This window comes from Cucumis sativus, chromosome 5 (genome assembly GCF_000004075.3).
Source record: "Cucumis sativus cultivar 9930 chromosome 5, Cucumber_9930_V3, whole genome shotgun sequence".
NCBI classification, from domain to species: domain Eukaryota; kingdom Viridiplantae; phylum Streptophyta; class Magnoliopsida; order Cucurbitales; family Cucurbitaceae; genus Cucumis; species Cucumis sativus.
The window spans coordinates 15,671,958-15,744,046 of NC_026659.2; the positions used below are offsets into that span (position 1 = coordinate 15,671,958).

Consider the following 72,089-nt stretch of genomic DNA (forward strand, 5'->3'; position numbering starts at 1 on the left):
TGCGAGGTTTGCATGTGACCAGGGCTATGTGTTTGCACCAACAGCCCTCTGCCGCCTATCAGCGCTTGTCAGCCACCTACCTACCACCCATCAGTGCATACCAGCCCCCCAGTTGCCCACCCTCAAGTGTCATCCAATGCCAAAGGGCTTTTTCTGGTCATTTTTAAGTAATATTTTGATATTTTTAGGATTAAAGGGAATTAAATAAAATTATTTCCCATTAATTCAGGTCAAGAGGAGATCGTGCAAATTTACATGCCGAGGATTTAAGCTACCATCTGTGAGTGACACAATGATTTCTAAATGAAAATTCTAAATTTAATTTACAAGCTACCATTTAAATATGTTTTGAAATGATTACTAAGCTTTATAGATTATGCTATTTGATTTGCAAAGCATGTTATGAAAAGTACTTGAGTATGCTTAATTTGAAAAGACATGTATTTATTAATGAGATTTGGAAGCAATGATTTATGGGCAATCTTGAGTTTATGAGTTAAGAGTGTTTACTCTTTTAAAAGATAATTGAAAAGCGTGAGTTTAATGAGAATGGTTTTAAAGAGAAAATCATGGTATTCTATATACTGAGTTCTCAATGGTTAATGTGCACAATCTGGCGTATGGAGCTTTGCTGACCACTTAGCCAGCTACTACCGAGATTTGTCAGGAAAGTAAGACCAAAGGTGCGCTACTATCTTGACCAAGATTTGGCAAGATGGAAAGACCAAAGGTGCTCTACTATTCTAATCGAAATTGTAAATTAGGCACGATAGGTTGAGCTAGTTACTATCGTAACTGAGTTTCCTAGGTATAGAATATACAGAGATAAAAGTTTATTTGAAAGTCAGAAAGAATTTAGCACAAGGAAGTTCTTAAGATTTTATTCTTATGTCAAGCACTGTGAATGATTTGTGTAAAGTGTTAAAGTGTATTTGTTTTAAAAGTATGTTGTACAAAATCATCAGTCACATAACTTTTTAGTTCACCCTTTCCAAATGTTTTTCCCACTTTCCAAGTAGTGATCGTGATCCGAGAGCCTGACCGTTGTCTCCAAGTCTGTTGTGCAATCTTGTTTATACTTTTGTTGCTATGGTCAGTTTTAGATCTATATATGTCATGTACATAAGTTTTTGTTTTAGGTTAGATTAGTTAAGATATTTCTTTTGGGTTAATGTGTTCTCTATAAAGAAACGGCGTTTAGCCTAAACTTATTTTGAATTAATGTAAATAAGTTTGTTTCAAGTTTTTTTTATCGTAGTATCCACTGCATAAGTTTTTGATTTACTCAAGTTATTTAGTGTTACAAAAGGTTTAGAAGTCAGGATCAATTGGTGCTATTCAAAAGGGGAATGATGTTAATTGACTTAAGTGAAAAACATAATTTACACTCGGGCGCGTAAGGTGCATGTGCGTCTCCCAAAAAGAAAAAAATTATCACATTTCACGATCAACGGTGGTTTCGAATGTGGTTTTCGGTGGTCTTCTTTAGTTATTTTATCATCTTCTGTCTGAGTAGGTTCATTTTGATTCGGGTTTCAATTCATTGTGTAGTATTGGATCTACTTGAAATGGCCATCAAATTGAAATCAATTTTGATTTCAAATAATCCTTTAGTTTATTTTCTCTCAGATGGTTTTAGTGCAAGTGTAGCCGGTAAATCCTCCGAGCCTCTTTATGCTAAAATTTCTAGTGGATTTCAAAGGCAATTGTGCTATTGGTGTCTTATTTTTCTTGGCCAAAACTGTCTTCAGTTGCTTACGACACCAGTGAGGTTAAATAATCCTAAATCCTCGATCAATGGTGAGATAATGAAAATGTTTGAGTGCAGTGAAGTGACGACAGTGAAGCAACGAGCTTTGACGGGCCTAAATGTGTGCACAACATGGTTGTCAAAGATCGGAGAGTAGCGGCAGAAAGCGGTGACCTAAAAATTTGTCAATGTCAAAACGATCTAAGTTGAATAACCGATCAGGTGAACTAGGAGAGAACCGCATCTCCGGGCTTTCTAAAAAAAATCATAAATTTGTTGTTGGGCTGCCAAACAAAATTGATGATGGGACAAACATTAATGGGCCTTATGGTGGTGGGCTTAAGAACTATAGAACTACATGTGGGCTGGCAAATTGGTATGGCAGATGGGCAATCGGATGGAATTTTTTTTTATAAAATTTCAATGGGATCGGTTGGTAATTTGGAAGGACGGGTTGATTCAAGTAAGCAAAAAAGGTTGCCGCATTTAGATATTAGCGGTTTGAAGTCTTCATGGGCTTCTCTATTTGGCTCATCAAGTGGAAATTCACTACTTTATACACATGCTACATTCGTGGGGGATAAAATTGTAGTTACACCTTCCGAGGAGGTTATTGCTCAAGGAGTTTGAGTGTGGGAAAATTCCTTAGTAGGGCAATTAATTTATGCAAAAATGCCTTATGCAATCATATATTAGCTTATCGAGAAACTCTGGAGTAAAATTGAAATGCCCACGATTACGATTCTTGAGAACGAACTGATCTGTTTCCAATTCAGACGTCCAAGATTTGTTGAGTGGATCCAATCTTGTGAACTGGGGCATCTTGGTGGAAAACCTATTCTCCTTCGTAAATGGACCCCAGGTGTTGTCTCTGAATCCTTTGTTTTTTATTCTGTTTCTATATGGATTAAACTTGGTAGAATTCAAATGGAGCAATGAATAGATTTCAAATTGGCTGTTGTTGCTAGTGCTATAGGCAAATCCCTATCTTTAGATCTAGCTACTAAGGAAAAATGAAGACTGTCATATGCGAGAGTATGTGTTTAATTAAATGTGAACTCACCTATGCCTACTAAAATTACAGTTAACCTTAGGGGAGTGGAATTCATTGTGACTATAAATTATGAGTGGAAGTCTCGAAAGTGTAATATGTGTAAGGCTTTTGGGCATTCTGGTGGTAAGTGCCCTAGGAGTGTGGAGAATAAGGTTCTTCAGAAGGAGGATGTGAGTAAGGTGGTTTCTAACAAAGAGGAGGAACCGACAAATGTGGCTTGTGGAGATGTGGTGTTGAAGTTGTTTAAATAGTTGGAGGAAGGGGAGAATAACAGTTCCCCGATTATGACAAGTAAAGAAAAGGAGGTGGGTAAACGAGATGGTTTTACTCTTTTCATTCAAAAGAAAAGGTAGTTGGTTTATGTTCGAGATAAGGGTAAAAGTGTGGATGTGACTATGTCTAACTTTTTGGCAGCCTTATAGAGTTGGGCGAAGGAGACAACTAGGCCCTATCCATAATGGATGGATACCCTCCCCCTTACAGGTGGACGACACTGCCATGATTCTTAGTGGTATACCATCCGATGATAATCCTGCTGAAGTGAAGACTCCCAGTACCTCTCATGATTGTGGGTGTTCGTGGAATGTGTGGGGTCTAAATAGCCTTGTAAAGTGTAGAGCGATGTTAGATTTCCTGAGCATGTCTTTTGTGGATTTCTGTTATCTTCTAGAAACTAGGAGTTCGGGAAGAAAATTTTTGTTCTATCTCCAGAAGGTTTGGTGATTCGTGAAGTTACACTTGTAGCTATAATAGCAGTGGTGTTGGACATATCTAGATAATGTGGAGAGGAGTCGCTTCACTTTTTCTCCATGTTAGGTGGAAGATCAGTTTGTTTCTGGATCGTTAATTTATTTGCTCTCTACGGATTATGTGGAGGTGCTTTGTGTTTATGCCTCTAATAATAATATTGAGAGACGTTTACTATGGGGTCGGTTGGTTGAGATCTCTTCTAGATGGACGGGGCTGGGTGTTGTCATGGGTGACTTTAATGCTATCAAACTTCATTATGAAGCTTTTGGTGGGTCCCAGAAGATATGGAGGAGTCTGATATGGCTACATGTGATCTTGTTGAACTATGGTGTAGGGTAACTGGTTCACCTGAGCTAGTAAGGTTCATGAGTCTGGTTTGATGAGGCGGCTTGATCGTATTTTGGTTAATGATGATGGAATAGTAACATGGCCTAGTATGAGAGTTAGTGTTTTACCCTGGGACATTTTTTTATCCCTCCCCTATCTTATTCTATCCTAGAGTGTAGCAGAGATAGAGGGTGGTTTCTTTTTTATTTTTTAACCATTGGGTTGAGGATGCTTCCTTTATAGATGTTGTATCTTTGGTTTGGGTTTGCCATGCAGGGGTTTACCCAATTGTGACTTTTGTGACAAATTTACAAAACCTCAAGCCTACCCTCTAAAGACAGTTTGGTAAGCACATTTAAAGTCTTAGTGAGGAGGTTCGTATTGCTAAAGAGTCCATGGATAGAGCTCAGAGAGAGGTTGAACGAAATCTTATGTTTGAAGTTCTGAGTCATCAAGCTGGATTTGCCACTAAGGCTTTTTGGACGGCTATTAAACTAGAGGAAGCCTCTTTGCGTCAGAAGTCCAGGATTCGATGGCTGAAGTTAGGTGATCGGAACACTGATCTTTTCCACTAATCTATTCATTCTCGTTTGAGCTGTAATTCTATGCTTTATGTGGTGGATTCAGAAGGCTCTAGGGTAACTACTCACGAAAGGGTGGCTCAGGTGGCAGTCAATTATTTTCGTAACAGTTTGGGTTCTTAGAATATTGACTATAGAGAGTTGACCCTTGGATTAAGGATATTGTTTAGTTTAGGTGGTTTGAGGAGTGTTGTCAGACTTTACAGGCTCCTATTGATTGTGAGGAGGTTAGGAGAGTATTATTTTCTATGGATAGTGGTAAGACTTATGGTCTTGATGGGTATGTTGTGGGTTTCTTCAAAGGTGCCTGATCTGTGGTTGGGGAGGATTTTTGTGATGCTATTGTGCATTTCTTTGAGACTTGTTATCTTGCATATGGACTGACTACTACTGTTATTACTCTCATTCCAAAACGTTGTGGGGCTGAACGTATGAAAGAATTCAGACCTATTTCTTGTTGTAATGTGATTTACAAATGTATTTCTAAGATTTTGACTGAAAGGCTTCGTGTGTGGCTTCCTTCTTTTGTCAACAGTAACCACACCTTTATTCCTGGGAGGAGTATTATTGATAATATTCTTCTATGTTAGGAGCTTGTTGGGGGTTATCATACTAACTCTGGTAAGCTTTGGTGTACTATGAAAGTTGATCTTCAAAAAGCTTATGATTCTGTTAATTGAGACTTTCTTTTTGGCTTGTTGACGGCTATTGGCACATACTTGAGGTTTGTAAGGTGGATTAGAGCTTGTATTACCTCTTGGATGTTATCCATTATGATCAATAGCTCTTTTGAGGGGTTTTTTTGCATATAAAAAAGTGACTAACCAATTGAAATAAATTGAAAATTGAAAAGAGAGTGGTGAAAATTGAGGGATGAGATCCGTAATTTTACCATTCTAAACTTTAGACATTATTTTTTAATTTAAAAAAATGAAAAGAAAATGACACAAGAAAAAAAAAAAAAAAGGGACCACACACAAATTGCCACTCCTACAAGGAGGAAGTAAACAGGAATTTCCATTTTGTAAGGTCTCAGCCTTCCAAAGCTGACCAATTATCTATTTAATCACCCCTCTCTTCTTCTTCTTCATTCATCTCCATTCATCTCCATTCATCTTCATTCTTCTCTCTTCTTCAACATAAATTGTCTTCCATCTCCATCCGCCATGGTTCTCTCCAAAACCGCCTCTCAGTCCGATGTCTCCGTCCATTCCACCTTCGCTTCCAGATATGTCCGAACCTCTCTCCCAAGGTAATATTTTATTCATACCCGATCAGATAGATCCCTTCATCCTTTTCCTTTCTAGATCTTTATTTTACTTATTTCTGTTTTTCCCTGTGATTCTGTTTCTGGATCCAATGTTCTGTTCTGTAATTTTGGTTGTTAGATTCAAAATGCCGGAAAATTCGATCCCCAAGGAAGCTGCGTTTCAGATCATTAATGATGAACTCATGCTCGATGGAAACCCTAGGTTGAATTTGGCCTCCTTTGTTACTACTTGGATGGAGCCTGAGTGTGATAAACTCATCATGGCTTCCATTAACAAGAATTACGTTGATATGGATGAATATCCTGTCACCACTGAGCTTCAGGTACGTTTCTTTATCTCTCTCTATCTCTTCTTACTTTTAATCAAAACATTTAATTCCATCGCTTTTCCGTTTCTCTCTGTCGACGCTTCTTTTCCTCCGGAAATTCTTCTCGATTGCGATTTCCAGCTTTCGATCCTGCAAGAATTTTTCGGTCCATATTAAATAATTATGAAAAATAATTATAGTTGATTTTTTATAAATGACTGTTCTTTTGTCAAAAGAGGATGTCTAATTAAATATTTCTAAAATAATAGTTTTATAATCATTCAATTTAAATATTAGAAATTTGAGTTTTTCTTTTTCTTTTTTTTTGTTCAATTGAGAGTTAAATTTGTTTTTATATGATTTGTTATAGTTTGGTTCATGCCACGTCATTTAGTTTATAAATTTAGATTCAATATTTTGATCAGATTATTTTAAAGAGAAAGTCTTAGACTATATATATATATATATATTAATCCCATGTGGAGTGGAGTGGTGATTTGTATTCTGAAGGTTTTATCTGGACAATATTTGTTTGAGAATAAAATACAGAAGTTAATAAAATAAATCTTGTTTTTTCTTTATAAAAAACTGGTTTATGTATAAAAATAAATTGAGTTAACCTTTCCTTAAAAAATATTAATTTTGATGTAGACATACATGTATTAGATATTTTTAACTTGATGTGAAACTATGGGTGGAAATGTTAAAAGAAAGAAGAGAAATGATTAGATGTAGATTTTTATTATGTTTTAAGAAAATAATAATAATCATTTTATTTTAAAATAAAATAAAACAAAATGCTCAACCTCGAACATCTCTTCTATAAATCAATGAGGAGAAAAATTGTAAAAAAGATAAATTTGACAAAATATTTAGAACATAGCAAAATTTCAGATTTTATCAATAATAAGCTATTATATTCTTTTATCAGTGACATTGATAGATAATAACAAAAGTTTATAAGTTTCTATTAGATAGATAAGGACAAAAGTTTATAAGTTTTTATTAGTGATAGAATTAAAAAAATATATACAATTTTTAAATATTTTAGTTTATTTTACTATATTTAAAAAAATTAAAATAAATAATAATAAATTAATAAACAACCACTTATACTCTCCAAAACCCAAAAGTTAGTTTCCTTTGCTAACAAAAAAAAAAGTACATTTCTTTACCAATAAAATAAATTGTAGTTAAAATTGTAAATCATAAAATCTAGGATTAAATTAAAATAAAATTAAAATACTTACAATAAAACGGTAAGATTTTGAATTTATGAACTAAACCAAAACTAAATTTAAAATCTAACAATGAAAGTATAATATTACGCTAGTTAGAAATTAAATAAAAAATTTAAAAGAAAACTTAAAAGAACGAAAAAAAGTTTTTTTTTTTAATAAAAAAATCAACCATTTGGTTGACTAAATAGAATTGTGGAAAAAAACTATAATATAAAGGACATTTTAAAATATAGGATATAAATTAAACTTCTTACAGACTATAACAAAACCATTAACTGCTTTTTTTTATATTCTTTATATATGTATATATATTTATTGTAATAATTTTAATTATTTCATATTTATGACATTTCAAATATAAATATAAGATATAAGAGTTCTATATAATATAAAACTTAAATTGATGATTTGAGATGCTAGAGGAGTAATTAGTTTTTTTTTAATTTTAATTATAATAGTATGTGTATGAGATATTATTTTAATTCGATAAAAATTAGTATAGCAAAAACAAAATGATAAATGTAAAATACTAACTATAACAAATAATAATTATCACATTAAATTAGAAGATTTGGAAAAGTGTTTAATATAAGAAAATTGTGACATAGCATTTAGTTTAGCTAAAAAAAATAGTTATTATAATTTTTTAATAGTATTTAGGGAACGAATTCAATAAAATAAAATAAAAAAAAAAAGTTTTAACTTCCGATTATTGAAGAGTAGTAAAAAAGAGTGGAGCATGAGAGATTATGAAAACAATTTTTTAGGGAGACAGGAAAAATAAATGATAAATGAAGTGTACCACACTATTGTAGTGAAGGAGTAGCGTGCATTTCTCGTTGCACGTCACGTTTCATTCCGTCACAATTCCTTTGTTTGCTAGTGTAATTTGTTTGTGTTTCAACAAAAAGTTTTCTTTTCTTTTCAATTTACTTTGTCGGCCCTTCTCAACTGAATAGCTGCTTCCAATTATTTTTTAAAAAATAGGTTTTTCTTTTGTCCTCTTAAATATTTATCTTAAAGTACATATTAAGACCATTTCAAATTCTGTATTGAAAAAGTAATTCTCAAGTTGAAAAATAAAATTAAAGGGTAATTCTTGCCCAAATTTAATGTCTATAATTCGTAATTAAAAACTAATAGTAACACCTACAATTTAATAAGCTTTCTAAATAGTAACTCTAACGAGAAGTAGAGATGTCCACGAAGTGGGAATAGGAATGTCACTCCCCATCTCCATTCCCATTTCTAGCCCTCTATTCCATTGGTTGTTTTCACTAATTTTCCCACATAAAAAGGTGTGCTAGTTGAGATTATGTGGGATGGATTAGCACGAGAAAATACTACTTTTATTATTTTTGTTTTTTTATAAATAAGTATAAATTTAAATTACGTATATATACATACATATATGTTTATACACACATAATATATATATATATATATTATATACATTTTTTTTTTTGTATGGGGAATGTTTTTTCTGTTTTCGACCCTGAAATATCAAAAGAGAAATTATTATTCATTCTCTTTTTCATTTGTCGTGTATTTAAGAATTTGCTGTCATGTTTGGGGTTTTTGTGGAGTCTGGTATTGCGAATTAAATAAACATCTTTAACAAAATCGTGTTTAAGAAAAACGAAGGACATATGTGGAATTTTGACTTCAGTATACTGTGGTATGTAATAATGTTAACTTCGAAGTTTAACCAATTAGTTGAAGTTTGTGAAGTCTTTGCCTCAATAATTGCCGAGATTTAAGGGAACTATGGAATTCCAACCGATTGTCTCTATTATTACGAGTGGCCCAGAATTAATTGACATACCTTCTTTTCTTATACTATTATGAGGGAATCCCAATTTTGTCCTCGTTAACATTTTAAAAACTGTAAATTCTCTCTTTAATTTAAAATAAACCTTTAGAATGGAAGGATTATATATTGTATATCCAACATTTGACCTTATCTAACGAATCCATCAACCATAACCCACCTCTAGTTTTATTTTACTTTTCCTTTTCCTTTTTTCCCTTCATCATTCTTTTTTTTCTTTATTGTTTTCACTTTTCTTTTACTTTATGAAATGTTTAGTGGTGAGGGAGTAGGTAATGTTTTATCTTTTGATGGAACAATTTTGACATTTCCCTTCTCAATTTTCTTTTTAAAAATTAGAGAGAGAAAATATGACTGATGTGATTAATCAGGATCTCCCTATTTCAATCTGACCAGGATTTTTCTTTCCTCCTTTGAATCTTTCTTTCTTCTTTTTCCTTTCCTTTTTTTTTCTTTTTTTTTTTTTTTTTTTTGGTTTTCCAGTCCAATGCCTGTGTGGGGAACTGATTTATAGATTAAAATATAACCTTTTTGGAACAAAAAATGGAAACCCTCTATCACATTTAGGAAAATAAAAGAGAAAAATATTTAAATTAAAACAATAATAATCTATATACTGTTCCTTTTCCTTTTGTTTAAAAAAAAAAACATATTTCATACTTATCTGTTACTTTAATCATTTGTAAGAGATATTTGTTAAAATATTAAATGAAAATAAGTAATATGGACCAATGTGAATATGACATACATAGTGAGGTTAAATGAGTAGTGTTCAAGTTTCAATTTTGTAAATAACTATTATAATATTTGCAGTTTAAATATTTGCTAACTTTTAAAAGAATAAAACTATCTTTAAAAACAAATGCAATATATGAAAAACGATTTTTAGAGGAAAAAAATTCTAAACATGATGCATTGTAACTGTACTATTTCTTTTCCACTTAATGAATACTTACAAATATATGTTTTAAGCAATTTAAAAGTTATTTCGCTTGAATTGAATTATTGTCTAATCAACTAGCTTATCATTTATTTTTTTTTTAAAGGTATTTTGAGTATTTAAATATTAACCCTATACTTTTTTTCAATATTTTTATATTTACTTTAATAAAGAAAATATCATAAATTTTATTATCACTTATCTTCCTTAAAAAAAATAGTAATTCATTTTTAACATTGTTGTGTTTGTTTTTCAAACTTTAAGTAAGATTCCAACAGTATTTTAAAAAAAAAACAATAAAAGGAGGTAACCAAATGCTGCTCTCATAAATGAACTAAAAGAAAGTTGCTCTTATATTTATTTATTTATTCTTCAACTCTGTAACCAAATCAACAACTTGAGTTTTAATATATGGATGTGGTGCAAGATTCAGTGATTCCATTTTACGAAAAAAAAAACCAATAGAAATATAAATATAAATATATGATGATATAAAAGAATATTTCATAAAATTATATTAAAAATATATATATATGGATGTATACATTCTATATTTTAACCAAATTAAAAGGTTTAACTATGACATTGTGTGACATTTTGTTGCTTAAATTTTATGTCCATATTTCAATATAACCTATGCTAAAAAGTTCAAGGATTAAATTAGTTTTTTTTTCTTTCTTTTTTTGTATGTGATTACAAATGATGAGTTTTAGGAGTAAGATTATTAGTAAATAATATTGAAATTATTTGTGTTTGTGTTAAATGTAAAATGCAGAACCGATGTGTGAATATGATAGCACATTTGTTCAATGCCCCATTGGGTGATTCTGAAACGGCAGTGGGAGTTGGAACAGTGGGATCGTCAGAGGCCATAATGTTGGCTGGTTTGGCTTTCAAGAGAAAATGGCAGAACAGAAGGAAGGCTGAAGGCAAGCCCTATGACAAGCCCAACATTGTCACTGGTGCTAATGTCCAGGTATTTAATCACTAACATTCAATTCACTGATTCATCCTCTAACAACAACATTGTTCTTTTCTTTTTTTCTTTTTAAGAAAACTTTGTACAGAGCTCCAATTCTTTGAATTACTTCCTCTAATAAGAAGTTTTGTCCACAAAAGACAAACCCAAGAAGATATATATGTTTTAAGTCAATAACAACACCTTGTGTTGTTTTCAGTTTTTGAAAAATAGAACTGTTTGGTAACGGTTTCCTTTTTTATAATCATTATTATTTTAAAACCAAACTTCTACAGTGCATAAACATAAATGTAACACAAATCTTTGTCGTATTTTATTTTAAAAACTTATTTTCAAGTAAAGTTTTTACCATATTAATCAACAACACAAAAGCACAAGTAATGAAAAATTGTCTTTAATTTTATTTTAAAACAAGAAATAAGCTATTGAAATATTACCAAACAAGCTTTAAATTTTCATCAGGGACTTAAACCCATCTTAGAGAGGATATTTCTAAACATATGAAGCCTATATGCTAACAGTAAACCCTTTGTTTTATGCATAATCAGCAATGTTTTGCTAACATATTGCTGTCCTAAACAAAAAATATGAAGGTATGCTGGGAGAAATTTGCAAGATACTTCGAAGTAGAACTGAAGGAGGTGAAATTGAGGGAAGGTTACTATGTGATGGATCCAGAGAAAGCTGTAGAGATGGTTGATGAGAACACAATCTGTGTTGCAGCCATCTTGGGTTCCACTCTCAATGGAGAATTCGAAGATGTAAAGCTCTTAAACGATCTCTTAGTCGAGAAGAACAAAGAAACTGGGTACAATTTCTTCTCTCCATCCCTGTTCTTTTTCTCTTTAAATGGGATGTTCAAATGAAATCAAATCTGAAATTGAGCATAAATTTTAAACAGATGGGATACTCCTATTCATGTTGATGCTGCGAGTGGAGGGTTTATTGCTCCATTCATTTACCCTGAGCTAGAATGGGACTTTAGGTTGCCACTTGTAAAGAGTATTAATGTGAGTGGCCATAAGTATGGGCTTGTTTATGCTGGAATTGGTTGGGTTATCTGGAGGAACAAAGAAGATTTGCCTGAAGAACTTATCTTTCATATCAACTATCTTGGAGCTGACCAACCCACTTTCACCCTCAATTTCTCCAAAGGTATACATTATATACCCTAATCTATGCTCATTAGAGCCTAATTTTGTTTTGCTTGATGATTTTGAAGCTGAAGTTGTGTTTTGTTACCTGTAGGATCTAGTCAAGTCATTGCTCAGTATTACCAATTGATCCGTTTGGGTTATGAGGTGAGATTCTCCCATACACGATCTTTTATTTATCCATTTAACTATTGAATTTGCATTAACACTTTGTAACATCTTTATTTTTTAGATAATTTATTTTAGCTCCTGAACTTTAGGTTGGTCATCCTTAGCATGAAGGACATCCAGTAACATGACAGTTATAATAATATGTATATTAATCTTATGTCCGTTTGATGAGACAAATAGAATACCGTCAAACACTCAAAAACAAACCAAAAACTCAAAAACACTCAAAATTATATAATATCATAAGAAAAGTAACAAGATGGCCTAGCATTTTAAGAGGAGTACTCTCCCAAATTCTCTAAAAAGATCCCACAAAAAATTCTTCACGCTTGAGCCTCACTCTCAATTATTGTTTGTAATCCAAACATGTACCAGAATCATACATACTTGGAAACTTGACGGGATAGTCTTAAACATTTATAGACCAAAATAGGATTCTACAACCAATGTGGTGATTTGAAAGCAGAACTTCATCAGGAGAAACAGAATCACCATTTAATCTAACAAAGTAAAACCATTTTTGTTCACCAGGGATACCAAAACGTGATGGAAAACTGCAGAGAAAACATGATTGTCCTAAAGGAAGGACTCGAGAAAACAGGGCGGTTCAACATCGTGTCAAAGGACAATGGAGTTCCACTTGTGGCCTTCTCCTTGAAAGACAACACACGCCATACGGAGTTTGAGGTTTCAGAAATGCTGAGGAGGTTCGGCTGGATTGTACCAGCTTACACCATGCCTCCGGATGCACAACACATAACCGTCCTTAGAGTAGTGATCCGAGAAGATTTTTCTCGCACGCTTGCTGAGCGTCTTGTGAATGATATTGAGAAAACATTGCACGAACTCGATAGCCTCCCATCGAAGGCTGATATCAAGACAACAGTGGCTGGAGAAGAGACGCAGAAGAACGATGTCGTGGTGGCAAAGAAGAGCGCTCTTGAGACGCAGAGGGAGATCACAACTGCTTGGAGGAAGTTTGTGATGGAAAAGAAGAAGACCAATGGAGTTTGTTAGAGCTGGAAAGTAAAGGATTATATATACTATTGATATATGTATGTGTCAATTGAGAATGGATGAAGATTGTATTTCGGAATGAGAGTGTTTGTTTGTTTGTTTAGAGTTCATTTCTTTTTTGTGTATTTTTCATGGTTAAAGTTGAATATCTTCACTTTTCAATTCAAGTGCAAACTTGTCATCCTTGTTTTCCAAGCTTCACTAATAGTTTGAACAATACCGGCCTAATTGTTGCTCAGGCATGTGTTCCAATTGTCATTTAGTTTTAATGTTTATTTCGATTTAATTTTTATACCCTTACTAAGTTTAAGTTATATTATAGAAAGTATAGTGATTATTTGAGTATCAACAAAATTTGAATGGTAAAAATTAAAAATTTATACTAGTGATTGAAAACTATAATTTTTTTCCTTTTTGTTGTCGTTTTTAGAAAACAATTGTCTCTATTTCCACTATATTTCTCAGAAGATATCTCTTTTTTTGCCATCTCTAACAGTTAGAAAAATAAAATTGTTCGTTAAGATCTTAAATTTTGATTAATTTGAATTGGATCTAGTTAGGAAAGTAGCATCAACTCAATTACAACTCAACTTAAATCTTCGAAAGATTGATAGTATAATAAATCCAATTATTGATGTAAATACTGTAATTTAGGCTAATCATATTACATTCCTTATTTAATTTGGATAATTTAGCTATTTATGTAACATTGATACTATTGTAAAAACATAGAATATTCATTCAATAAGATACAACAGAATATTCATCAACATGGTATCAGAGCCTTTAACCTAGGGTTTCTGTATAGCCGTCGCCACCGCCGCCGCCCACCTCTGCCGGCTCATCTCCACTGTGAAGTGGATCTATGTTGTGAAGTCATCCATGTCGCACCGCTCGTTCGTCGTTCGAACCAGTCACGTCCGTCTGTCTTTTCCGTTCCTGCTCCTCTTTGTCTCCATTCGCGAAGTGCCCAAACCTTACCACCACCGTCGCTGCCGCCGCCGCCCAGATCTCTACTGTAAAGATCTTTACTCAGATCAACCATCTGTCTTCATTTTCTTCTCCGTTCACAGCCGTGAACCTCTATCCGCGTCGTGCAACCCAGCTGTGAAGACAAATATGACGTGAAGACAAACTCAGCAGCGACCCAGACGTGAAGACAAGTCGTGAACCTCGAACCTCACCACCCATTCGCGAACTCCAACCGCAAACCCCAGATCTGACGAATCTCAGTCACGAATCAGTCAAAACTCAGCCGAAAATCTTCTTGTTAACCTCAGTCGCGAATCCAGTTCGTACACAACTTGTGGTTAAGGTTCTTGCGTACTCAATTGCTAGTACAAGTGAGATTTTAATTTTTCAGAATGGAGAGGGACCATATTATTAGACTGGGCAAATCAAATGAAAAGTTTTTTTATTGGAAAAAAACTATGGCGCATTGTAACTGGCGACATAATCAAACCAACTGCACAAGAAAAGGACAAGGAAGGAGATAACAAATTCATTGAACGCCTCGAAGATTGGGACAGTAAAAATCATCAAATTATCACCTGGCTTGGTAACACTTCTATTCCCGCTATACATGCACAGTTTGATGCTTTTGATGATGCTAAAAAATTATGGGATTTTCTGTCTAAACGCTTCAAATCTATTGGTTTAGCCCATTATTATCAACTGCACAATACTCTTGTAAATCTTCATCAAGACATTGGTCAGTCTGTCAATGAATATTTGACAGTTCTTCAACCCATTTGGACTCAACTTGATCAAGCGAGCATCAGCAAAGATCATCTTCGCCTTATTAAAGTCCTTATGGGATTACGCCCAGAATATGAATCTGTTAGAGCTGCTTTACTACACCGGAGTTCCTTACCCTCATTAGATGCAGCTATTCAAGAAATTTTGTTTGAAGAAAAGCGCCTTGGCATCAATTCTACTAAACAATCTGATGTTGCCCTTCCCAACACCTACACTCCCAATAGAGCCTCAAATATGTTTTGTAAGAATTGTAAGCTCTTTAGTCACAAATTTATTGATTGCCCTAAAATAGAGTGTAGGTACTGTCATAAACGTGGTCACATTCTGGATAACTGCCCTACCAGACCACCCCGATCTCTTGGCACTTCCACAAAAGAGAAAAACTTCACTAAACCTGGTCCCTCCTCTGTTGTTGCTGCTACCTCAGATGATTCATCCCTCATTCAGATAAGTGATCTTCAGAGTCTATTGAAATCAATTAATTTCATCATCCTCTGCTCTTGTTGTCTCGTCAGGTAATCGATGGCTTCTTGATTCTACTTGTTGTAATCATATGACCTCTGACCTTTCTCTTATGTCTACTTCTAGCCCTACAAAATCTTTACCTGTTATTTATGTTGCTGATGGTAACTGTATGAACATCTCTCATACTGGTAACCATTATTACACCTTTAATCTTGTGTCTGTCGGTCAATTATGTGATCTTGGCTTAAATGTTTCCTTTTCTCCCAATGGTTGTCAGGTTCAGGATCCGCAGACGGGACAGAAGATTGGAACGGGTTGAAAAGTGGGAAGATTGTTTGAGCTCATATCACTTCGGCTTCCATCTCCTTCCTCCATCTTTGCTTCAGTCACTGATTCTGACACATATCAGTGGCATCTTCGTCTTGTTCATGCTTCTTCTGAAAAACTTCGTCATTTAATTTCTGTTAACAATTTGACTAATCTTACTAAGTTTGTTCCTTTTAATTGTTTGAATTGCAAACTTGCTAAACAACCTGCCTTATCTTTTTCTCAATCCATCTCTAATTGTGATAAACCTTTTGATTTAGTGCATTCTGATATTTGGGGTCCTGCCCAATTACTACTGTTCATGGTTATCGCTACTATGTTTTATTCATTGATGACTACTCTCGATTTACATGGATTTACTTTCTAAAACATCGTTCTGAATTATCTCGCACATATATTGAGTTTGCTAACATGATTCGCACTCATTTTTCCTCTCCCATCAAAATTCTTCGCACTGATAATGCTTTGGAATATAAAGATTCCATCCTTCTTTCTTTTCTTTCCCAACAGGGCACTATTGTTCAGCGCTCTTGCCCTCATACCCTCTCAACAAAATGGACGTGCTGAGCGCAAACATCGTCACATTCTTGACTCAGTACGTGCCCTCCTTCTTTCTGCCTCTTGTCCTGAAAAATTCTGGGGTGAAGCTGCTCTTACCTTAGTATATACCATCAATCGTCTCCCTTCTTCTGTTCTTAAAAACACCTCTCCATTCGAAAGACTATATGGTATTTCTCCTGACTACTCTACCCTTAAAGTTTTTGGTTGTGCCTGCTTCGTTCTTTTACATCCTCGTGAACACAATAAACTTGAACCACGTGCCCGTCTTTGTTGCTTCCTTGACTATGACACCGAACACAAAGGATTTCGTTGTTGGGATCCTCTTTCCAAACGACTTCGGATATCCCGACATGTCACCTTTTGGGAACACACTAAGCTCTCTCATTTGTCCTCCTTCCACACCTCCTTCTCTAGTCATCATTCTTTCTTTATTAATACATCTGTTGACCTTTTTCCTATCTCTGAACCCACTTTGGATATTGAGCTTGCACAATCTCCACCTGCTTCTGCGACTCCATATCCGTCGTCTGTCTCCGATGATGTTCCTGAATATCCACCTACTACTCCTCTTCGTTGCTCTACCCAGGTAAGAGAACCTCCAACTCATCTCACTGATTACCATTGTTTTTCCACCATTGTTTCCCTTGTTGAACTCACCTCTTATCAAGAGGCCAGTACTAACCCATTATGGCAGAAAGCAATGGATGAAGAATTACAGGCTCTTGAAAAGACGCACACTTGGGACTATGTTGATTTACCTTCCGGTAAAAGACTCATTGGTTGCAAATTGATTTACAAGATCAAAACTCACTCTGATGGAACTATTGAACGTTATAAAGCTCGTCATGTTGCAAAAGGGTACTCACAAGAATATGGGATTAACTATGAAGAAACATTTGCCCCTGTTGCCCGGATGACATCTGTTCGTAGCCTATTAGCTGTTGCTGCTGCCAAACAGTGGCCTCTTCTTCAGATGGATGTCAAAAATGTGTTTCTTAACGGAACCCTCTCTGAAGAAGTGTATATGAAGCCACCTCAGGGCACTTCTCCTCCTCCCAACAAGGTGTGTCTCCTTCGTCGCGCTCTATACGGTCTAAAACAGGCTCCACGAGCTTGGTTTGCCACGTTTAGCTCCACCATTACTCAACTTGGATTTACCTCCAGCTCTCACGACAATGCTCTTTTTACACGACAGACAACTCATGGTATTGTTCTTCTACTTCTTTATGTTGATGATATGATTATTACTGGTAATGATCCACAAGCCATATTTGATCTACAACAATATCTTGGTCAACATTTTGAGATGAAAGACCTTGGATCTCTCAATTATTTTCTCGGTCTTGAAGTCTCTCACCGTTCAGATGACTATCTGTTATCTCAAGTAAAATATGCATCTGATCTGATAGCTCGCTCAGAAATTACAGACTCCACCGCATCTTCAACACTGTTAGATCCCAATGTCCATCTAACTCTGTTTGATGGTGTTCCTCTTGACGATGCAAGCCTGTATCGACAACTTGTTGGCAGTCTTATCTACTACCTAACAGTGACTCGCCCAGATATTGCATACGTTGTTCATATTGTCAGTCAACTTATGGCTGCTCCTCGAACCATTCACTTCACTGTTGAGCTACGCATACTTCACTGTGTCAAAGGAACCTTGGGACATGGTCTCCAGTTCTCCTCTCAGTCTTTCCATGTGTTATCTAGATATTCTGATGCTGATTGGACTGGGGATCCCACTTATCGACGATCCACCACAGGATACTGCTTTTACTTAGGGGACTCTCTCATCTCATGGCGTAGTAAGAAACAAAGTGTTATCTCTCGTTCCAATACGAAATCTGAATATCGTGCTCTGGCTGATGCTACAGCTGAACTTATATGGCTCCGTTGGCTCCTTGCTGATATGGGTGTCCCTCAACAGGGTCTCACACTCCTCCATTGTGACAATCATAGTGCCATTCAGATTGCTCACAATGATGTGTTTCATGAACGTACAAAACACATTGAAAATGACTGTCACTTTGTTCGTCGCCACCTCTTAAGCAACACCCTCCTCTTACGTTCTGTTTCTACTATTGAACAACTTGCGGATATCTTCACCAAAGCTTTACCATCTAATCGGTTCTGTCAATTACTTACCAAACTCAAGTTGATCGTCACTCTATCACCTTGAGTTTGAGGGAGGATATTAATGTAAATACTATAATTTAGGCTAATCATTCTACATTCCTTATTTAATTTGGGTAATTTAGCTATTTATGTAATGTTGATACTATTGTAAAAACATATTCTATTCATTCAATAAGATACAACAGAATATTCATCAACACCAATGAATGTACCTTTCAACCCAAATGAAGACATTGGATTAATGACAAGAGAAGAGAGAAAACAGAGTAGTAAGGGAGATGATTAGATAAGGTGTGGACAAGAGGAAGAAGAAGAAGCCATATATGAGAGAGAGCTGAGATTGTACCCACTATGAGATAAGGCAAGACTTTTCCTTTCTTTTCTTTTCTCCAAAAGATTAAATAGTTAACATTTAGGATGGTAGCAGTGTAATTCATGCCTTACCTACTAAGTTATATAATATAAGATTTTAGTTAACTTCGTTTTTTCGTGTAAGGTTTCAAGATATGGGATTTCACCTTATCAATACTTTATATCTTCTAATGTTTAGTTACCATCATGTGTCTTTATTTCCTATTCGTGCACAAGTCTTTACTGTCTTTGAAAAGGTTGAGATTCATTTAGTTGTCACATCAAATAGAAAGCTTTGGACCTAATATGTAATCTCCATCATATTCATTTCCATTGTTTTCAAATCAACCTTTTTTTAAGATTTTCACTCAATCAACACCAATTTTAATATTTTTACAGATTTCGGTCTTCTAAAAAGATCTCAAGGGACTTTTTGTTCATTGGAATTCACTTTCTACTACCGACATGTTAAACCATTTAATGTTACTCTCGAATCTACGTTTAATCATTTTTTTTTTTTTGTTGAATGACTGACGTGTGATCCATTTGCTATGAAAAGCCAGCGAGCCACTAATTACAACTCACAACCACAATGTATTTTATTGGATTTAATTCACCACAAATGATAAAAGAATACAAATTTATTGTACATTCAACCAAAAAGAACACCTGATAATTGCTTAGGCTATGTATAGTAAATTATGAACAAATGAAGAAGAAAAGGGCAAATGGAGGATTTAACAATTAAGATTTGGAGCTTGACAGTGCCAATGGCTTCTCTTTCACCACTGTTACTGGACATGAAGCATTTTTCACCACATGGTTGCTCACACTCCCAAGCAATACCCTGCCATTAATGAAGAGAACAGTTTCGTAGAGTTGCATTAAACACTTGGTTGCAAGTTCTATATGATCAAATCACATGGCAATTATACCTTTTTTTTTTTTTTTTATTGGATAGAAAAAGAAGAAAAGGATGATTACTTTTTAATAGAGCCTAAACCTCTGCTTCCAAGAACAAGTGAGTGAAGATTAAGATCATCAACAGCTTCGCACAACTTCTCTCTTGGATCACCCAATAAACCTTAGCCATCACTTTTACCTGTAACCATATAACCCAAATCTCTCAATATTTATTCATCAACAAAATAACTAAAATAAAATTAATAAAAAAACAGAGAGAAAGAGAAACAAACCCCTTTAGTTGTAGCCAAATTGTGAAGAATATCAAGAACCTCAGCATCATTACTCAATCCATACTGCTTCTCCAATTTAATCTCTCTAAATTGTTCAAGAGGAATCAAAGCTACAAAAAAACAAAACCAAATGAGTCATTATAAAAACAAGCATGTAAGTAAAGGAAATTTGAGTGAAAAAAAAAGAAAAGAAAAGAAAAAAGGTGTATACGTGAGCTAGTGTCTTGAAAAAGGAGCTTTGTGGGAGTATCAGAATTAGGAGGCTGAACATGTATCAAAATTAAGTGATCTCCATCCTTAAGAAGGTTATTAGCAGCTCATTTCAAAGCTGATTTGCTTGTTGAAGAATAATCCATGGCAACTCCAACTATACCATTTTTACTATTCTCCATGTTATCTGTTGTATTTTGATTATGGTTTTAGTGGGTTTTGTTTTAGAGAGATGATATTATAAGAATGGTAGAAGGTTCTTGAAGGTGGTAGTTTCTTTTTTCAGGACAAGTATTCCACAACCCAACTCAGGAATGTTTGTTCTTTTCTTCTCTTTCGTCTTTTTCGTAGGTTTAAATTATTTCTTTTTGTTTATGCACCCTTTTCTTACACTATCTACTTTTTATTTCTATCTATTTCACACACTTTAAACTTTTAATCTGACCCTAATTTTTCTTTGTTACCTACAAAATTGAAAAATTAATAGTTCACATTTTTTTCTTAGTCAATCGGTTCATTTTAGTTCCAAAATCAACAATAATAAACTTTATTGTGGATAAAATAATACTCTTATTAACAATACTCATTTTAAACTTTTGGATCTAAATTTTACCCTGCTTCCAGTTTCACTGTGTCACATCGACTAATATTTTAAATTGATTATTACATTTAAAGATGTCCCTACTTTATGTTTGATCTATGCTTTCTATAAAAAAAATGAGCGATTAAAAATGGTCCTTTTTTAAAGTTTAAAAATTCGAATTAAAAGTATAAAGACCCAGAGAGCACAAAAACAATACTAATATTAATAAATTGTTAGATATTTTCCAACCTTAATGCCTGACGAGTGACGAGAAGAGTTGAGTAATGCACTTTAGAGGAAAAATATGACTTTTTTTCAACTCCTTGGAGTCTTTCAAACTACATCAAAGCTGAACTTCGTATCGACTTCCTCAATACACATCACAACATTTTATTGACTGAATTAAACAAAAAATGCAAAATAATTTATAATTTACAGATGAAAGTATATGATTTTTTTGAGAAAGAATAGAAATCATTGTCCACAAAATAGAAGAGGAACCATTAATGAAGTCAAGCTTAACCTAATACACAGCCACAATGGTTGCATGAATTACATTTTGCCTGAAGTCTTCAAGGCATTCAACTGATAAGATAAAATAAATTTGATCGGGGGAGGAGAGATGATGCATAAATGCTATAAACTCGAAGTGACAAATACATTGATTTTTCTTCCTTTTCCAATAAAAGACTAAAATTTGTTTTCTAAGTGAAGATAACATGTGATTGAATACAGTGGAGTGGAGGTCCTTTGTATTTGAGACCATTCATCATTCACTATTTCCAGGAACCGCCCAGTCTAATCACTTCTTCACCACTACCATCTCTTCTATTAACTTTGCTCGAATCCCCTTTCTGCTCGCTCACATCACCATATATATCTTTTAGTTTTGCCAGATTGCTCGATATCACAGATGCCTTCTCTGTTGTTCCGCCCCTTGCAGGACTTGGCTCTCTCTCGTGATGCGTTTGTAGACTTCTACTTCTGCTCCGACTCCTACTTCGGCTACGACTTCTTCGATAATGCCTGGTGCCACCATCACGGCTACTCCTTTCAAAGTCCCTTCGACTCTCTCTGTCACTGTAATGAGTCCTTCGATCGTAATCATAACTTCGTTCTCTATCACGCTCTCTGTCCCTTTCCCTATCCCTGGCTTTCTCTCTTTCTCTATCTCGGTCCCTTTCCCGATCTCTATACTTCTCTCTGTCCCGATCATGTTCTCGATCTCGGTCCCTATCCCTTCCTCTATCTCTGTCCCTGTCATAATCTCTATCCCTGCTCCTCTCCCTGTCAAACTCTCTATCCCTGCTCCTCTCCCTACTATCTGGATGTTCACGACTTTGACTACGGCGAATGCTTGGAGATCTTCGTAGATCATCGTTGTTATCTCTATCATTTGCAGATGATGGCAGCGTACGACGAACAGGAGACGAATCCCTAGTTGAGGCACGATGTGGAGCTCGTTGTCCAAAGGAAACTGAAAGTGAAGCTTTAACAGAAGGGGGCCGCCGTGCAGTGTCTTCAGACCCTATTCGATGTGTTTCCCCTGTCACACCTGAATGCTTGCTTGGTAGCTTCAACTTTTCAAGATTAGATACAACTTGCCGCAATACAGGAACCGGAATACGAGGGAAAAGGGTATCGAAGTAATACTGCAATTGGCAAACAAAATGTTAATACCTGTTTAGCTACAAAGTCGAAGATTAAAAATAGCAATATAAGACAGATATGTGGTTCATATGTTCCAGTTTAAACCTGTGAAATAATGATCATTCCGCCCGTTGGCCAACACAACAGAATCACTAATACCACCAGATAACATCAAACACAAATTTTGTCATTCAATAGATAAAAAGTCAAATAAAATAGTTTAACAATCTGTAAGGACACTAGATAGAAAAATAGTGGATTATTAGTAGAAAATGAATATGGTTGTTAGTGGGAGCATATTAGTAAATAGTTAGTTGGTTAGGTCTTTTTGTTATTAATAGTAGGATAGGAGTTGGGGAGAAGGTTGGAAGAATTTTGTAGAAAGATTTCCTTGTAAGGGAACCTTGAGAGGGCGAGCCCTCTCAAAAGACTAGGGTTACTTGTTACTAGCTCTTATGATCTGATATATATTTCGTATTTGAATGTTCTTTTAAAAGTTCTTGAGTTCGTATTTTCTTCTCGAGATAATCCTTGTTAGGAGGGTTCCTAACAAATTGGTATCAGAGTCCTAACATCTTGGGGATGACATAGACTATGGCGCAAAAACAAACGTTGGAGAAGTTGGAAAAGAACAAGGACATTAGGGAACTTAAAGATTTGGCTCTAGTGTTGTCCAAAAGAGTCGAAAGGCTGGCAGAGGAATTATGAAAAAGCAGTGTTAGTCGTCGAGTGAGATCAGAAACTTTTTCAAATGATGCTTTGAAATTTACTGAACGAGTGAGCAGCTGCGGACAAAGAAGAAAGCTCATAAAGGAGAAGGAAGATTTCGTGAAAAAGAAAAAGAATTATTCAACCCATGTGAAGTGTAGGACGATGGGGCCAGAAATTAGACAGTTGCAGCAGCAATTCTGAGTTGTTGAATGGGCTGAAACTAAATGTAAAGGCCCAGATTTTCTCAAATGGATTGGGATTGGGCTTATGTAGAGAAATTGGGGCTCAAATTCCTAATAAATGGCAAGAAAAACAAAGTGGAGGCTGGGAGAAGGATTGACACATGCAAACCTTAATGGTTAAATCATATCACGTGGGATGGCAATTAGGAAAAGAATCTAATGAAAAGTGGTCTAAAAAGTTGCTATATGGGCTGATTGCAAAAGTAATGGATGAGGCCCATTATACCTCAAAGGAAAAAGTGTTGACTATCTAAGGAAGTTGAACCCCTATTCGAATATGGGTGGTGACTAAGGAAGTTGAACCCCTATTCGAATATGGGTGGTGGGCCAGAAATGAGATGCTGAAAACAAATAAATACAACCTTCATAAAGGAAAAAAGAGAACTAATAGGCTTGAATTTGCTAAATTCATTGAGACCCATTTGTTAGAGTGGCACAAAAGGATATTGAAAATGGACTGGAATTGCCTGAAGCTCTTCGGTAATTCTGAGGAAGATGGTGTCTGGGCCATGAAATTGAATTGGGTTTGTGATCATAAAGTTGATTGTGGGCTTAGGAAGAGCTTCAAACTAAAATGCAAGTGGCATGGAAATAGGCTTAGGGAATGCAATTGGTCAATTGGGGTCACTTGCCGTGTGAGAAGAGATTTGGGGAAGTTCTTGTAGTCTAGGGTTGTATAAAGGGTTAGATGCAAGGGAAATTATTACAATCCAATGGAATTTCAAGAATAAGTTGAAGGAAATTTCTTTCGAGAAGGCCGGGTCTCATAGAGAGTTCAAAGTTTGTATTTTGTAAGCACACCTTGAGGACAAGGTGTCTTCGAAGAGTGGAGTAATATAAGGACACTAGATAGGAAAATAGTGGATTATTAGTAGAAAATGAATATGGTTGTTAGTGGGGGCATATTAGTAAATAGTTAGTAAGCTGGTTAGGTCTTTTTGTTATAAATAGTAGGATAGGGGTTGGGGAAAGGTGTGGAGAATTTTGTAAGGGAACCTTGGGAAAGTCTAGCCCTCTCAAAAGGCTAGGGTTACTTGTTACTTGCTCTTATGATCTAATATATATTTCGTATTTGAATATTCTTTTAAGAGTTCTTGAGTTCATGTTTTCTTCTTGAGATATTCCTTATTAGGAGGGATCCTAACACGATCATTCCATTCAGTTGGCCAAATACAAACCCATATTTAGTCTCCATTCATCTCCTCCATTATCCAATTCGGTGAAGTCACTAACCACACTTTTCGATTACAAAATGTGATAAAATAAAAAGTAAAACCTTAGACTCATTTTTTATTTTTTTTTCATCTTACACACTTGATTCATCTCTTTTCGCCACATACTACAACAGAGTGAGCAATAACATTCCTTAAAACATTAAGTTTTTGGAGATTTTTTTAAGGCTATGTTTCATCAATTGTAGGTTTTACTGTCAAAGTACCTCCAGCTGGATTTTTCGTTTGGAAGTATATATGATGTTATCTTCCTAAGTCTTTTATATTTGCTCTTTTCAAGTATTTTGTTTGTAATGGTTTCCTTTATCTTTCATGGTTTTTCTTTTGTTTGTCATCAGATTGCGGAAGCTTTAATGCTATTATTTGTTTCTTTTATTTTTGTTTCATTGTAATTTTAAGCGTTAGTCTCTTTCCATGATATCGATGGAAATTTTTGATGCATTTCAGAAAGAAAAAAAAAAACATTTTATTCATGATCTGAACATGTGAGGAAAATAATTAGTTATAATCTCAAGGCCAGAACTTCTTTTCCACATCACATTACGAAAGTTCATGAAAGGCAGAAATCTAGAAGGTATCTCAGGTTAAAATCAAAACAACCATACTCCATCTAATCTACAAGGAGCATAAGTGGGAAATAGAACTACAAGAAAATGTTATATAAGGAAGTCAAGAAACTATTGGATACATTAGAAAAGACAAATAACAAAAAAATGAAAAGGTCAAAGTGGACAAGACTCCTCAGCTCAAGTCAGAGAACATGACTTTGAATCACCATGACAAGCCAACGAAATATGAGATGTTTTAATGGAAATGAAAAGAACCTAATGACTTCGATTGGGAGGGAAGGGGTTACTGTTATGCTGTTGTTCTTTTCCTGAACTTTTTTGCATCTCATCCTCTTGGTGAAAATCTCTAACTCTATTATACTCAAATTACAACTCTTAATAATATCTTCTAACCATGAATGGACAATGCAGCATTCCCATGGTTAAACACTAGAGAAATGCCAACACAATTTATCATGTCTGTGACGCAAGTTAAAAAAGAAAAAAAGAAAAATATAACCAAGAAACGTGATATTTAAGGAGAAATGTTGGTATATAACCTGACCTGTCCAAGGAGCAAATCACGCACATAAACACCCATTGTAGTCATTCGTCCATGGGATCCTGGTGAAAATTCCTGAAACACATCAAGTCAGTCATTTCTTTTCCGCCTTTTATAACTTTAAATTCTTATTAAATCCATTAAAAAGAAAAACATGCGAACTGCCATCAACTTCTGAGGAAGAATTTTATTTTCTGTTATTTGTTGGAAGGGGAAAATGACTTGAAGAACACTAGTAACCCTCTGAAAAAAGCTTAAACATGGAAGTTACAAGTAAAATCCCCAAATTATTGGAAGAAGTGAACATAGACTGATAAGGGCGTTCGCTTCCTCTTTTTCATTATAGGAAACAAATTTCACTGATGTAAAATTTACTAAAAAAGGCAGGATACCCAAACCAAAAGAGTTAAAAATAAATCTCCAATTGGTCAAAAGAGATGATAATAAGAGCTATAGAACGATGAAAATGAGTGTTTACTGGAAAGGTCCAAAGGAGGCAAGAGAATATAGGCACTTCCAAATCCCACTTACCCAAACTATTCCGAGAAAAACTGCCTAAGAATTTTTCTTAGTAAGAAACTGAATTTTCATTGTATAAAAATGAAAGAAGTACAAGGGAAAAAACAAAGCATAAAACAGGTCCCAACAATAACCTATAGGAAGAAACTCCTATCCAAAAGCATTCCAAGGTAGTAATTACAAAAGCTTAAGTAACGAATGCCCATTAAAAAACATTAAACCTAGCGGCTAGCATCCTCCTCCCAAGTTCTATTCACCCCTCAATAAATCCTGCTCTTCCTCACTAGTCAAATTCACGAAATATAGCAAAAATAGAAACATTCATGCCACAGAACAGGGAAAGTTCTAAAAGGGACCCACTACACTTATTCTAAAAGGGAAAGTTCTAAAACCCACTACACTTATTCTAAAAGGGAAAGTTCAAGAGAGCCTCCTCAAGCATAAAGCTGCAGTTTCTGCTAAGAGCAAAACCAATCCCAATTGACTGCTAAGGGAATAAGCAAACCAGCAACCTCATAGAAAGGTTCAAGATCCTCGAACCACCTATAGAGAATGTAGCTTTGTGGGTGCATCACAAACGAAAAGTCTCTTGAGATGGTCTTCGATGTTTACTCTCCCATGCAAAATTTTCAAGCAAAGAACTTAGATTTTTATGGATATCTTGACAACCGAGGCCAAGCAAAACTTGCCAAGCAAAGAAATAAAAAGGTAGCAAAAAATGTGGAAAGGCAATTTATAGGAGAAACCCTCAATCATTCCAGCACAAAGCCCCATTACATAATTCTAATTCCTAAACCTCCCAGCTCCACTTACTCAATTATCAATGTATATATATTGAAGGTAGCAGAACCCAGAAAGCAACTTACATGCATCCTAACCATAATGCTTAGTACCAATCCACAAAATTAAAATAACAATAGAAATAATAGTAATAGTAATGATAATCAAGGTCCTATATGCATCACATACCTCATCATCTTTAACATACGGTTCAAACCAATTCCAGAGAGTCTTTGGATCTGCAACATATCTTAAGTAGAGAAATCCAATCTGAAAAAATTAATTGAAGAAATGACATCAAAAGGTACCAGAACCAAGTGTATAATAGAGTTAGAACCATAACTTCTTAAACATCGGACAGCTAAGGGCATTGTAATTATCAGATAAGAAAACAAATTATGCAGAAAAAGAGGCATGCAAGAATATAAGTAACCACAATAATTTCTTTCATGTATTCTGACCTTATTAATAGCATAAAATAGAAGGATGCCATATCCATATGGAAAAACATGGTGCACTCATCAAAGAATATCAATTTACAGAAATAAATCCAAGGGATTAAAATAATCTCAGTATCTTTAAAAAATAAAAATAAAAAAAGGTCACCTCAAACCTTAGATAACCGCAAAGCAAAGCAAAGGCACTATTAATTTATAGCGTGAGAAAGGGCACAGCAACCCAAAGTGACAAGGCTCATCCTTTGTTCATAACATCTGGTGAGCAAGGCAAGACTGTTACCGAGCATATGCATGTATCAGACAGTTTTATAAACTAAAGAAATAGAGTAACCAGTGTTTTAAAAAGCGCCCTAAGACGCGCGCCTAGGCGCGCCTAGGCTCAAGGCGCCCACTTGGGGCTTATTTGTGAGGAGGCGCAGCGAATTATAAAAGGCCCATATTAGGCGCGCGCCTCCCTTGAGGCGCGCCTAGGCGCAAGTCGAATTAGGCGTGGGCTTTTTTTTATAAGTTATGGGCTGGGTTTTAATTATAAAAAACTATTATTATCTAGGTTTTTTAAACCTATTACGTAAACGTGAAGAAAGAACCCTTCTCCTTTCGCGCATGAAGTTTCTTCAACACGACTCTTCATCTACTTCTTCAGTTCTTCGTCTTCCGTTCTGCTTCTACTTCAAAAAAAATTTGCTTCCTTTTCCACCCTTCCGTTCCGGCCACCCTTCTTCTTCACACAAAACGGGTGCTGCAGCTGCCATTACTCTGTTTTTTGGTGCAAAAACAGAGGAAAAGAGAAGACAATAATATTCTGTGCTACAGTGCTAGTGCTTCAGTTTTCACCTCCTCCATCTCAGCTTTATCACGGGTGAGTATCTCAATCGTTCAGTTAACATCTGCATTGCTTTCTCCTTCTTCTGTAACTCTTTGACAAGAACATCAAACTCCATTGTTTTCTGTTTTCATAGCATGGTATACCCATTGAGTTAGAAAAAACTCTCTAAAGTCTACATCTTCTTCTTCTTATACTTCTCGACTTCAACTTCCTTCGATAACCCATCAAACTCAACCTTCATCCCATCCATCTCCAGGTAAATTTCAACTAAACGATTACTCAACGATACTAGCAACAAGCTCTTCTATTAATATATATATTTTTTTGTTTGTGCCTATAGTGGAATGGTGGGATAATTTTGGACAATCAACTCCAAACTTGCAAAAGTTTGCTGTGAGAATTTTAGGTCTTACTTGTAGTGCTTCTGGATGCGAGCGTAATTGGAGTGTGTTTGAACAGGTTACCTTTCCTCTCCTTAAGTACATTGAGAATGATAATCAAAATTTGTTGATTCACTGACAATGAAACTTTCTAATTTTTCAGCTTCATAGCAAGAAACGAAATAGGCTTGCTCAAAGTCGTTTGAATGATCTAGTGTTCATCAAATACAACAGAGCACTAAAACGTCGATACAACCTACGAGATATTGTCGACCCCATCTCCTTGAAAGATATTGATGATAGTAATGAATGGTTGATTGGAAGATTGGATGACGATTCTGAGGAGGATGATGAGTTGGTATTTAATGATGATTCTTTAACGTGGGGTGATGTTTCTAGAGCTGTCGGAGCAAAAAAACCATCATTCTATTCTAGAGCTAGTACCTCTAGACCAAAGACTATTGTTTCATGTTCATCCTCGTCTACCACGCAACGGAAACAAGTAAATTTAGATGACTTCGATTTGGAAGAAGAAGATACTGATGGCTATAAGTCTAACAAAGGATTGAATGAAGACGAGGATCAATTTAGTGATGATGAGTTTGATCTTTAGGGATGAACTTTTATTTTGATTATTGACTTGTTGAATACTGGGTAGTTTTTTGTTGTGTTTTGTTGTTTAGGCTACTTATATTGGGTACCTATATTTTATACATTGTTGCTCTGCTATATGTGTGTATATATATATTTTCTTCTCTTTTTATATATAGTGCGCCTTATGAAAAAAAGCTCGCACTTTTTTTTGCGCCTTGCGCCTAGGCTCCAGAGGACCAATGCGCCTTAGTGCGCCTTGAGCCTTTAAAAACACTGAGAGTAACGCAAGAACTAGCATAAAGGACAAAAGACAAAAAACAAAGAAGATCTCAAAAAGAATTTCTAACATAAAGTCCATTAAAAAATTTCAATCCAAATAAAATCACAAACAATATCAACTCAAAACAATAAATTCAAGAGATAAGGAGAGAGGAAACCTGTACTCCTAATTGAAGACTTGTTAAAATGGGGTATTTGAATAAGAAAGAAAACCCGACTACAGTATGATCACAAGCCTAAAAGAGAAGTTTTATTTTCATAGTAAAAGTTGAAACTTTTCAAGTGGACATTTAAAACAAATCGAACATTCTGCAATTGCATACGGCATTTTACCATTCTAAAATCCATAATAACCAACAGCTCTCAAGACATATTCATTGGTGATTTTGAGATCTTCCAAAATGTGATCCTTGATAACTTTCCAAAATTATGGCTAACTCTGACTAACAGTAAATTATTCCATGAATACTATTTTCATTCGTATTATTTAAAAGCAATTAAGGTTTTATGACTCACGCCGTTCTTTTGAATGATAAATTTCTAGGTATTTAGATGCTTATGAAAAAATCATTGATTTCAAGGAAAAATAATTTGGTAACAAGACCCATCACAATACTATTCAACACTCAGCTTTTTTACTAGACAGTTGGTGGCACTTCTTCAAGAAAACCGACAACTGTTTCGAAATGTAGAAAATGACAATTTTTACCTAATCTAATTCATACTTCAGGATCAAGATTTTTGGCCCAGATCTTCTTGCAATTATTCATTTTTATTGTCAATAAGGATAGCTGGAAAGCTTCTCCAGTAATCTTTTTAGCAGGGAATTAAGGAACTGTTAATGGCAGAAGAACTTTTCTGCTCACAAAGTGAATCTTTTTCCCTTGTGTTAGGGGAGAGGATGAAAAGAAATGCTTATACCCAACAGTACAAATGATTCTATTTCTAGTACGACAGAACCATCAGACCACACTATACAGGACATAATGGAAGTGATAGAACAAAGAAAGACTGGGAAAGAATACTCTCCAACATATTTTCAAACAGCAGACTAGTTTAAATTAGTAGCTGTTCTAAGTCGCATTGACCAAGATCCTCCAAAAACAAGTTTTTTCTTTGAACATCTTAAAGTTGAGAAATAACTAAAATTTAGAAGTATAGACAGAAACTGATTAATCAACTAGCAATCCTAAAATGAAACGGAAACTTGTAAAGAAAATAACAAGACAAAAGCAAAAACAAAGCAATCCAGATTCTCCAAAGATCCATGAATCACTACGTACCACAACATAGATAAAGCTGGAAGAAATGCATTATATTGTAAATTTATGTTGAAAAGATAAAGAGTTTAATCAAGCTCATGAATGTCCTCAAGACAATTACTATCTACAGTCTATAGGAATCAGACCTCAAGATTACACTTCAAAATCTATCTCTGGTTGTCCTAATTACTGCGAGTTAATTAATTACCATAGAAAAACATATACAACAGATATATTTGGTCTAACTTGTTTGTTACTAATCCATGTTTCAAACTAGATGATATATTAATATTTTCCCAGGGCAAAGTAATGATTGTAAAAGTTCATGGAACATTAGAGAAATTTTTTTTCTTTTGTAAGAAGCGTGTATAACAAAAGAGAACAACCTAAGGACAAGGGACAAGAGAGCCCTCCCCAGAAGAAACTAAAAAATGATGGCCTCCCAATGGTTGAATATCATAGAAAGGCTATAATTACAGAATTACTCCACCAAGAAACTGTGTGTTGCACCACAGTCCCAAAAAGAATCAAAAGAATTATAGCTGTCTTAAAAAATTCTACTATTCATTTCTTTCCAAATGCACCACAAAAGGGACCGAGTAGCACATCACCATAAGATGTTTCCTTTTCGGCTATAACCTCTAATGTTGAGCCCTTCAATCAACCAACTATCAACCTTACTAGGAAGACAAAGCTCCAAATAAAAAATTCTAAACATAGTGTTCCAAGCTTTCCTAGTATACTGAAATTCTTTTTGTAGCTTCTCACTGAGTGTTCAGGCTTTCATAAGTGAGCGACCATACGAAAAATTTCACCTTTTTCGAAATTTTAGTCTTCCATATGTGACAAATCAAAGGAACAACAATGGAGGGGGATCTCTTGGTTAAATTGATAAAAGTAAACTTCCTAGTGAAGCTGCCATTAACATTGGGAGTCCATTTAAGACTATCATCACCATCTGAAGGGTCCAAGAATAAAGAATTTCTAGAATTGAGGCCACATTGTCAAGCTTGTTATCGAACATATTTCTTCTAATGCCCAAGTTCCACGAAAGAGTAACAATACACCAACAGTCAACATAAGCATCCTTATTCAAAGACAAGGAGAACAAGTTAGGAAATTTCTCTGCAAGAGGCTCCACACCACACCAATTGTCCTTCAAAAATCTGATTTTGGTTCATTTTCCCAGCACAAAAGCTGAGAATTTAAAGAATGTATCCTTGTGCTTCAAAATACCGACCCATAATCTGTAGGACTTTCCCCTATTTGGATTTTTAGTAGACCACCCATTCTCCTCTAAGCCATAAAGGGCCACAGTTAAGCACCTCCATAAGGAGGCTTCTTCCTTGCTAAACCTCCAAAACCATTTAGTGAGAAGAGCAATGTTCTTCTTACTAAACGAGACAATCTCACGGCCACCATAACAGATCGAGCGAGAAGTACAATCCCATTTTACAAGGTGGGCAACCGAATTAGTAGACCCCCCTGTCCAAACAAAATTCCTAATCATCTTTTCCAATCTCTTGATAACACCCAAGAGAGTTGAGACAGTTTAATGCCTTTATAGATTCTGCCAATCTAATGGAAATTCCCCTTCAAAATGGCAAATCTACTTGGTCAAGAGAGGGTGGCACTGCTGCAAGATCTTTGTTGGACAGATTTTTTATTAACAGTATATGGGATGATGAATTTGAAAACTCAAGAGTGACCCATAAAGCAAAAATCTTCTCCGATCACTTTCCTTTATTATTAGAGGCAGGTGCAATATTATGGGTCATCCCTATTCAGATTTTGCAATAGTTGGTTGTTGATAAAAGAGTGCAACAAGGTCATTGAGGAAGTCTTGAAAAGCGTCCCCCACACATTGGGTGGCCTGGTTTCATTCTTCATGAGCAGCTTCGTAAAGTGAAACTTGCTGTAAAAAATTGGCATGCTACTCTTGATTGATATAAAGCAGAAAGAGGAAAGACTATTGAGAGAGTTAGAAATCAGTGATGGGCTTTTTAAACTTCTTTTCTCATTACATTAGTGAATAAGGCAGGTTAGAGCATCTCCCACAATCGTAAAAAGAAAAGGGGCAAGAGGATCAGTCTGACGAAAGCCCCTTTAGCAAGAATCTTTCCTCTAGGCCTACCATTGACAATGATGGAGAAATTAGCCGTCGACAAACAGCCCCAAATCCATCTCCTCCATCTCTTACCAAAGTCTTTAAGTTTCATGGCCATATCAAGAAAAGACCAATCCACCTTGTCATAAGCTTTCTCTAGATCAAGCTTCAAAAGAAAACCTTTTCTGCCTTTTAAAGACCATTCCTCAACAGCCTGAGAAGCAATCAAAATAGCATCAACAATTTGCCTCCCCTCCATAAAGGCCATTTGAGAATCATTAATTATCGAAGGAAGGACTTTTTAAGTCTTGTTGCAAGCACCTTGGAAATAACTTTATACAGGGAGGTAACTAAGCTTATGGGTCTAAAAAATCACTGACACGGGCACCTCTTCCTTTTTGGGGATGAGGCAAACATTAGTCTCATTACATCTTTTATTAAAAATTCCTGTTTTAGAAAAATCTTGGAGCACCCTTACTAGGTTGGACTTCAGAATGTTCCAAGATTTTTTATAATACTCTCTAGTCATGTCATCACGACCAAGGGATTTAAGATAATCCATCTCAAAGACAGCTTCTCTCATTTCTTTTTCAGTAAAGGGGACCTCAAGTAAGCTAGAATCCAGTAAGCTAAGGCCTTTCCAATTGAGATCGTCACAAATAAACGACGAAGAGATCCTTGTGCCATATAAGTTGGAAAAAGAACTAAGGATCTCATCCATAATCTCCTTCTTTGTGACAAGAGCCTTCCCATCAATGCTAACCAAAGAAGAAATAAGACTTCTACTTTTACAAGCCGAAACCCATCTGTTGAAGAGGCTTGAGTTCTCCTCCCCCTTTCTAAGCCAATGAAGCTTTGATTTTTTAATCAACAATCAGATCAAGCAAGGCCCCTCTACAAACTTCCCTTTCTGCTGCATTTTCCTCATTGAAATAGCTAGACTCTTCAAGCGAATCAAAAGAGTTAATCTTATCAATTAGCACCTTGGGAGAAAATGTTGTCAAATGTCTCCTTATTCTAACCCTTTAAGAGGACTTCCAAACCTTTTAATTTTTCCACGAAGGAAAAAATAGGCCAGCCATCAACAACCAAACTACCCCACCAGTGCTCAACATTTTTTTAGGAAAAGATGGTGATCCAACCAAGCATTTTCAAATCTAAAAGGGGCAGGACCCCAAGACTGCACCCCCAGTTTCAGAAGAATCAGAAAGTGATCCAAGATGGTACAAGGAAGTCTTTCCACACTAACTTCTTTAAAGAAATCAACCCAAGGCTTGGATAGAAGAAATCTATCGAGCTTTGATGCAACCGGCTTAATCCCCGAATGGGACCAAGAGAACCGGGCATTTCGAAGGGGATATCCACCAGATCCATCTCCTAAATCAAGCTATTAAAGCAAATCATACTTCTAGTAGGACGAACGCCAGAGCTCTTCTCATTTAACCATCTAACTGCATTGAAATCACCCTAAACCCTAAACTTACAAAGAATAGAAATAAGAACTAACCTTAAATAGAGTCAACCACTGTGATCGAGTCCTCTTTCCACATTACAAGGATACTGTTATGATAAATATATATACATATGTCCTTTATTGTAATTTTACATAGTCTCTAGGGTGTAGTTTATTCTCTATATAAATATGTAACATTGCTTTGACTCAAACATAATAAGACAAATACTTCTCTGAATTCTAGATTACATGGTATCAGAGACATTAGGGTTTCGAATGGCCATTAGCTTCCTCCTCCGTTACGTTTTAGTTTAGGTTACCTTCCGCTGACCATTTGTCGACACCGCCCATACCATAAGAAGCACCACCTCCGTCCGCCCAAGTCTGTCTTCGCTGATCGCCGGAAAACACCGCGCGTGACCGTCACACGCCGCCGGAATCATCGTCACCTTCACCCACGCGCCGGCGCGTGAGAAGTCTGATTTGTCTTCCGTCTTCTGGGCTTGTCTCGAACCATTGTTTCTTGTCAGTCTGTATCATTGGGTCTATCAAATAACATTCGGGTTTGACGAAAACTGAAGGTTACACGATTGGTTTTGGGTCTTTTTCCAATTTTGCAGCTGTTTGGATTGATTTTCTCTTTGTTCGTGTGGACTACAATCAACGTGTGACTTCAATATGGCCAACATAAAAAATTTGGTAGTCTCCAACGTTATTCCCTTGGCCTCTAAGATCACAGAACATAAGTTAAATGGATCTAATTATTACGATTGGCGTCGGACAATTTTATTTTATTTGAGAAGTACTGATATGGATGATCATATGACTGAAGATCCCCCAAAAGATGCAAAGCAGAAGAAGGATTGGCTTCGTGATGATTCCCGTTTATATCTTCAGATCAAGAATTCAATTGAGAGTGAGATAATTGGACTGGTTGATCACTGTGAGTCTGTTAAAGAACTTCTGGAATTTTTGGATTTTCTATATTCAGGTAAAGAGCAAGTGGATAGAATGTTTGAAGTTTGTATGTAATTTTTTCGTGCGGAACAGAAGCTGAGTCTGTCACCAGCTACTTTATGCAGCTTAAGAAGATCACTGTCGAGCTTGGCTTGTTGTTACCTTTTAGTCCTGATGTTAAAGTTCAACGAGAGAAGATGATTACCTTTTAGTTATGATTTTCTTGAATGGACTCTTACCTGAATTTGGAATGGCAAAGACACAGATTCTCTCTGACTCCAAGATTCCATCATTAGATGATGCCTTCACTCGCGTCCTTCGCATTGTTGAAAGCTCTCCGACTGGTGTGTCTATTCCTCAACCCAGTAGTGCTCTCTTTGGCAAGAACAATAACCCTCAGGCACCTCAGAGGAATAGTACTGATCATTGAAAACCAGAGTCTGTAGAGATTGTTCGTAACTACTGTCGTAAGCCAGGCCATATAAAACGTGATTGTCGGAAATTGCTATATAAGAATAGTCAACGATCTCAACATGCTCAGATAGCCTCCACATGTGATATACCAGAGGCGTCAATTACTATTAAGTTACAGAATTACCGAGTCATTACAAGCATCATCTTCCTCTACTCCGATTGCATCCACTGTTGCCCCAGGTAATACAAAGTGTCTTCTTACATCATCTACCAAATGGGACATAGACTCTGGTGCCACAACTCATATGACAGGTAATTCTCACCTATTTTCTAGACCGTTGTCCCCTGCCCCTTTTCCATCGGTTACATTGGCCGATGGCTCCACATCTTCTGTTCTTGGCTCTGGCACTATTCACCTTACCCCATCCTTTTCTCTCTCTTCTGTGTTACATTTGCCTAACTTATCCTTTAATTTAATTTCTACTAGTCAACTTACTCATGACCTAAATTGTGTTGTCATGTTCTTTTCTGGTTATTGCTTGTTTCAGGATCGTGTGACGAAGAAGATTATTGGTAGAGGATATGAGTCAGGAGGCCTTTATCTCTTTGATCATCAAGTATCGCAAGCTGTGGCGTGTCCTGTCGTTCCCTCTCCTTTTGAAGTCCATTGTCGTTTAGGTCATCCATCTTTGTTCGTGTTGAAGAAACTTTATCCAGAATTTAGGTCTTTGTCCTCTTTAAATTGTGATTCGTGTCAATTTGCGAAATTTCATCGTCTTAGTTCGAGTCCTCGAGTCGATAAACGAGCAATTGCTCCATTTGAGTTAGTTCATTCTGATATTTGGGGTCCGTGTCCAATTGTATCTCAAACAGGCTTTTGTTATTTTGTTACTTTTGTTGACGATCATTCTCGTCTAACTTGGTTATATTTAATGAAAAATCGTTCTGAGTTATTATCTCATTTTTGTGCCTTTCATACTGAAATAAAAAACCAATTTAATGTCTCTATCAAAACTTTGCGTACTGATAATGCGGGTGAATATTTTTCTCATTCTCTTGGCTCTTACTTGTGTGAAAATGGCATTATTCATCAATCTTCCTGTGCTGACACTCCATCTCAAAATGGTGTTGCAGAGCGGAAAAATAGGCATTTACTTGAAACTGCCCGTGCTTTATCGTTTCAAATGCATGTTTCAAAAATCTTTTGGGTTGATGCTGTCTCTACAGCTTGTTTTTTGATTAATAGAATGCCTTCCTCTGTTCTTAATGGTGAGATTCCCTATCGTGTTCTTTTTCCTACCAAGCATTTGTTTCCTATTGCTCCTAAGATATTTGGTTGTGTCTGTTTTGTTCGTGACGTTCGTCCTCATCATACTAAGTTAGATCCCAAATCCTTGAAGTGTATCTTCTTGGGTTATTCACGTGTTCAAAAGGGTTATCGTTGTTATTGTCTAAAGGTTATCTGGTTTCGTTGTTTCGCCTGATGTTGTTTTTTTTAGGATACACCCTTTACTTCATCACCATCGAGTTCGTGTCAGGGGGAGGATGACAATCTTTTTATATATGAGGTTACCTCTCCCACACCATCCTTGTCTACTGATGTGCCTCCTTCCCGCCCGTTGATTTCTCAAGTCTACTCCCGACGACCTCCACCACAACCTTCAGACTCATGTCCTCCATCAATGCTTCCTTCATCATGTGATCCAGCGCCAAGTGATGATCTTCCCATTGCTCTTCGCAAAGGTAAACGCAAGTGTACTTACCCCGTTTCTTCCTTTATTTCCTATCACCAGTTATCTCCCTCCACATATGCGTTTATTACGTCTCTTGAGTCCACATCTATTCCTAACTCTGTTCATGAAGCTTTGTCTCATCCTGGCTGGCAAAATGCAATGATTGAGGAGATGACTGCTTTAGATGATAATGGTACTTGGGATTTGGTATCTCGTCCTGCAGGAAAGAAGGCCATTGGTTGTAAATGGGTGTTTGCTGTCAAGATGAATCCTGATGGAACAGTGGCTCGTTTAAAGGCTCGCCTTGTTGCCAAAGGTTATGCTCAAATCTATGGCACTGATTATTCAGATACATTCTCTCCGGTTGCCAAGTTAACTTCCATTCGCCTATTTCTTTCCATGGCTGCTACCAATAAATGGTCGTTGCATCAACTTGACATTAAGAATGCTTTTCTTCACGGTGATCTTCAAGAGGAAGTTTATATGGAACAACCACCAGGGTTTGTTGCTCAGGGGGAGAGTGATAAAGTATGTCGCCTTCGAAAATCTCTGTATGGTTTGAAACAGAGTCCTCGTGCGTGGTTTGGTAAGTTTAGTCAAGCCCTTGTATGCTTTGGTATGAAGAAGAGTACATCTGATCATTCAGTTTTCTATCGCCGATCTGAGAAGGGTATAGTTCTACTAGTTGTATATGTTGATGATATTGTTATTACTGGAAATGATGCATTGGGTATTTCGTCTCTCAAAACTTTCCTTCAGGGTCAGTTTTATACAAAAGATTTGGGCCAATTGAAATATTTTTTGGGCATTGAAGTGATGAGAAGCAAGAAAGGTATTTATTTGTCTCAACGAAAATATGTACTTGATTTGTTGTCTGAAACAGGAAAATTAGGCGCCAAACCAAGTGGCACTCCAATGATGCCAAATCAGCAACTTGTTAAAGAAGGAGAATTATGTAAAGATCCTGAGAGATATAGGAGATTAGTTGGGAAGTTGAACTACTTAACAGTGACTCGACCAGACATTGCATATTCTGTAAGTGTTGTAAGTCAATTCATGTCTTCCCCTACAGTGGATCATTGGGCTGCAGTAGAGCAGATTTTGTGTTATCTAAAAGCTGCTCCTGGACGTGGGATCCTATACAAAGATCATGGACATACGAGAGTTGAATGTTTTTCTGATGCTGATTGGGCGGGGTCTCGTGAGGATAGGAGATCGACTTCTGGATATTGTGTTTTTGTAGGTGGAAACTTAGTTTCATGGAAGAGTAAGAAACAAAATGTTGTTTCTCGTTCGAGTGCTGAGTCAGAATATAGAGCTATGGCACAATCTGTGTGTGAAATAGTATGGATTCACCAACTATTATCTGAGATAGGCTTCAGTATTACCGTGCCAGCTAAATTATGGTGTGATAATCAAGCTGCACTTCATATTGCATCTAATCCAGTATTTCATGAAAGAACTAAACATATTGAGGTGGATTGTCACTTCATTCGTGAGAAAATCCAAGATGGGTTGGTGTCCACAGGATATGTGAAGACCGGAGAACAATTGGGAGATATTCTAACTAAAGCTTTAAATGGAACAAGGATAAGCTATTTGTGCAACAAGCTGGGCATGATCGACATATTTGCTCCAGCTTGAGGGGGAGTGTTATGATATATATATATACATATGTCCTTTATTGTAATTTTACATCTCTAGGGTTTAGTTTATTCTCTATATAAATATGTAACATTGCTTTGACTCAAACATAATAAGACAGATACTTCTCTGAATTCTAGATTACAGATACCACTCGAAGAACCATAAGCCTCTAAAGCTGCCCACCCAACAAATCGGCTACTCCAAACCGACTTCACCAATTGATGATCGACTGTACTAACCTTCGACTCCTGGAGAATAACCACATCTGGATTGAACTTCACAAGCAAATCTTTCACGCCCTTTCACAACCACTCTTTTGGGGCGAGCATTAAGACCCCTTACATTCCAAAAAAGAATTAACATAGATCATCATCGGAGCCCTGGGAATTACTAACTTTTGTCGCTTGAGCTTCCCTTTGCAACTACCTAGCAAAGCTTTAACTTCTCTAGTGAGCTTCTTGTTGTTCGAGGAGGCCCCACCTTTCTCTGCGGTTTCCCTTTCCTAGTCACAGCCCAAATGCATAAATCATATTCAAGAAGTGCCGCTACCACTTCCTTGCTCAATGGAAAAGGATTAAGCATAGAGGCTGCTGGTTCTAATTCTGTTACACTTTCAATTTCAGTTGTCTCTTCAATGGGCAATGGAAGATCAGTGTTTTCCTCTAAAGTTATTAACTGAAGGCTCTCTTCTCTAATTCTTTCTGTGGAACTTACATCGTGGAAGAGTCTATGGACGTCGGGAGAAAAATCAGAGATGTGCCACGAATCTTCTACTTCAAGTGGGGCAAATTTATTTTCAAAGATGAGGCTGTCAAGAATGGAAATAGAAACGTCCAAAATTGGGTCAATTTCATCATGGATGCGAACTGAGGAAGACGTCGAAGTTGAAGAGCCTATATTTTGTTTGGTGGAACAAATCACACATTTTAGTAAGAAGGGCCGAATATCATCTTTTACTGCAAACTTAATTTTTGTGGGCTTGGGTATTTTCTGGAATTGAGGGTCGTCTACACAGAGGGGCTTGAGAAATCTCTCTAATAATTATCCCAAGTTGAGTTTTAATGTGGGTGTGCTTTTGAACACTAACTTCATCCACAACAACACCTTTCCCTTTTAAACCAGAAAAGCCCACTTCATTAGTCAAACCCATTAGGGTTTGATTGGGCTGCAAATTTAAATTAAGTTCTCTCACGTCTGCTTCAGTTTGCAGAAAAGGACAATAAATCTCAGCTTCTTCTACTGCCACCGAACCAGAATTCTAAGTAACGTAGACTGACATCCTTGAATTCGACCTCTCCACGTGCCAAATATCAACCGAGTTCGAATCCGAGCCGCACAAACCTTGAAAGAATTTCTCAGCTTGTTTTGGCAAGAAGGATCCATGGATTCCGACAACTTTATCAATAAGAAGATTGGGATCTTGGAAGGAAGCCACCTGCACAAGGAAAGAATTGAAACCATCTATCAGATCAAATTCAACCGAAATAAAACCGCAATAATTTCCTTTAACTTTGATAGTCACTTCCAAGCAATTAATGACACTCGAATTCTCTTCTGCAAAATCAATGAAGCCTCTAAACTTATCACCGACCCTCTTAAACACCTCCTCGATCCATAAATGCAGGGGGAAAGTTCCTTAGTTTAATCCAGCCTCTATAAGAGGGAACAAACGACATTCTCCCATGTTTTTTTGGATCCCATCTTTCCATTTTCAAAGTTAAAGGATCATAGGTAGCCCAACCCTTGTTCATCGTGAGAAGTCTTGCTTTCGTCTGATCAAGGCATTTGATCAAGGCATTTGAGCAAGGCATTTGAGCAAGGCTTTGTCGGTATGAAACTGATTGATAATAAAGGTACTTTAGATTTGAGCTTGAAGGACTTCCAAAACCCTCTACCAATCATCATGGAAGTCACGTTTAGTGACAACCAGCATATCCTCCCAACAAATCTAACTCTTTTTTCTCCTTTGCTTATGCTTTCTTCATCAGAATGACTAGGCTTCACGCTTGGAGATTTTCCAAATTGAGAACTTCGCAGAGGGTGAGGAGGTTGAATGTGGTTTTTCAATTTGATTCCAAATGGAGGTTTTTGGATTGTTTTCTTCTCAGAATGAGAGGCCCTAGGTTCGTCTTCAGCATTCAAAAAAATCCAACAACAAACGCCTGAATCGTTCCCATCCTTTTAAATCAATATCGGCTAGAACAACAATGATTCCTTTTTTCCCCGACTTCAACACCTTCGAGATCTCAAGAAGACTTCCTATCTTATTTGTCGTTTTTGAATCCAGATGAGCCCTTCATTGCAGAATGTCTTTCGTAAGAATTTATGGGACTTCGGGATTTGCAAAACTTCCTCCAAAGAATCAACCAGCCAAACAAATAAAATTTCCTCTCCCAAAAGTGTTTAAGATTTGTTCAGATGAGCTTCTGCTATTCAAATCAAACTCACAAGAAAAAAATTTGTTTTCAATTTTTGTCAAGGTCCGTCTTGGAACCACCATTGAATGTCAAAGATCGAGTCTTTATTGGAGAAAATTAACTCTTGGATACTATGCATGCTGTCCACAGTCCTAATGTCTATCATGATGAGGTTTTTTCTTTGTTTACATTGGAGATTGACCTCTGTTTTATAACGACTTACTGTTAAGTTTCTCAAGTAACCTGCAGTAACTATGTTGGTTGACTGTGAATACGAGTATAAGTACTATATCTATATTTTCTTAATAAAATATCAGAATAATTTGGCTCCACTCCACATTGGTTTGCACCACATTACATTTCCAAGAAATGAATAACAAAATGAACCATGATATAAATACGAAATAACAATATAAACATGATCATTAAAGGTCAAGAAGGATTTCACCTACCGCTCTGATGTAAGGAGAATCCTCATGCTTTAACAGCCCATGCATTTGCTTAACAGTAAGTTTCATGGTGAAAAACTTGTACAGAAGGCAAAATGCTGTTGAAGGGCCACGACAGTTACCAGTCATCCATGGCTCCACGTGATCAACTTGGTTATAAATCTCATCAACGACTTCATGGTATGTCTTCAAACGATATAGCTCCTTAAAGTAATCAGAAGACAGAATATTCATGCATAGAACCTTCTCCAGCAAAGAATCAATTGGCTTCCCGCAAGTCTTTATCTCCATTTATGGGTTATCAACCAGACATCTACCTACGAGGTTGACAATATACAACTACATTTCAAATTCAGAGAGTACAAAATAATATAAACTCGTTTTCTGATACTTCTAACAGAAGGCCTGAAGAAATAGTGAAGAAAAACAAAAAATAAAGTCACTCTCATCTGATAGCATATAAGAACCATGCATGATCTGTGAATATAGAAAGAATCTAAAGAAGGAACAAACAACAAAAGATGCCCACAAAAGAAAATTTGTCTCACTTCCAGAAGGGACATTCAACTGATGTGAAAATATTTGTGCAGTTCCAGCTAGCGAAAAGGGAGGCTAGACATTCTCCCAAGTCAGCAACCAAGAAAGCCTTCCAACTTTCTTGTTTTGACTATTAGGAACCACATACTACGAGCAGCAACGAAAATTTAAAATCACAAAATGCTTCCACATCCTGTACAATATTCTCGTGTCCAATTTCATCAACTTGTGTCATTGCGAACTTGCCTGCCCAGGTCACTCACTCCCAAAGACAAGCTCCCAAATCTTTTGCCACTAAACCTTCCAACCATAATCCAGCAAACAAACTCTTAGGAATAGGGTGTTAGAGGGACATTAAGGGTATAATGTATTAGTAACTAATTATGGGAGTTAGCTATCGAATTCAGTTACAAATAGAGAGAAGCATAAAAAGGAAGATAGCCAATATTTTGGTGAATATTCTACAGCTTGGGGGTGCTCTCAAGATTAGAAGGGTCCAAGTACCTCAAATTACATGGTTTGGTTTATTACTTTATCTTGTAGTTGGGTTACGGATTATATCTTAATATATTTGGGGTCTATCACAAACCAGTTCAACAATCAAAATTTCATCTGTTCGAAAAAGCTCAATGAAAAATAGGGTAACTTTCTGGGCTGCAATTTATTTACAAGAGAGGATTTCAAGAGGGAAGGATGAATGAACCATTAAACAGCAAAAAGTAATACAAACTGGGGTACCTTTGCGTTAAAGAGGAGACAAAACTTTGTTCAACTTTTCTCTATTCTTCCAATTGTACAAATGCCAAGAAATTATTTTTAGAAGATCGGCTAGATATAAGACTTGAAGAGTTGGATGGATTACTACATTTTGTTTATTTGAAGACATTTCCTAAATCCTACTACAACTCTATCTCAATGAACTGGAAGCCACTTTTGTATAGTTGATCTAACTGATCTTGGTGGCTGTGTTTTCGTATATCCCTGTTGTATTCTTCCAATTTCTCACCAATAAAAACAAAATTTTATCTCAACATCCATGTCTTATTTCAGAATTGTATATGTGTGTTTGCTTATTAGATGAAGACAACAACAATCCATAGAACAAAAAATTTAAATTAGCAGCTATTTGGAGAATCCTTAGGTGTTGAGATGGTGCTTTGATAATGAAAGCAAATATTAGTTGGTGCTAATAAAAAGTTGCTCAAATATCATATATTCTCTTCTCTCAGTTCAAGAAGTTTCCTGTGCATCCTGAAAAATTAATAAGTGGCCATTTTGACTCCAAAGTACTGTTGAACAGCTGCCAGTTAGTTTACAACAACTTTTCTAGTAAGCAGTTTGTCAACTTTGAGGTCCAACCTTGGTTAATTAGATACAGTAGTCACTGACTTTGATAGAAGTAAACTTCTCAAGATTTCAATTACAACCAATTCAGTTATGCAAAAAAGTAACCCAGCCCATCCCTTGCAGTTTGGGCTGGGTTATTCAGTTTCTTCAAGTTGTCCTGTAACTACAAAACCCCTACCTCGAGCATACATCCAAAAGTCAGTAAAGGTGCTGGTTTCCATATATATTAATATAACCTTCAAAACATATAAAAAAATGACTTCATTTGAGAAAGTGGAAAACAACCATGGATTGTCTTAGTGGTAAAAAATGAGATATTGCCTATATAAACAGTTAAGAGGTTATGGACTCAATCCATGATGGCCACCAACCTAGGAATTAATATTCTAAGAGTTTCCTTGACCTAAATGTCTTAGGATTAGGCAGATTTTCCCGTGAGATTAGTCAAGATGCACATAAGCTAGCCACGACACTAGAAAAACAAAAAAAAAAAGGAACAGAAAAAGTACACAATAAAAAGAAAAAAGAGAATTCAACAAAAGAGCCTCCTTCAAAACCATGCCATCATCAAGCTGGAGGATCTTCAATTTACCTCATTTCTTATCTCAAATTGACATTCTACTCGATGCAGTTGTCACAGAAGTTGAGGGGGCGTTAATGAGCCTCCTTGTTTATTCAATCAGAGACTTGGTTTTCCATTTTCATACTAAAACCTACAAATAAGGATTATATCTACGAAACCCAAATGGTTAAATGCCTTACCTAAATCTTTAAGCAAGGAAGAAGAAACAGTGTTATTTCACAGATTATGTTCTTGAATCCGAAAAATCGATGATGGATTGCTTAAAGTCAGTAATCCTGACATTACACCCAAAAAGGAACAGAACAAATGGATGAAAGCACAGAATTCGCAAACCAGAATTAAAAAACAGATAAACCCAACCAAACTCTCAACGCCAGGGTGATGTAGTAAAGTAAAAAAACAAAAGTATCCTAAAATAACCTTGAGCGAAGGAGTCAGACCTCCTTCGGCCTTAGCCTTTTTTCGGCATTTTGGCCGAAGTGCAAAGTTAGCGAGCGAGCTTCCCCTCCAAAAGCCTTGGTGTGGGCTTTCGCTTCCCCTTCGTAAATGCCCAATTCGGCTTCAAGGTAATTGAGATCGAAAGGCAGAATAGGTAGGGTCAGGAAGTAGCCGTTTCAGGATCAGTCTAGGTTCCCACGGAGGGAGGGGGACTTCAGCTAGAACGAGACCTCTTTCCTTAATCAAAGAAAGAAATACGGAAAGAGTGAAAGAAGGCGGTAGGGAGGAAGAAAGAGTAAAACAATGATATCAAATCCCCTACATAGCTAAAAAGCCCATCTAAGATGATAATTGCAGGATTACCGTTGGATTTCTCAATTTATGCTCGACATGGAAATAAAGAGGTAAGAAGAGGCAAAAGCATGAAAGCCCACCACCACCACCAGCAAATTTTACAATAGTAGAAGAACCATCTTTCCAAAAAATGGAACTAACAAAAGTCAATAGCTAAAGCTGCTTCAATTCCATCGACCCTTTACCCCACATATAAACATTCTTCGAAGTACCTAGATTCAAAAATTGATTGAACGTCTCAAAAACGATAAACCCAAAAGATACAAAAGCAGTCGCAACAAACACATAACGAAGGAATCAAATTAAGTAGAGAAAAATGTAAAGAGCGGGAAGAAAGAAGCCCTAACGTGAAGTTAAAAATTATGTGAAGTCGAAGGGGAAAGGGAAAGACAACAAAGAGAGGGCAACAAACACATAACGAAGGAATCAAATTAAGTAGAGAAAAGTGTAAAGAGCGGGAAGAAAGAAGCCCTAACCTGAAGTTAAAAATTATGTGAAGTCGAAGGGAAAAGGGAAAGACAACAAAGAAAGGAAATCTCGCAGTAAGGAGAGAGGATTTTGGCAACGCGCTCCTTAGGGCTTTTATAATGCCGATCCCAACCGATGGCGGGCAGTGAACATGATTTTGGGTTTCGGTTTTTCTGATGATAATTTTGTGCTTGGGAGGAATCTAATGGGAGTATATTCGGAATGTTGGGCTTTATTCACTTTATCTTGGGCCTATACAAATTTGTGGATTGGGCCTTTCAAATCATTAGTTGGCCCAAATCATTCTTGCCCTCGTCTAAGAAATATTTTATTTTATTTCTAGAGATATCGAATTTGGAGGTGGCGGTTAAATATAGCAAAGTTCAATAGGAATAAATATTTTAGCAAATTGGGGATGTGTAGATTTATGGTTGTTTGTTAATCCTACTTTCTTCTTAATTCTAGGATAATTTACAGTATATTTTAATAGATAGATTTATGGTTGTTTGTTAATTCTGATTTTGTTCTTAATTCTAGGATAATTTATCGTGTATTTTAATAGATCGATCAAGGGAAAAGGTAGTCGAATTTGAGAAATACAGTGTATTTTACAAACCCATTATTTTATTAAATCCTAACTAAATATAAAATTTATTTACTCGACCAAATTGGAGCAAATGTCTCCTAAATTAATGGAATATCTCAAATTTATATTCTCGGCTAGTTATCAATTAATAAGATTTAGGAATTATATAATTAATTAATTCATAATATATATATGTTTAATTAGATTATGAAAATATTGATTTTATGAAATAATGTATTTCTAAAAAGTTTTAAAAAATATGTTTTTTACAAGGTCTTTTACAAAATATAACAAAACGATAAAATATTTATATTATATAAAACAATTTCGAAAACAAAAAATTTATAAACTTACAATGAAAAATACCAAAATACCCCGTGATTAATTGACACCGAGCACATAATATATTTGGTAAACGATCGTTTAGATTTGGCTATTCTTTCCTACACGCTCGTTTAGATTTTATTGTTCTTTCCTACACGATTGTTTAGATTTGATCGTTTAGATTTAGCTACCCAAATCTAAACGATTTTTTTCAAGATTTTTTTGTACACAATCATTTAGATTTGATCATTTAAATTTGGATAGTTAAATCTAAACTGATTTTAAAAAAAAAATGGTACACAATCGTTTAGACTTGGTCATTTAAATTTGGGTAGCTAAATCTCAACTATTTTTTTTCAAGATTTTTTTGTACACGATCGTTTAGATTTTGTACATGATCGTTTATATTTGATACGTGATTGTTTAGATTTCATTGTTTAAATTTGGATAGTCAAATCTCAACGATTTTTTTTTTTACACAATCGTTTAGATTTGGTACACGATCATTTAAATTTGGTACACGATCGTTTAAATTTGGTACAGATCGTTTAAATTTGGCTACCTAAATCTAAATGATTATTTTAGGATTTTTTGGTACACAATCGTTTAGATTTGGTTATCCGAAGGATTTTTTCACAATTTTTTATATTTAGTAGACGATCTCAAACAATCAAATAACGGTTTGAATTTTTTTAAAAAAAATAAATCTTTTATATTTTATACACAATCTTTAACCAAATAACCGTTTGAAAAAAATTGCAGAAAAAAAAAAGAAAAAAAGACGATAGAAAGAAAAAAATCGCAGAAGAGGAAGAGAAGAAAGACGATGAAAAGGAATGGCAAACCTGAAATATTTTTAAAAAATGGCCAGCTTAATAGGCTTTTTCATTTTATTACTCAAACCATAAATATTTTTTTGGTTTGTTATATTTATGAAAACTAACATTTTTTTTATCTTTCTCCTTTTTGTTATTTTGAACTATATCGTTATTTCTATATTTTCTATTAGACCATAATGTATATTTAAGAAATTGTTAATAGATTTTTATAGTTAGCTTTCGATTCTATCTTTAAAAAATGTTCCGAAACATGTATTATGTATAAGTTTTTGAAATATTGTTATTTATGTTATTTGTTTTTATTATTTTAATGTTGTTATAAATTAATTTATAGACTATATCTTGTTTGACATTATTTGTATATTAATTACATTATTTATATTACATATTTTAGCAATATATTCTAAAAGCTTATGCAAATGGAAGACAATGTAAAATTATAACAAACAAGTTTTTGTTATGGCTTTACAACTAGTGAAGACTACATTTTTATGGTAGATAAATTGAATCTTCCTAATATCTCGAGTATCTTGTTGTTGAGGTATATGTTCCATTTTCATCTTTGTTTCAAGAATTTGTTTAATGTATTCAAGGTAAATTTTTTATGTCATCCACTCTATATTGACGGATGCTGCTAAAAGTAAACATATTTGATTATTGAACTACCCAGTACCCAGCGTATTTAATGATTATAGGCAGTGAAATAAATAGTTTAATAATTCTAGGCAGTGAATTAAATAGTAAATGTAACGACCCAACTCTTTATACTAAGTTGAGGTCATTGCCTTAAAGATATATGACAATTTTGATAATTTCTTAAAAAGGGGAAAACTAACTTTTCATTAAAAATACCATGGAAACATGTTGTGCAAGTTTATGAACAAGTGGATGTTCTTCGACATTGACGAGTTCATCTACATGCTACCAAAGAGCACCATAAAATCGGTTATGGATTCGCTTTCAAAGTACTTCCAATTTCCAATTGGGTAAATTTCGATGGACAGCATGATGAAGTGCGTCGGTTGAGGTAGGGTAGTGATAAGCACCCACTATGTTTGTTAGATGCAAACCTAGAGGTCCTTCTAGGATCCTTGCAAATAGTCACAAAGAAAACTACTTAGTGTTGGAGTTTATGTCCTAAAACTCGTAGATTGTAAATATAATCTATTGATCGTTATTAATAAAATGTTGTTATATTATAATTTCAATAAATGTTATTGATTATATTATTAGTTTTCTCTTAATAACTTAAATCCAATAAACTGACATCTTAAGCTGTTTGATGAGTCTTGAACAGTATGTAAAATCATACATGGATCAATGTTCGAGATCAGATTAAATGGTCTATAGCATAGGAATAAGGTTGCGTACCTTATCCTGATAACACTATGGATACGACTCACTTTATATTTGATACAAACACAATGATCCAATGCATTCGTGTAGATGACATGCGGGTGAGGGCATCTTATGCAATGAGTTTGCATAAGATCGGACCACAAAATAGTAACCATTAGATGTAACCCTGTTAACTAGTTAAGTTTCTATTTCATTAGTATGACCTATGTAACTTAGTCTTAGTCTTGAGTGTATTATGAACTCATGTTCACTAGGGATTTTCCTTTGATTTGTATGGGTGAGAGTAGCCAGATTACCGACTCAATATGTTTATCATTTTAGGGACAAGATTCAGTGGGAGAGCTGGAAACATAATTACACAAGATGGAATTCATTCATTTCCTACTTTAGGGTAAGTAGATGAGTATTATTTTAAATGATGTCTTTGGGGCTTGAACAAAAGGTCCTACCGTCTCGTGCCATAGAGAGGTTGTTGATTAGAGAAGCACTGATATTTAAGGACTAAAGGTAACCTAGAGGTAAAATGTTAATTTGATCCCGCTGGTGTTACGAACACTCGTGAAAAACTAACTTACTGTTATTAGTCTATATCCGTGGACACAAAAGTATATCTACAGTGAGAAGAGTTCAGTTGTGAGTCTTTAGTGGAATCTACACACAATTAACGAATATTGATTAATGTGGTTAATGAGTTTAGCCAATTAATCTCATATCGTTGTAGCTTTTGATCTGTAGGTTTATTAGATCATCTTCCTAGCTCGTAAACAGTAATTAAATTTATTTATATTTGTTGTAATTTGAAATGTTCAAATTTTCTTTGAAAATTAGTATAATGTATGGTGATACATTATAATATATAAATTTATATTTTAATTAAACTTTAATTTTGGATATGATTCATAATTAATTTATGAGATATAAAATATTTGAATGAGTTCAAATATTAATTTATTTTTTATTTTTTGTAAAGGATTCAAATATTAATTTAATGTGAATTGAATTCATATTAAAATTATTGGTTATGAGAGAAATTTATATTTGAATATGATTCAAATTTAATTTAAGTTAAATATAAGATATTTAATTTAGCTATTAATTAATTGGAGAATTAATTTAGTTTAATTTTATTTAATTAAAATTGATGTAATTAAATTAGTTTAAAACTATAAGATATTGGAGAGATATTCATTAAATATGATTTAAATAAAATATTAATTAAATATGATTTAATTAATGATTATTTAATTGATTAATTGTTAATTTGGGGAAATCATTAAGAATGACAATGGAACTAAGAATGAAAGGGGAAATGTGATTTTCAATACAATTGGCAATAAGAGAAATTGAAGATTGAATTTCAAGAAAAGAAGTGAGGAATGAGTTTAGGTATTGATATAATCTTATCATTGAAACAAAGATGGTAAAGTAAGTTGAATCATGCTTAATTAAGAGGAGATTTTTTATTCAAGAATTTTTACAAAGTCAAATTGCTTGAACTTGGGGGAATTTTGAATCAAAATTTAAGAAAAGAGATAAATTTCATGGGGGATTAGTTTAATTTTTTCACTTTTAATAAACCCCTAATTTGTTCTTCAAAGAAAATTACAAGATCATTCATAATTTTGCAAACAAGGAATTAGATGAGAATTAATTTGTGCACTAAAAAATGATGCAATTAATTTCCAAGAATTGACTAAGAACAATTGAATTCATAAGGCATCAAACAATTTCAAGAATGAGTGAGATACAATCAAGAATCAAGAGAATTTTTGTGTAGATACAAGTAATTAAATTAATCTTGCACTAAATTGACTTACTTAGGTAATAACTTGCTTACAAAGATTGAATAAAAGTATCAAAGATCAAGAATTAAATGTTGGAATTTATGTTCTAAAACTCGTGGTTTGTAATCATATACTATTCAATAAAGTCGTTATTAATACTATAATCCTAAAACCAATAAACAAAGGTTTCAAGACTATTATTGAGTAAAATTAAAGTTTATGTAGACACATAAATGCGGAACATGTTCGAGTACATAGCCTAAATAGTCTATAGTATATGAATACGGTTGGACATTATATTCTAGGAACACTATGGATGTGGCTGACTTTGTAGTTAGTATAAACGATGTGATTCTGAATCGTTCATATAGAGACATGAAAGTGAGGGCATTCTATGTAAAAAGTTTACATAAGATTGGAACCATGAAATTGTCGCTTTTAGGTTATAACAACTTTGACTTTAATAAAATCGACTATTTCATTTATAGATATCAAGTGTAATTTAATCTTAATCCTTAGCTAATTATGAATTTCTGTTCACACAAAATTATCCTTAAATTTGCACAGGTGAGGGCAACTCAATGGTGCTGACCTAATAAGCCTCTCATTTCAGGGGGTAAGACCGGGTGGATAGCTATGGACATAGGGTGCAAGATGAAATTCACTCATACTTGCTCTAGGGATAGCAGATAGATTGTTTCCTTAAGGATTGAATCCAAATCTTGAACAAGGGGCCCTACCCTTTCATTAGCCGAGGGAAATTCGATTTAAAAATTGGACCTTCAATCAATTGTTCAATAGTGGATCAGTGGGACTTAAAGAGCAAGATGTAGTCTTGGAGATAAAATAATTACCATGGTTTAAAAAGTTATAGTCTGTATATATAGTCTGCTCAGCCACAAGTTATATTTTGACGCAATAATTACCATGGTTTAAGAAGTAGCCAGCCGAATCAATCAAACATTGTAGCAACTATTAAGCATGAATAACTTGTTCATTTTACTCACCCGGCAAGCACAACTTCAAAAAAAAAAAAAAAAAAGATAAATAAATAAATAAAACTAAAACTCAACCAAAAAGGAAAGTTAACAATTACAAAGATTGCAAGGGCATCTCTACCTAGTTACAGAATTAAACTTATGTTGTAGCATTAGAATAAATGTAAAATGAAAGAACAGTAGGAGAAAAATATGACTTCAATAGTTTGGCAGATCATATAGGACAACATTTCATTATTGTCCCTAAATCTCTCTTTGTTTCTTAAACCAACTGAAAAAAGTACTTAGATTCAGCTTTTGATTATCTCTTGCTCAATATTGTCCCTAAATCTCTCTGTTTCTTAGATTTTTTATAAAGGAATTATATAAAACCATCATAGTTTAATAAATATGTCTACTCAAGAAAAAGTAAAAAAAAAACAACCAAGAAGTCGAAAGGAGTTCATATAAACTTATTATTAAGAGAAGGAAGAAGAAAAGTTAACAATACAAAAGCTTTTAAATTATACAGTGACACCACCACATGAGCAAAGACGATGTGCCACCCCATTCACCTCTCTTGAGCACCAGATCAGGTGGTTTTGTATTTTTCATTTTTATATTAAACTTAAAACGTAAGTTGAAATAGCAACTTATCCTGTACTAGCTAGTAATGCTCATGGAAGAAGCTTGTGGAGGAAGGGGAATGCTCAACTAAACTAGCATATGCAATATGCAATTCAAACACATACAAAATGCAATTTTGCAAGCTAACACATACAAAATTCAAACACATACAAATTTCATCCTACTTAAATTTTTCCACAATTCAATTTTCAAGCAAGAATCTTGAAAGAAAACCAACTCAAATTTGGATATCTTCCACACATATCCTCAACTGCAGTAAGAATTTACAATCAATAGACTAAATAGCTCTAAAACAAAATAATATTACAAAACCAATCAAGAAGAGTTTGTGATACCCTTGAATGCACAAAGTGAAGCTGTGAAGTGAAGCGAAAATATGAGATTTTACTTAGATGAAAATTATAATAATCAGTCCAGGAAGTCCAATTTCTACACATTTTTTCTATCTAAAAATAGCAAAAACCAGTATGAAGAACATGAGGAAAATCAATAGCCAAGGTAAGATTGAAGAGCAAAAGGCTATTTATTGCATTACCATTAGAAATCCAAGATGATACAGAACAAGTCTAGTGAAAGTATAATACATGGAACCACAGAAAGAGGGCTATCAGTACATAATGCTGAAAACACAACCAAAGGCCTCCACTACATTTCACAACAATAGTTAATTACTTCTTAAGCCAGCAAGGCACTGAACCAATTTCCTACCTAATACAGAAGACGTAACATATTAATCAACTGAATCAACATCGAACACAGAACCTTGGGAAGGACACAGAGAACATTCTCCTTAAATGAGCTTTTAGAGCAGTCTCCATAGCTTCTTAATTCAAATTAGTAAGCGAATAATCAATCATTATTTAGTGTTCTTCAAATTAAACAGTTAAGGTCCTGAGCATGATACAAATATATACTAAACCTATATATTCATCTTTTTTTTCTATAGAAAAAAATCAATTCATTGATGATAAAGAAAGGACAAAAAAAACTCCAAATACCTAATTGATGAGTTACAAGAAAGAAAAGGTTAACTGAAAATTTTAAAAGAGAGGATATGAAGTGTAAAAGGTGTTAATTTGTTTGGATAAGAGAATTGAGTTTGAGTTACAAAAATGAGGAAATTTCCTTTCAATTTTCAAGAGAATCAATCATCAATGGTGGGAACCAAAGATTCGAAGAAGCAGAATTCGAAAAAACCATTACCATTACAATTTTTAGTTTCACTTACCTGAAATGGAGAAGAACCACATAATAATAATGGCATAGATTAGCAAAACGAATGGAATCACATGAACAGCAGGATACGCAAACTTCACTCGCGCTTTCTCTCGCTTCACCATTTCCGCCATCGAATCGTTCATTGGAAGTTCATTATTCCCTAGATCAAACGACGAAGATAGTCGCATGACTGCCCTGGCTTGGAGGACGGGGCTGAATGAGAGTAATATTCGTTGGAGAATCAGTTCCAACTCACTGATCGATACATTTTCTTTTTCTTTTTCTTTTTCTGTAAAATTCTCTTTCTCGGTGAGGAGATCTGAAGAGCATGGAAGAGGTTGAGGAGTGAAATTGATTCTGAGGGATTTCTTGCAGCAGTTGTAGGTGAATGGATCTAGGGTTTGAGGGTGACGCAAGATTGAGAAGAGAAGAGAGACTTGACTTAGTAAAGAAAATCGTGAGTAACATTAAGTAGCTTCCTAAGCCGTAGACGTAATCTAACGTACGTATTTTGAAACAAAAAAGAAAGGATAAAACCGCTGAATACGCTTAAAGCTATCGAGAAATGTGAAACAAGAAAGCAAGAAATAACCATTAAGATACAAAGAAGTTGAAACCAAAGGGATTCAGAATCAGGTACAGAAAAGGAAGGGTTGTATTTTGTTACCAGAGCGTAAGGCGCATTCAGATACTTAGAAAGAAGAGTTTTTACAGCTTTGAGAGCGTTCTTGAACTGCCTTGAATCTATAGCGTCCCATATGGGACGGACACGCCGCTCCGGCAACCCACCGGCCAAACCGAACTTGGAGGCCATTGAAAAGCGTGGAGAAAGGGGAATGTGATGATCTACAGCGAAAATTGAGTGGATAAGGGGAATCTTGTTTGTTGTTGCAGCAAAATTAAGTTGAAACTTGGAAGTTGGAGAAGAATCTAGGAAGGGTTCGTTAATGGTAAACCTATTTGGGGAATTGACAAAAATAGGCCAAAAATGGGGTAGATAAAGAGTTTTAGGATTGATTGTAAAAAAATTGACATTTAGAACAAATTGGAGGTGAAATGACGAAAATACCATCATTTCATGTTAAACATTTCAATTTAAGAACCTGCGAGATGTTTACGAGATGTCTACCAGATGTTTGCGAGATAAAATAATAATAATAATAAACTGTTTTAATTGTTTTATTTTTTTTAAAATCCGAATATGAATTGTGTTATATGTATATATATTTGCATCTTAAATGTATCAAGTTGATTTATGGTTGATTTAAGGTTGTTTTAGAGATGTTTCAAAGGATGTTAGCAATTTATTATTATTATTATTTTATCTCGCAAACATCTGGTAGACATCTCGCAGGTTCTTAAATTGAAATGTTTAATCTGAAATAAGGGTATTTTCGTCATTTCACCTTCAATTGGTCCTAAATGTCAACTTTTTTACAATCAATCCTAAAAGTCTTTATCCACTCCATTTTTTGCCTATTTTTGTCAATTCCCCAACCTATTTTGAGCGTTTGGAAGTAGAGTTTTAAGAGTGGCGTCGCGCCGATAGAATAAAACTATTCCAACAAAACGATATACCTCTAGCGTCCGAAAAGCTCACCTCCATTCGAAAAATCTATTCCAAACCCCCACACTCACCATTGATCGTCGAAACCCGAAAATGTTGTCTCATAAGACTTTTAGAATGAAGAAAAATCTCACGCAGAAGAAGAGGCATAATAGGCCGACTCCGCACTGAATCCGCCTGAGAATTGACAACACGATCGATGCGTCACTGGTGTCGCACAAAGCTAGGGTTCTAAGGTGCTTTCGATTCCTACCTTCAATTGTCATTTACCTTGATTTTGTTAAGTTTCAGAAACTTGAATTTTCTTAAGGATCTACATTTGTATTTCCGCAACTACTGAAATTTAGTTTATTGGATACTTTTGTTTAATTATTGTTACACTCAAGATTGAAGCACTTTGGAATAGAGTGAATTTACCATAAAAAAATACTAATAGGTGACTTTTATTTCAAAAGATAAGATATGATCTTTAAAATTTTAACATTTCTAGTCCATTTGAAAAACATAGGTTCTCAAAAGTGCAAATGAAATCTGGAAAAATTCACGAACAAATTGTAGAGATATGTTGTAGAGGGGTACATTTGGAAGATTTAGAATATTTTACAAGTACATGGTTGTGGAATACATGATCAGACTATTACAAACTATTATTCTTACAGAGGAAATAGAAAGGAGGTCAAAAATTCATCGCTCCACATTAGAAAGTACATTTGGAGTATTTAGGATATTTTACAAGTATATGGTTGTGGAATGCATGATCAGATTATTGTATATTATTATTCTTACAGAGGAAATAGAAAGGGCATCAGAAATTCATCGCTCCACATTTGGTAGGGTCATATACTTACACCCACATGCCTTATCACCAATTGTTTTTCTCGTATTTGGTTTAAAACTTTAGTTTCTTAGACGCTGGAGCTTCCAGGTTAATTCATGGATCAGTACTCTACCGAGTGGTCACATTTCGAGCAATATTCAAGTTTTCTACCCGCAAAAACCGAGTGGTGATGCCCCCGAATCGATTTTTTAGTTCCGTCCCAAAACGTCGAACAAGGGGCCAATGCCACGGCCTCAAAAGAAACTACCTAACTCATAACAAAGTCAAAGGTCTCGGAAGTTCGCATGCAACTACCGGGTGGTCTCATTTCGAGCAATATTGAAGTTTTCAGCCTGCAAAAGCCGAGCGGTGATGCCCCTAACTCGGTTTTTTAGTTCCATCCCAAAACCACGAAAAAGGGGCCAATGCCACGGCCTAGAAAGAAACTACCCAGCTCAATGTCAATGGTCTCGGAAGTTCGCATCCAGCTACCTGGTGGTCTTATTCCGAGCAATATCGAAGTTTTCAGCCCGCAAAAGTCGAGCGGTGATGCCCTCGACTCGATTTTTTAGTTTCGTCCAAAACGTCGAAAAAGTGGCCAATGCCACGACCTCGAAAGAAACTACCCACTCTGAACAATGTCAAAGGTCTCGGAAATTTGCATCCAGCTACCGGGTGGTCTCATTCTGAGCAATATTGAAGTTTTCTTCCCATAAAAGTCGAGCGATGATGCCCTTGACTCCGTTTTGTTGTTTCGTCCCAAAACGTCGAAAAATGGCCATTGCCACTACCTCGAAAGAAACTACCCAGCTCAGAACAATGTCAAAGGTCTCAGAAGTTCGCATCCAGCTATTGGGTGGTCTCATTCCGAGCAAGTTTTTTGCCCGCAAAAGCCGAGCGGTGATGCCCCTAACTTGGTGTTTTAGTTTCGTCCCAAAACGTCGAAAAATGGGGCAATGCCACGGCCTCAAAAGAAACTACCCAGCTCATATAAAATGGCAAAGGTCTCGAAAGTTCGCATACAGCTACTGAGTGGTCCCATCCCGAGCAATATTGAAGTTTTCTGCATGCAGAAGCCGAGCGGTGATGCCCCCGACTCGGTTTTTTAGTTCCGTCCCAAAAGGTCGAAAAAGGGGCCAATGCCACGACCTCGAAAGAAACTACCCACTCTGAACAATGTCAAAGGTCTCGGAAATTTGCATCCAGCTACCGGGTGGTCTCATTCTGAGCAATATTGAAGTTTTCTTCCCATAAAAGTCGAGCGATGATGCCCTTAACTCCGTTTTGTTGTTTCGTCCCAAAACGTCGAAAAATGGCCATTGCCACTACCTCGAAAGAAACTACCCAACTCAGAACAATGTCAAAGGTCTCAGAAGTTCGCATCCAGCTACCGGGTGGTCTCATTCCGAGCAATATTGAAGTTTTTTGCCCGCAAAAGCCGAGCGGTGATGCCCCTAACTTGGTGTTTTAGTTTCGTCCCAAAACGTCGAAAAATGGGGCAATGCCACAGCCTCAAAAGAAACTACCCAGCTCATATAAAATGGCAAAGGTCTCGAAAGTTCGCATCCAGCTACTGGGTGGTCCCATCCCGAGCAATATTGAAGTTTTCTGCATGCAGAAGCCGAGCGGTGATGCCCCCGACTCGGTTTTTTAGTTCCGTCCCAAAAGGTCGAAAAATGGGCCAATGCCACGACCTCGAAAGAAACTACCCAGCTTAGAAAATTGTGAAAGGTCTCGAAAGTTCGCATCCAGCTACCGGATGGTCTCATTCCGACCAATATTGATGTTTTCTGCCCACAAAAGCCGAGCGATGATGCCCCAAACTCGGTTTTCAGTTTCGTCCCAAAACGTTGAAAAATGGGCCAATATCACGGCCTCAAACAAACTACCCAGCTCAGAACAATGTCAAAGGTCTCGAAAGTTTGCATCCAGCAACCATGTGGTCTCATTTCGAGCAATAATTAAGTTTTCTGCCACCAAAAGCCGAGCGGTGATGCCACCGACTCGATTTTTTGGTTCGGTCCCAAAACGTCGAAAAAGAGGCCAATGCCACGGCCTCGAAAGAAACTACCCAGCTCAGAAAAATGTCCAAGGCCTCGAAAGTTCGCATACAGATATTGGGTGGTCTCATTCCGAGCAATATTGAGCGGTGATGCCCACGACTCGGTCTTGTAATTCCGTCCCAAAATGTCGAAAAAGTGGCCAATGCCACATCCTCGAAAGAAACTGTCCAGCTCAGAACAATGTCAAAGGTCTCGAAAGTTTGCATCCAGCTATCGGGTGGTCTTATTCGGGCCCATAATGAAGTTTTCTGCCTGCAAAAGCCGAGCGGTGATGCCCCCGACTCGGTTTTTTAGTTCTGTCCCAAAAGGTCGAAAAAGGGGCCAATGCCAAGACCTCGAAAGAAACTACCCAGCTTAAAAAATTGTCAATGGTCTCGAAAGTTCGCATCCAGCTACCGGATGGTCTCATTCCGACCAATATTGATGTTTTCTGCCCGCAAAAGCCGAGCGATGATGTCCCCAACTCAGTTTTTCAGTTTCGTCCCAAAACGTTGAAAAAGGGGCCAATGTCACGGCCTCAAACAAACTACCCAGCTCAGAACAATGTCAAAGGTCTCGGAAGTTTGCATCCAGCTACCGTGTGGTCTCATTTCGAGCAATAATTAAGTTTTCTGCCACCAAAAGCCGAGCGGTGATGCCGCCGACTCGTTTTTTTGGTTCGGTCCCAAAACGTCAAAAAAGGAGCCAATGCCACGGCTTCGAAAGAAACTACCCAGCTCAGAAAAATGTCCAAGGTCTCGAAAGTTCGCATACAGATACTGGGTGGTCTCATTCCGAGCAATATTGAAGTTTTCTACCTGCAAAAGCCGAGCGGTGATACCCATGACTCGGTTTTGTAGTTCCGTCCCAAAACGTCGAAAAAGTGGCCAATGCCACATCCTCGAAAGAAACTGTCCAGCTCAGAACAATGTCAAACGTCTCGAAAGTTTGCATCCAGCTACCGGGTGGTCTTATTCGGGGCCATAATGAAGTTTTCTGCCTGCAAAAGCCGAGCGGTGATGCCCCCGACTCGGTTTTTTAGTTCCGTCCCAAAATGTCGAAAAATGGGCAAATGCCACGACCTCGAAAGGAACTACCTAGCTCAGAACAATGTCAAAGGTCTCAGAAGTTTGCATCCAACTACCAGGTGGTCTCATTCCGAGCAATATTGAAGTTTTATGCCCGCAAAAGCCGAGCGGTGATGCCCCCGACTCGATTTTTTAGTTCCGTACCAAAACGTCGGAAAAGGAGCCAATGCCATTGCCTCGTTAGAAAATACCAAGCTCAGAACAAGGTCAAAGGTCTTAGAAGTTCGCATCCAGCTACCGGGTGGTCTCATTCCGAGCAATATTGAAGTTTTCTGCCCGCAAAAGTCAACCGGTGATGCCCCCGACTCGGTTTGTTAGTTATGTCCAAAAACGTCGAAAAATGGGCCAATGCCACGACCTCAAAAGAAACTACCCAGCTCAAAAAAATGTCGAATGTCTTAGAAGTTCGCATCCAGCTACCGGGTGGTCTCATTCCGAGCAATATTGAAGTTTTCTGCATGCAAAAGCCGAGCAGTGATGCCTCCAACTTAATTTTTTAGTTTCGTCCCAAAAGGTTGAAAAAGGGGCCAATGCCACGGCCTCGAAAGAAACTACCAAACTCAAAACAATGTCGAAGGTCTCGGAAGTTCGCATCCAGCTACCGGGTGGTCTCATTCGGACCAATATTGAAGTTTTCTGCCCGCAAAAGCCGAACGGTGATGCCCCCGACTTGGTTTTTCAGTTCCATCCCAAAACGTCAAAAAAGGGACCAATGCCACGGCCTCGAAAGAAACTACCCAACTCAGAAAAATGTCAAAGGTCTCAAAAGTTCTCATCTAGCTACTACGTGGTCTCATTCCAAGAAATATTGAAGTTTTTTGCCCGCAAAAGCCGAGCGGTGATCCCCCGACTCGGTTTTTTAGTTTCGTCCCAAAACGTCGAAAAATGAGCCAATGCCACGACCTCGATAGAAACTACCCAGCTCAGAACAATGTTAAAGGTCTCGGAAGTTCGCATTGAGCTACCAGGTGGTCTCATTCCGAGCAATATTGAAGTTTTCTGCCCGCAAAATCCGAGCGGTGATACCCTTGACTCGGTTTTTTAGTTTCGTCCCAAAATGTCGAAAAAGCGGCCAATGCCACGGTCTCGAAAGAAACTACCCAACTCAGAACAATGTCAAATGTCTTAGAAGTTCGCATTTAGCTACCGAATGGTCTCATTCCAAGCAATATTGAAGTTTTTTGTCCACAAAACCTGAGCGGTGATGCCCCCGGCTTGGTTTTTTAGTTTCGTCCCAAAACGTCTGAAAAAGGGCCAATGCCACGGCCTTGAAAAAAACTAGTTAGCTCAGAACAATGTCAAAGGTCTTGGAAGTTCGCATCCAGCTTTCGGGTGGTCTCATTCCGATCAATATTGAAGTTTTTTGCCCGCAAAAGCTAAGCGGTGATGCCTCTGACTCGGTTTTGTTTTTTCGTCCCAAAACGTCGAAAAAGTGGCCAATGCCACAACCTCAAAAGAAACTACCCAACTCAGAACAATGTCAAAGGTCTTAGATGTTCACTTCTGGCTACTGGTGGTCTCATTCCAAGCAATATTGAAGTTTTCTGCCCGCAAAAGCCGAGCGATGATGCCCCCGACTCGGTTTTTTAGTTCCGTACCAAAACGTCGAAAAAGGGGTCGATGCCACAACCTCGAAAGAAACTACCCAGCTCAGAACAATGTCAAAGGTCTCCGAAGTTCGCATCCACCTACCGGGTGGTTTCATTCTTAGCAATCTTGAACTTTTCTGCCCGCAAAAGTTGAGCGGTGATGCCCCCAACTCAGTTTTTCAATTCCGTCCCAAAAATTCGAAAAAGGGGCCAATGCCACGGTCTCGAAAGAAACTACCCAGCTTAGAACAATGTCAAAGGTTTCAGAAGTTTGCATCCACCTACCGGGTCGTCTCATTCTGAGCAATATTGAAGTTTTTTGCCTGCAAAAGCCGAGCGGTGATGTCCACTACTTGATTTTTTAGTTCGGTCCAAAACGTCGAAAAAGAGGCCAATGCCACGGCCTCGAAAGAAACTACCTAACTCAGAAAAATGTCAAAGGTCTCGAAAGTTCGCATCCAGATACTGGGTGGTCTCATTCCGAGCAATATTGAAGTTTTCTGCCTGCAAAAGCCGAGCGGTGATGCCCCCGACTCGGTTTTTTAGTTTCGTCCCAAAACGTCAAAAAGTGGGCCAATGCACGGCCTCGAAAGAAACTACCCAACTCAGAACAATGTCAAAGGTATCGAAAGTTTGCATTCAGCTACCAGGTGGTCTCATTCGTAGCAATATCGATGTTTTCTGCCCGCAAAAGTTGAGCAGTGAAGCCCCCGACTCGGTTTTTCAGTTTCGTCCCAAAACGTCGAAAAAGGGGTCAATGCCACGACCTCGAAACAAATTACCCAGCTTAGAACAATGTCAAAGGTCTCGGACGTTCACATCCAGCTACCGGGTGGTCTCATTCCAAGCAATATTGAACTTTTCTACCCGTAAAAGTCGAGTGGTGATGCCCCTGACTTGGTTTTTTGGTTCCGTCCCAAAACGTCGAAAAAGGGGCCAATGCCACAGCCTCGAAAGAAACTACCCAGCTTAGAACAATGTCAAAGGTCTCGGAAGTTCGCATCCAGCTACCATGTGGTCTCATTCCTACCAATATTGAAGTTTTCTGCCCGTAAATGCCGAGCGGTGATGCCCCTGACTCAGTTTTTAGTTTCGTCCCAAAACGTCAAAAAAGGGGCCAATGCCACGGCCTCGAAAAAAATTACCCAGCTTAGAACAATGTCAAAAGTCTCAGAAGTTCGCATCCAGCTACCGGGTGGTCTCATTCCAAGCAATATCGATGTTTTCTGCCCGCAAAAGTCGAGCGGTGAAGCCCCCGACTCGGTTTTTTAGTTTCGTCCCAAAACGTCAAAAAATGGGCCAATGCACGACCTCAAAAGAAACTACCCAACTCAGAACAATGTCAAAGGTCTCGAAAGTTTGCATTCAGCTACCGGGTGGTCTCATTCGTAGCAATATCGATGTTTTCTGCCCGTAAAAGTTGAGCAGTGAAGCCCCCGACTCGGTTTTTCAATTTTGTCCCAAAACGTCGAAAAAGGGGTCAATGCCACGGCCTTGAAACAAATTACCCAGCTCAGAACAATGTCAAAGGTCTCGAACGTTCACATCCAGCTACCGGGTGGTCTCATTCCGAGCAATATTAAACTTTTCTACCCGTAAAAGTCGAGCAGTGATGCCCCTGACTTGGTTTTTTGGTTCCGTCCCAAAACGTCGAAAAATGGGCCAATGCCACAGCCTCAAAAGAAACTACCCAGCTTAGAACAATGTCAAAGGTCTCGGAAGTTCGCATCCAGCTACCGTGTGGTCTCATTCCTAGCAATATTGAAGTTTTCTGCCCGTAAATGCCAAACGGTGATGCCCCCGACTCAGTTTTTAGTTCCATCCCAAAACGTCGAAAATGGGGCCAATGCCACGGCCTCGAAAGAAACTACCCAACTCAGAACAATATCAAAGGTGTCAGAAGTTGCATCCATCTACCGGGTGGTCTCCTTTCGAGCAATATTGAAGTTTACTACTCGCAAAAGCCGAGCGGTGATGCCCCCGACTTGGTTTTTTAGTTCTGTCCCAAAATGTCGAAAAAGGGGTCAATGCCACTGCCTTGATAGAAAATACCAAGCTCAGAACAATGTCAAAGGTCTCAGAAGTTCGCATCCAGCTACCGGGTGGTCTCATTTTGAGCAATATTGAAGTTTTCTGCCCGCAAAAGTCAAGCGGTGATGCCCCGACTCGGTTTTTTAGTTCTGTCCAAAAACGTCGAAATAGGGGCCAATGCCACGGCCTCGAAACAAACTACCCAGCTCAGAACAATTTCAAAGGTCTCAGAAATTTGCATCCAGCTATCGGGTGGACTCACTTCGAGCAATATTGAAGTTTTCTACCCGCAAAAGTCGAGCGATGATGCCCCCGACTTGCTTTTTTAGTTCTGTCCCAAAATGTCAAAAAATGGGCCAATGCCACTGCCTCGAAAGAAAATACCCAGCTCAGAACAATGTCAAAAGTCTCAAAATACAAATCATGGCAACGTTCATATCTAGCAAGTGAATCAAATCAACGACATAAAGTGCATGAGAGAAGAAATTCCATACCCATAAATCAAATGTCTGGAGACCATTCCAGCTTTGCTTTTCTTCTTCTCCCTTTCTTTTAACTTCAAGAACTATAGTACTACTTAAAGGCAAAGTATCACCAGTAGTCTCAGCTTGGTATAGGCTATTATCAACATCAGACACAGGAGAATAACTGATTTCTCTTATTCTGTCCATATCAGATTGTTCAGATTGCGTAAAACTCCTGCTCCCAAGATTCCTAGTGCTCTTATTTGACATGGCTTCACAAAGAAATACCACACGCTTCTCCAGAGATTCAATGAGGAAAGCTTCCCGCTTACCTCTATCATCCAACACAAATAACAAGGCACACAAAGCCTAAAGTAAGAATAGAAAACAGAACAATAATTAGTATAATGTTTGTGTTTAAGTTTGGAAAATATTGATTCTGTGAAAGGAAAGCTTGTCATAAAATTTCCAAGGTGGTACCTCTTTTGTATCAATCACTTCCCAATGCCCATCCTCTGAAGATTCAAAATAAACCCTCCTATGACCAGGATCAGTTGCATCACAAGGACCAAGAAAAAGCTAATATCTATTATACCTACGATCAGAACCTAAAAAGATAGATTGCATTGAATGCAAGTAAATAGCATTTTTCATCTTGTCTGCGCCCTTTACTTGACTTCCTGAATTCTCTTGGAACTTTGAGATTGCTGTGGCCGAATCGATAGGATGGTTTTCCAATGAAGCATATCTGATACTTGCACTACGCAACTGTCCTGAGCTAGCCAAGAATGACCTTGATGACAGGTTGTGTCCCCTGACAGAAGACTTTTTATTTTTGCTCCAGAACCATAATGTTGAATGTTGGAAGCATAATCAACAATGCCACAAGATGTTGACGAACCCTATCATATTGAAAAGTCTTGAGTACTATACCTTAAACTAAACAACATAACAAGCAAATATAAAATAGACAGGCTTCTATGTATCACTGCCTACAAGTGCTGAAGTATAATGGAACAAAGTAGCCTTGAAAACTGTCCGTGGAAGCTGCGAAGAATAACTTCTCCCAGATAAAAATAAATTTTCACATAATAGGAGGCATAGTAGGTGTTCTATGACTTTCTAAATACCAGAGAAATTCTTAAAGAAAAATCTCACAAAGGTAAAAATAGATTTTGAAATTTAAGACATAAATACAAACTATCATCAATGTTTTTCGCGATTAACCATAAATCACAAATTTATGATGTAAACATGAAAATACAATGAAAAATGACCCTCACAAGATAGAATAATGTACCTTTGGCCTAATACTTGATCTGTCAGAAAGAAGATCAATTAAAGCCACCAATGCATTCAACTTCTCTTCAATGCTTAAACCTGAATATTCTGGGCTTGTTTGGCAATGATGTCCTTTTCTCAATCAAAACTTCCTATTTCTGCTTCTGGGCTTGTTCGTCTGCAATGCAACTATCATCAGTTTATCGTTTTGTTGTTCAAGCAGCGTTCGTTCGATCGAAATGGAAGAAGTTTCTTGCAGCGGCAGCATATATGTTCAATCTGATGGGGAACACTCGATTTATATAATTTGTTACATCTTTCAAAACATCATATTGTTATTAGAATGTCTTAATCCCTACATAAACTGAGCCAAAAAGATGAAAGCTTCACTTCAATAGAGACAGTTTAACTATAAAAATGTTAAGGGTGGGGTTCGATCAAGGAGTGCCTCCTCCATTCACCTTTTTTTGCTTTTAAAGATATTGTTTTATGGTTTGTTGTGGTACTTGCTTTATTGTAAAGATATTTATAAACAACACAAGAAATCATGTTAAACAACTATACCATCTCAACCCACGTACTTTCTTGATTTAAACTAAACAACTTTACACCTTAAAAATAAATTATTAAAATCTAGTTGAATAAAACTTTCGTATCTAGTTGTAGCTTCTCTTCCACTCTCGTTTTATTAAATCAAAATCTTCAGGTTTTAGTCAAAGCTTTTTAAAAATAATTCTGAAAACAGAGGAGTAAAGCAAAAGGCAATTTGATATGTAGAATATGAAATAAAGTGGACAATATAGATGTGTATTCATAACAAACACTGTTATATATATTATCAATTGCTAGGTATATTATTATCACAGTGAACAGAAAAATCATACACAATTATAGATCTGAGCTCAACGAATTCACGTTGTCTCCTTAAGACAAATTTACTCACCCTAGTGCTTGAGAATTTAGAGTAATTGCCTCCCCAGGATAGAACAAATCAACTTTCTTATAAGTGTAGCACCCCGTATAGAAGATCTACGAACGAAACCTTGTGAATCTACCGAACGTCAAGATTGTGCATATGGAGAGAAATTTGTTTTTGAAGACAAATGATTTTTTCTCTGTCATTTTCTCTAAACCAAAATGACTTATTTATAGACTTTTTGTGGCCATTCAAAAAGTCATGTCCTTTAGTTCATGAAATGATGCGTCCACTCATGATGCATCCATTCATGAAGAAACATAACCATTTATTCCAACGTTTCATGAAATGATGCATCCACTCATGATACATCCATTCATGAAGAATCATAACCATTTATTCCAACAATCCCCCCCATAAATGGTAAGTTGACAAATGGGAGAAAATAAGCATTCGGTATTTTCCAATGGAGAACCTGCATGAGGATAAGTAGTATAAACTTTGAACTTTCCTTAGTGAAAATCAATCGAGTTTACTTGGTTAATCAGTGAACATGATGTCTTGAACTGTCAACCATTCTAGAGTAAACTAAAACAATAGATATCACACAACTTCTCATTATAACAAAGTATGTTCTTATGGTTGTGTTCATTTTGGCCTTGAACACCGCCTGGTCTCATGAGTGTTTTAGAGAATGTTGCCTTAAAATTCTCACAGAAGCGGCCCCTTCACACTCACATAGGTGATTCTTGTACAGAACATTGTATATGTTCTTTTGTTAATAAATATCACTAACAAAAATCATTAAAAAAAGCATAAAGCTTACCCTAAAACTATACTGGCACTACCTCATCCTTCGTAAAATGGGAAAATCTTTTAATCTAGTGCTTGTTGTATTATTTAGAGATCGGTTTTCCCGTTGAACCTAGATCTTGGGATCTCCAGTCAACTAGGTTGGGTTGCCTCTCTAGATAGCTTTATATTATAGGCTTTAATCCCATTCTTTTTGATGAATTTTCAACCAACTCCCTAGTTAGGCCTTTAGTAAGTGGATCCGCTATATTATCTTTTGACCTCACAAAGTCAATTGTGATAATTCCACTAGAGAGTAGTTGCCTGATTATATTATGTCTCCGTCGTATATGTCGAGACTTACCATTATACATAATATTTCGTGCCCTTCCAATAGCTGCCTGGCTATCAATATGTATACATATTGCAGGCACTAGTTTAGACCAATTGGGAATATCTTCCAAAAAATTTCGAAGCCATTCTGCTTCTTCTCCCGCCTTGTCTAAGGCTATAAATTCAGATTCCATTGTGGATCGTGCTATACATGTTTGTTTGGAAGATTTCCAAGAAAGAGCTCCGCCTCCAAGGGTAAAAATGTAACCACTGGTGGATTTGGAGTCTTTAATTAGTGCTCGATATCCAATTGGCATCACTATAGCCTTCAAGTACAGCAGGATATCGAGTATAGTGTATTCCATAATTTTTAGTATGCTTTAAGTATCCCAAAACTCTCAAGATAGCTTTCCAATGATCATGACCTGGATTACTTGTATAGCGACTTAACTTGCTTACCGCATACGCTATATCAAGACGTGTACAACTCATGATGTACATCAAACTACCAATGATGCGAGAGTATTCTAATTGTGCTATACTATCTCCATTATTTTTTACTGAAATGGAGACTTCCATCAATTGGGGTCTTTGCAATCACAATTTCATGTTTTGTATATTTCTTCAATATTTTATCAATATAATGTGATTGAGATAACACTAACCCTTGTGGGGTTCTAGAAATTTTGATCCCTAGAATAACTTCTGCGACACCCATGTCTTTCATCTCAAATTTATTGGCCAACATTTGTTTGGTTTTCTTAATAATGTTGATATTGCTACCTATAATTAGCATATCATCAACATATAAGCACACAATGACATGGTCATGCTCATTGCTTTTGACATATACACATTTGTCACATTCATTGATTTTAAACCCATTGGCCATCATTACACTGTCAAATTTTCCATGCCATTGTTTCGGTGCTTGTTTTAGTCCATAAAGAGACCTAATTAACTTGCATACTTTCTTTTCTTGACCTAAAGAAACAAACCCTTCGAGTTGTTGCATGTAGATCTCTTCATCTAACTCACCGTTTAAAAATGCCGTCTTGACATCCATCTGATGTATCTCAAATCCATGCAAAGTTGATATTGCTATGAGCATGTGAATGGAAGTAATTCGAGTAACCGGTGAGTATGTATCAAAATAGTCAAGTCCTTCTTGTTGATTGTGTAACCTTTAGCGACAAGTCTTGCCTTATATTTATCTATTGACCCATCGGTCTTCAATTTCCGTTTGAAAATCCACTTGCAACCAAGTGGTTTACTTCCTAATGGAAGATCAACTAGTTCCCAAGTATGGTTATGCATAATGGACTCAATTTCACTATTCACAGTCTCTTCCCAATATGGAGCTTTAGGAGAGGACATGGCCTCTTTAAATGTTTGAGGTTCGTTTTCTAACAAATAAGTTAAATAATCAGGCCCAAATGATTTTGAGATTCTCATCCTTTTACTTCGTCGGAGTTCCTCATTGTTCGTTAACTCAACATTTGATCTATTGTGAGATTCATTCGTTATAGCATCAAACGAACGTTTTTGTAACCTTGCTTCACAAAACATTTTATGACGATAAATATTCTCAAAGAATGTTGCATTCCTTGATTCCATGATTGTATTAACATGTATATCTGAAATATCTGATTTATGAACTATAAATCGATATGCACAATTGTTACTAGCATAACCAATGAATATGCAATCAACAGTTTTTGGTCCAATTTTAACCATTTTAGGTTTAGGCACGACAACCTTTGCTAGGCACCCCCATACTTTTAAGAATTTATATGAAGGTTTTCTTCCTTTCCATTTTTCATAAGGAATATTTTGTGACTTCTTATGAGGAATTCTGTTTAATAAATAATTTGCTGTTAACAAAGCTTCTCCCCACAAATTTTGGGGTAAACCTGAACTTATAAGCATTGCGTTCATCATTTCCTTAAGTGTTCGGTTTTTGCGTTCAACAATTCCATTGGATTGAGGTGAGTAAGGAGCAGTAGTTTGGTGAATAATGCCATGTTCTAAACAAAATTGTTCAAAAGGATGACCATATTCGCTACCTCGATCACTTCTTATTGCCTTAATTTTTGTGCTAAGTTGATTTTCAACCTCTTTTTTATAAAGCTTAAACACTTCAATTGCCTAATCTTTGCTTTTTAGCAGATAAACATAACAATATCTTGTGCTATCATCGATAAAAGTAATAAAGTACTTTTTTCCACCTCTAGTTTGCACAAATTTCAAGTCACAAATATCACTATGAATTAACTCTAAAGGTTTGGTAATTCTATGAGTTGAATGAAAAGGTGCTTTAGTCATCTTTGATTCCACACACACCTCACATCGATGATTTGTGTCAAAAGTGAATTGTGGAATCAAGTTCATATTAATTAGTCTTCGCAAAGAATTAAAATTAACATGTCCTAGTCTGCCATGCCAAACAAATGACTCGACAATATAAGCAAAAGTAGATACTTTATTAATAATACTTTTGGGTACAACTGATAGTACATTTAATTTAAATAGACCATCACTCAAGTAACCCTTTCCAATGTACAACTCATTCTTGGAAAGTACAAACTTATCAGATACAAAGACCAACTTAAAGCCATTCTTACTAAGCAATGAACCAGAAACTAAGTTCTTACGAATGTCAGGAACATGAAGCACATTGTTGAGAGTGAGTTCCTTGCCAGAGGTCATCTTAAGAATCACTTTACCTTGTCCCTCAACCTTTGAAGTAGAGGAGTTACCCATAAATAGTTGTTCTCCACTAGAAACTGGCACATATGATGTGAACATATCCTTGTTGGCACAAATATGACGAGTAGCCCCAGTGTCTACCCACCACTCCTTGGAATTGCCCACCATGTTGCATTCTGAAATGACTGCACAAAGGTCAATATCTGCAACACCATCTGATACTTCATCAACTTCTGAGCTATGAGCTTGGGCATGTATTTTCTGAAGATTCTTTGGTTTACGACAATCTTTTGATTTACAATACATTCAAGGTAAGCATTCATAAATTAAAAGTTACAACACAAATAAATTCAAAAATTATAAACACAAATAAATTTAAAGTTCTTGAAATACATAAATCCAAAAATTGTTTACAAATGTTTACGAAGTTCATTTTTAATAATAAATAAAAAATAAATTTCAAGATACACCACAATTTAAACCTTCAAAAATAAGAAACCTAATTGTTTTTTATTAAATAATATATTATTATTATTTTTCATATATTATATTAATTGGGTTTGGGTTGGATTGAACCGAATTTCTCAATCCTTTCATCTCAAACCCAATCCAACTCGAAAAAATCAATTTCAATTTTTTTAACCCAGATTGGATAGCAATTAATTTTTTTAATCCAATCTAATTCTTATAATATGGGTTGGATAGCCACACTATTCTTATTGGAAAAGTATGGAAAATGAAATAAAGGAACGGAAGAAATGGACAAAAATCTAGAATGTTCTAAATTCGTCGAGAAAGTTCAAGAGCCAATTAAGATTTAGAGTGAAGACTCGAATTCCCATTTCTCAACGGCCAATGGAGTTAACAACCCCTGCATCGAATCCCCCGTTCTTTTCATCTCTTTGAATTTCTCTTTCGTAATTCCTCCTCTTCTCTCCGGATTTCATCGGTTGTTTCCAGGGGCCACCACCACCATGTCCTCCGCCGTCGACAAGCCTTTTTTCTGTCACCAGTGTGATCGCGCGGTTACTGTTTCTGTATCCATTTCCTCCGATCCTCTTTGCCCACTTTGCCACGAGGGTTTTCTCGAAGAGTACGACAATTCCAATTCCAATCTCAATTTTGATCCCACGTCCTTTTTCCTTCCCCAACCTTTCCGTCGTTTCAATCCGCTTGTTTTCTCCTCTTCTACAGTTGTTGATCTTCAAAACCCTGGTATATTTTCAAGAACTTTGGCTCCGCCTTCCCAATCCACTTCCTCTGTTCACCACGAGCCCTACGATCCTTTTGTTTTTCTTCAGAATCATTTACGGAGCATCTTCGAAAGTGGTGCCGATGTTGTCTTTGAAATTCCTCGCCATTCTTCCCACTCTGGTGTTCCAATGCCTCAAAATGTGGGCGATTACTTCATTGGACCAGGCCTCGAGCAGCTTATTCAGTTGCTGGCTGAAAATGATCCCAACCGATATGGAACTCCGCCGGCTTCGAAATCGGCAATTGAGAAGCTTTCGACTATCACTGTTACTGAGGACCTTCTGAATTCGGAAATGAATCAGTGTGCCGTTTGCATAGATGATTTTGGAAAAGGTATTGTGGTTAAGCAAATGCCATGCAAGCATGTATTTCATGATTATTGTCTATTGCCTTGGCTTGAATTGCATAATTCATGCCCTATTTGCCGGTTCGAGTTGCCTACGGATGATTCTGATTACGAGAATCGAACACGTGGAAACCGGATGCAGGGGAATGAATCTTCCGGGGAAGAATCAGGGTCAGGAAGCAGTGGGAGCAGCATGAGGCGTGTTGAGAGGAGGTTTAGAGTGCCGCTGTGGTGGCCGTTTGGTAGCCGGAATGATGGGAGTGACAGTGAATGAGAGGATAGGCCTCAGGACAAACAAATACTGAATATGGTCTGGTAACTTTCATTCTCGTCTATTGTTTCTTTTTGTTTTAGCTTTTGCAAACTGCTTGCCATGCTGTTTTGCCCCCATGTCTTAGATTACTTTCATTGCATACATATGATTATTGAATATGATGCTGAGAGTCCCACACCCACATTGGAAAAACTAAGGAGATTCACACTCCATATCTCCATACTAGATAGATGGGTTATTTGAAATGTCCAAGATAGGTGAACCCAAAGAGACACCATCTTGAGGAGCATGAAACACTGGTAACTTGTTTGTGAAATGGCTAGCCCCTAAAGAAAAGGTAGAAGGACTAAAAGGAAACATAGGGGAAGAGACGGGAAGAAAATACAATAAGGATTGACAATTGATTCTTTTTTAAGTAATTGTTCAGACAATAACTTTATTTCATGTAAACTCAGTGAGAACAGTTTAAACAATAAATATATAAATATATTGAGTAATATTAAATATATCTCTAGTATGTTTCGATCTCCAGCCTACGTAAAGGGATATCTAATGTTTTTGGTTGTTTGACATGGGATCTTCAATCCTCCAGGGGGAATGGCGAAATAAATGGTTTGTTGTGTTCAGTTTATTAATTTGTAGAAAATGGAAACCTAGTATTATGGTTAGGATGATGGTGCGGCTGTCATTGGTACTAATGGGATTAAATAGTTGATGATCCTGTGGACATCCATCGGTAGTAAGAGGAAGAGCTTGCAATCTCTACAGCCACCTCTCTTTTTTATAGGCAACATGAAATTTCGTTGATGATACTCTGAAGAATCAATGGGACGAAGGATCTTCTGAAGATGATTGTAACAAATTTCTTCTTTGGAGTATTTTTTAAAAGCTTCCTTCTTGATGTTATAAACACAAAAAATTGTTATAGTTATAGTCTTTTG

The 72,089-nt window shown here is 36.4% G+C and overlaps 4 protein-coding genes, 1 long non-coding RNA gene and 1 pseudogene across 12 annotated transcripts in view; 3 read left to right on the forward strand and 3 right to left on the reverse strand.

Annotated features, from left to right (window-relative positions):
* Window positions 1-5,468: 5,468 nt before the first annotated feature.
* LOC101216119 (glutamate decarboxylase 1) lies at window positions 5,469-13,646 on the forward strand. The gene is made up of 7 exons (XM_011656847.2): window positions 5,469-5,714; window positions 5,851-6,055; window positions 10,828-11,028; window positions 11,625-11,839; window positions 11,933-12,186; window positions 12,280-12,332; window positions 12,888-13,646. Exons 1-7 carry the CDS (start codon window positions 5,629-5,631, stop codon window positions 13,371-13,373), a joined length of 1,500 nt encoding a protein of 499 aa, XP_011655149.1. The 5' UTR covers window positions 5,469-5,628; the 3' UTR covers window positions 13,374-13,646.
* A 5,902-nt stretch (window positions 13,647-19,548) lies between these two features.
* LOC101216991 (universal stress protein PHOS32) lies at window positions 19,549-20,775 on the reverse strand. The gene is given in 5 exon segments (XM_011656848.2): window positions 19,549-19,821; window positions 19,959-20,049; window positions 20,052-20,076; window positions 20,171-20,280; window positions 20,382-20,775. Coding segments are annotated over 5 exon segments (510 nt in total). The 5' UTR covers window positions 20,563-20,775; the 3' UTR covers window positions 19,549-19,718.
* A 602-nt stretch (window positions 20,776-21,377) lies between these two features.
* LOC101215555 (pre-mRNA splicing factor SR-like 1) lies at window positions 21,378-46,073 on the reverse strand. 6 transcript variants are annotated; one of them, XM_011656852.2, is made up of 7 exons: window positions 45,919-46,055; window positions 45,452-45,654; window positions 45,071-45,325; window positions 42,187-42,500; window positions 27,397-27,477; window positions 25,912-25,983; window positions 21,378-22,615 (listed from the first exon to the last, which is right to left on the reverse strand). In XM_011656852.2, the coding sequence occupies exons 4-7, from the start codon at window positions 42,472-42,474 to the stop codon at window positions 21,740-21,742; spliced, it is 1,317 nt and encodes a 438-aa protein (XP_011655154.1). In that variant the 5' UTR covers window positions 42,475-42,500; window positions 45,071-45,325; window positions 45,452-45,654; window positions 45,919-46,055; the 3' UTR covers window positions 21,378-21,739. The 6 variants fall into 6 exon arrangements, with proteins under 6 accessions (XP_011655154.1, XP_031742201.1, XP_031742200.1 ...); XM_031886341.1 differs by having other exon boundaries at window positions 21,740-22,615; window positions 45,071-45,320; window positions 45,919-46,056; XM_031886340.1 differs by having other exon boundaries at window positions 21,740-22,615; window positions 45,091-45,325; window positions 45,919-46,056.
* Window positions 46,074-52,926: 6,853 nt separating this feature from the next.
* LOC116404162 lies at window positions 52,927-54,583 on the reverse strand. Its single transcript, XR_004217103.1, has 2 exons — window positions 53,656-54,583; window positions 52,927-53,135 (listed from the first exon to the last, which is right to left on the reverse strand). It is a non-coding gene; the product is annotated as an uncharacterized LOC116404162 (long non-coding RNA).
* Window positions 54,584-55,305: 722 nt separating this feature from the next.
* Window positions 55,306-55,447, forward strand: LOC116403662 (annotated as a pseudogene).
* Window positions 55,448-70,071: 14,624 nt separating this feature from the next.
* Window positions 70,072-72,089, forward strand: part of LOC101214831 (E3 ubiquitin-protein ligase RING1-like) — a 4,790-nt gene continuing 2,772 nt past the window's right edge. Inside the window, exon 1 of one of the 3 annotated variants that reach the window (XM_031886122.1) lies at window positions 70,072-71,189. In XM_031886122.1, the coding sequence (XP_031741982.1) occupies window positions 70,249-71,148 (900 nt within the window). In that variant the 5' untranslated portion in view covers window positions 70,072-70,248 and the 3' untranslated portion in view covers window positions 71,149-71,189. The remainder of the gene's footprint in view (window positions 71,190-72,089) is intronic. The other 2 variants (XM_011656854.2, XM_004149824.3) reach the window with 2 other exon arrangements.

Bases quoted from the DNA above. Each gene is read 5' to 3' on its own strand.
- LOC101216119 (XM_011656847.2), top strand. From the start codon at position 5,629: ATGGTTCTCTCCAAAACCGCCTCTCAGTCCGATGTCTCCGTCCATTCC. The intron at 5,715-5,850 runs GTAATATTTTAT...TTTGGTTGTTAG, and splicing joins GTCCGAACCTCTCTCCCAAG to ATTCAAAATGCCGGAAAATT. The intron at 11,029-11,624 runs GTATTTAATCAC...AAAAATATGAAG, and splicing joins TCACTGGTGCTAATGTCCAG to GTATGCTGGGAGAAATTTGC.
- LOC101215555 (XM_011656852.2), bottom strand. From the start codon at position 42,474: ATGGAGATAAAGACTTGCGGGAAGCCAATTGATTCTTTGCTGGAGAAG. The intron at 27,478-42,186 runs GTAGGTGAAATC...TAATTTTTTCAG, and splicing joins ATTCTCCTTACATCAGAGCG to ATTGGATTTCTCTACTTAAG. The intron at 25,984-27,396 runs GTATGTGATGCA...GATGTGTTTCAG, and splicing joins CGTATGTTAAAGATGATGAG to GAATTTTCACCAGGATCCCA.